The sequence below is a fragment of the Neophocaena asiaeorientalis genome, unplaced genomic scaffold (genome assembly GCF_003031525.2).
Source record: "Neophocaena asiaeorientalis asiaeorientalis breed wild unplaced genomic scaffold, Neophocaena_asiaeorientalis_V1.1 scaffold57, whole genome shotgun sequence".
NCBI classification, from domain to species: Eukaryota; Metazoa; Chordata; class Mammalia; order Artiodactyla; family Phocoenidae; genus Neophocaena; species Neophocaena asiaeorientalis.
The window spans coordinates 4,021,324-4,093,412 of NW_020172731.1; the positions used below are offsets into that span (position 1 = coordinate 4,021,324).

The 72,089-nt window shown below is 37.5% G+C and overlaps 1 protein-coding gene and 1 pseudogene across 1 annotated transcript; both read right to left on the reverse strand.

Moving 5' to 3' along the window:
- Window positions 1-11,579: 11,579 nt before the first annotated feature.
- Window positions 11,580-12,405, reverse strand: LOC112396582 (peroxiredoxin-4 pseudogene; annotated as a pseudogene).
- An 8,371-nt stretch (window positions 12,406-20,776) lies between these two features.
- EMB (embigin) lies at window positions 20,777-58,080 on the reverse strand. Its single transcript, XM_024740321.1, has 9 exons — window positions 57,757-58,080; window positions 48,395-48,484; window positions 35,705-35,891; window positions 35,392-35,480; window positions 27,833-27,960; window positions 24,972-25,251; window positions 24,162-24,195; window positions 21,768-21,822; window positions 20,777-21,189 (listed from the first exon to the last, which is right to left on the reverse strand). The coding sequence occupies exons 1-9, from the start codon at window positions 57,863-57,865 to the stop codon at window positions 21,172-21,174; spliced, it is 990 nt and encodes a 329-aa protein (XP_024596089.1). The 5' UTR covers window positions 57,866-58,080; the 3' UTR covers window positions 20,777-21,171.
- Between the last annotated feature and the right edge of the window lie 14,009 nt (window positions 58,081-72,089).

Sequence of the window (72,089 nt, forward strand, 5' to 3'; positions counted from 1 at the left end):
CAAAATATACAAACAACTCATACAACTCAACAACAGAAAAAACACAAACAACCCAATCAAAAAATGGGCAGAAGACCTAACTAGACATTTCTCTAAAGAAGACATACAGATGGCCATCACTAATTATTAGAGAAATGCAGATCAAAGCTGCAGTGAGGTACCACCTCACACTGGTCAGAACAGCCATCATTAAAAATTCTACAGATAACAAATGCTGGAGAGGTTGTGGAGAAAGCACCCTCCTACACTGTTGGTGGGAATGTAAATTGGTGCAGCCACTGTGGAAAACAGTATGGAAGTTCCTTAAAAAAAATAAAAATAGTGTTGCCATATGATCCAGCAATCCCACTCCTGGGCATATATCTAGACAAAAAGATACATGAACCCCAGTGTTCACAGCAGTACTATTTACAATAGCCAAGACATGGAAGCAATCTAAAATGTCCATCTACAGATGAATGGATAAAGAAGGTGTGGTACATATATACAATGAATACTACTTGGCCTTAAAAAAGAATGAAATAATGCCATTTGCAGCAACATGGATGGACCTAGAGATTAGCATACTAAGTGAAGTAAGTCAGAAAGAGAAAGACAAATACCATAGGATATCATTTATATGTGGAATCTAAAATATGACACAAATGAACATATTTGCGAAATAGAAACAGACTCACAGACATAGAACACAAACTTATGGTTACCAAAGGGGAAAGCAGGTGGGGAAGGGATAAATTAGGAATTTGGAATTAGCAGATACAAACTATTATATATAAAATAGATAAACCACAGGACTTACTGTATAGCCCAGGGAACTATATTGAATAACCTGTAATAAACCATCATGGAAAAGAATATGTATATATATGTATAACTTAATCACTTTGCTGTACACCAGAAACTAAAACAACATTGTAAATCAACTCTTTCAATTTTTAAAAATGTCTGGAACACTTTTGGGGATATAACTTTATAAATAGAAGCATTTATACAAGGGTGCTCCCTTGTGCTTTCTGATGATTGAAATACAGAGTTGATAGCTGGAGCTCCTTCAGCTATCAGTTCCTGAGGATAAAAACCACATTCTGAGAATGAGTGAAGAGCAAGATAGAAGGAGCTATGTCCCTGCCAGTTTTTTGAAATTTTTGATGCCTATATCTTGATGTTTTTATATGAAAGAGAAGTAATCTTCTGTCTTTCTTAAGCTAGTCTAAATATAAATTTTTCATCATTTGCAGCTGTACCTAATTCTAACTTTTCACGTGGTTGAGAATAAAATTAAAATCCTCTCCATGGCCTACATGCTCCTTGGCTAATTTTATCCCTTATTTCCTACACTTCATCTACATTCAGTCTATTCCAGCTGTACTGAACTGCTTGCTACTCGTTGGACACATCAAGCACATTATTACCTTAGGGTCTATGTGCTGTCTGTCCCTCAGTCTGTCGTGCTCTCCTGGAGCATAAGAGTCCTGTGAGTGTCTGGTCTCTGCTTGGACTTCCTCCAGAAAAGACTTCTAACCAGTATATCTTAAATAAAAGCACAAGTTAGTCTTCCTTCATCGGCTTTATTATTTTCTATATAACATTTATTAATCCCAGTTAATATATTTTTTTATTTGCCTTTTAGTTTATCCTCCCCACTAAAAGCTAAGTTCCATGAGGTAGGTACTTCATTTTGTTTGCTACTCTGTCTCCCAGACCAAGAACCATTCCAGGCACTACTGCACAGTATGTATTTCTTGAATGTATGAACATATGAATAATTGATTATACATGTACATACCTGTTTACTCATCTTATATTATCATCCTATCTGTTATACCCAGGATAGTTAGGCTGGTAAACTGATATGACACTGGTCTTTTTTTTTTTAAGTAAATTTATTTATTTTTGGCTGCATTGGGTCTTCGTTGCTGCGTGCAGGCTTTCTCTAGTTGTGGCGAGCAGGGGTTACTGTTAGTTGTGCATGGGCTTCTCATTGTCGTGGCTTCTCTTGCTGCGGAGCACAGGCTCTAGGCATGCAGGTTTCAGTAGTTGTGGCATGTGGGCTCAGTAGTTGTGGCTCACGGGCTCTAGAGCGCAGGCACAGTAGTTGTGGCGCACAGGCTTAGTTGCGCCACGGCATGTGGGATCTTCCCAGACCAGGGCTCGAATCTGTGTCCCCTGCATTGGCAGGCGGATTCTTAACCACTGCGCCACCAGGGAAGTCAACACTGGTCATTTTTTTAATGGTGAGTTTGTTAAAGTTCTCTTAGAGCCTTCAAAGTGCTGTTTGGTGAATTATTGTGTTGTTGGTTTCATTTTTACACTCAGGAAACAGGAAGAATCTTGGTGAGATTAGACCATAAATTTAGTCTTCTTTTTAATTTGATGGGAAGAGACCGAAATGGAAATGCAGTGAATTCTGTGTATCCCATCCTGAACTTGACTGTTTTGGCCAAGGTATAATCCCACATTATACAATTCAGAATTCAGGAAATATACTGATCTCACATGACTGTAGGATTGTTTGGCTGTGATTGTTTTATGAAGAGTGGAATTTTCCCTCAATGAATTATCCTACAGTCAGTCACACTGGAAAGACGTCAATTTTGGGGAAGAAAGTGAGCCTCCAGTGGTGCATCACAGCCTCCAGTGGTGCACCACAGATGAAAAGCTTTCATCTTTTCTGAGTATTTTGGACATGTGGCCTGGGCTTTGAGAGAGAGACACTGGTAGTTCTCCTCTTGGTGGAGGCAGGCTGGATTCAAACAGGAATGAAGCTGGGTAAGAACTCTGTAGTATAGGGCTGCAGCCTTGGAGTAATTATAAATTATTTTCTGTGCTGTACTTCTCATCCAGTATGGTCAAGCCTTCAGTAACATCTGGATAAATATTCTCTATGTCATGATGAATAAATAGAAAGGACCTATTCCACATCTAAGAATGAAGCAGAAAGAAAGCAGAGGCCTCTTCCAAAATTCAGGGCACCGGGGCTGTGTCCAAAATAGTGGCAATTAACCCAGGCAGTATAGCTGAGGCAGCAGCATCATAGCCTAAGGAAGTTGTAGGCACAAACTAGAGGGACCTGACATTTAAGAGCCCAGACTCTGGAAAACTGTCAGGAATTGTTAAAATTGAGAATTTTTGAGAAGGTGTTCTTTTCTGCACTAAAGCCTGTGGGAAGGTCATTCCATTTTAACGAAGATCTCTTCTGTATTTTCTGTTTCTAGTCCAGAAAGTATTCTGCAAAGAAGAAAGCATTTTTCACATTGTACTGAAAATTGCTGTTTACTTTTTTCCCCAGCACTAGCCTGTAAATTCTTTAGGACCTGCTTCCTTCATCCGTGTATTCCCAGTGGCCAGCACACTGCTGAGCAAAGTAAATCCTCAGCAGTTGCTTGTGAAAGGCATAAACCAGCCTTTCTAAGAGCATTTACAGTCATTCCCATGATTTGAATGAAATAACGTATATAAAATATTTGTCATAACAGTGTTAATTGAATCTTTTGTCATAACAGTGTTAATTGAATCTTAAGTGGTGCTAAGGGCTTTTTACAAACACACACTAAAAAACTGAGCAAGGAAAATTTCAATAACACTTATTGCAAAAATGCTCTTGGTATTGTCACAGAAGAGGATATGAAATGAAGTGAAAAGAATGCTCTGTACAATTTAAATTCAAGAATTTAATTACCACATTCTTGCAATTCCTATTCTGTCTTTCAAGACACCCAAAACTAGGATTTGGGGTGGGAAAGAGCCTGGGAAGAAACATGTGAGTAAACAGATGCTTTCCTGTCAGCCCAACTGTGACCTAATTCCAAGAAAACAAGCTAGCTTCAAATTATGATCTCTCTTAAATACCTTAACTTCCTTCCCCAAAGGTAAGTTCTTGGGGTTTCTAAGGCTAAAGCAAAGTGCTGGTTGATGCCTGGCTTTCTCCCTCACTAGATACTGGTTAGCAACAATTTTGCCAGGTATAACTTAAATATAACTCTACCACATTCTATTATGTGTGGCATAAAAGGAAAATTGATAAAAAAATGAGCATGTTTTTATTTATGATCTCAGTGGTTCAAAGCTCATTTGCCACAGCTCCCAGGATTTTGCAAAATTCAACTGTGTCATAATCCACTCATTTGGCCACATTCTTTCTCAAGTCAGCCCAGTGCAAGGGCTTTCAGCTCCTGTCTTTTGGGCTCATTCTCTTCTCAGCCCAGACTCTCATTTGGGCTGAGAAGTTTCCAGCCTAAGCTTAATCCTATGGATACTGATTGCTTTTCTGAAACATATTATTACAGTAACTGGGGCCCATTTAGTCTGTGTGCACAATGGTAGGGACACAGATACAAAAGAATTAGCACTTTGGCAAACTTCTATGATTAAAACAGAAAAGTAAGAATGACAGATAAATTTCACATGGTTTAAAGCCAGATCACGAGCCCAAAATGATATGATGTTTACTGCCATTTCAAAAGGGAATGTCATCATTTCTTTCTACAACTGACTTTAATGGACACATTTTTGCATCATGAACTCAAACTGTAATTTCACCATGAATTGTTAAGCTCAAACAATACCATTGAAAATAGCAAGGCACTACTTAATAGGTGTGAAAACAGAAATCTAATATCCATGATTGAGGATTAATTTTCTTAATTGTGGTTTTCCCCATATAAATTTGTATTGTTTCTGTCATTTCTTCGTATACTTTTATAACATTTAAAAAAAATGCAAAGCTTTGATTTCTCTTTAGGTAAAATATACTTATTTTTTATAGTGCTTTAAACTAACTTTTTTTTTTTTTTTTTATTTAACTAAAGATTTTTGTTTGCACCAACTAAGGAACCTTCAGGGCATCACTGAGAGCAAAATTAGACTATAATTTGATCATTGTTTTCAGAATTTCAGGAGAAGTTTTTAAAACATAGAATATTTTGTAACACAGAATATTAATGCTTTCTGAGCTAACTGACCTAGAAGAGTGTCATCAACAGATGTCTCTCTCACTTGTGAACTTGTATTGTCTCCTGCCACTGCAATCACTGTGAACACTGACACTGATTGATCACTCTTATCTCCTGTTCCAAACGGTAACAACTATAATGGCTCTAGAACCCCTATTCAAATAAACAAATATATGAGTATAGTTAGGATAGGGAGGTGATATGAATAGGGATATATATATATACTCTGGTATTTTGTGTATACAGATATATTTTTATAAATGGGCAAGGTTTTGATTCAACCTTGATTATGGATTTATTTCCAAAATAAAACAATTTTTTTTTTTTTTTTGGTCAGCAGAAAGCTAATGTGGCTCTTGTAGCTATGGTTAGGAAAGATGAAAGATTTAATATAAATAATTTCCATCCCTTTTATAACTACTGTCAATTGAAGAAAAACGCACAACCTAAAAGTTGTGAGTTACGTTTATTCGAGGACCTTAGGAGAATTAAAGGCTGGGAGACAGCCTCTCCCGTAGCTGTGAGGAACTATTCCAAAGAAGTAAGGGAGGAGCCAGGATATATAGGAGTCTTTCCTGAAAAAAACAAAAGCGTGTAGTCAAACATCAAAAGATTACTGCTGATCACAAAAAATACAGACCTCTCAAGTTAATGATTTTAGTGCTTTCCTATATGTAAGAGTCTGGGCTGTTGAAATTATTCCTTAGATATGCATCTTAACTATCTAGGTCCAATATCCTGTTTTTTTCCATCCTGTATTCCCCTCAGGGAGCACCCTTGGGGGCAGCCACAGTGGCTGATGACTTGATGGCTTGATAGCTTGATGGACAGCAACATTCATTGTCTACTAGAATGGCAGGCAGCATTTTTTTATCTGCACTACAATAGCACAGAATAAAGATTCTTATGCTCAGATGATCTTTCTCAAGTTTGTACATAAATATTGTCAATTCAGTGATGGGGAGGAACTTATAAACATTTATTGTCATTTAAATAAGAATAAAAATAGATTTTCTCTTCTTTTTGGCAAGTACTAAATGATAAGGTATTATAATGTGAGTCTAGGGGCTTGTAACTAATCCTATACTTTGCTTTTTTGTCAGTGATTTTAGCGGACCTTTTAGGTTGATTTTTTAAGTGAATTTAAAATAAAAAAGGAAAAAATCTCTACCATATTCTTTTCTAATTCTAATCACTTAATGCTTAGACTAAGTTGATTCAAACATTTTTTAAACATTTTATTTTGAAAAAAATTATAGATTCATAGGAAATTGCAAAGATAGTACAGAGAGGTTCCATTTATCCTAATCCCATTTCTCCCAGTGGTTACAAATTAAATAATTATAGCACAATATCAAGAGCAGGAAATTGACATTGGTATAATGTTCAGTTGTTTTTTATCACATATGTAGGTTCATGTAACCACTAAGATACAAAACTAACACCTCATTGCAAAGATCTTCTTAATGCTATCTCTTTATAGTCATATCCAGTGCTACCTCTTTATAGTCATAGCAAAAACTAATACTATAATTAAAGCTGCTGTGTACAATCATGTACAGGTTTTTTGTGTGAACCTAAGTTTTAATTTCTCTGAGATAAATTCCTAGGAATGTGATTGCTGGGTCATATTTATTATTTTTAAGAAACTCTTACACCATCTTTCAGAGTGTCTATACATTTCCACAAACAATATATGAGAGATTTCATTCTGTGCATCCTTGTCAGCATTTGGTGTTTTTGATATTCTTTATTTTAGCTGTACTCATGTGTATGTAGTGATAGCTCATTGTGATCTTAATTTGTATTTCCATATAACTAGTGATACGGATTTCCAATAACTAGTGATGTTGAACACCTTTGTATGTACTTATTTGCCATCTATATATCCTCTTCGGTGAAATGTTTCTTCATGCCTTTTGCTCATTTTCTAGTTCGATTGTTTTGTTTTTAGTGTGGAGTTTTGAGAATTCTTTATATATTCTAAATATGAGTCCTTTGTCAGATATGTGACTTGCAAATATTTTCACCCAGTGTGTAGTTTGTCTTTATATCCTTTTAAGAATGTCTTTTGCAGAGTAAAGGTTTATAATTTTGATGGTTTATAATTTACGAGTTTTTTCTTTTATGGATTGTTCTTTTGATGTCATTCCTATGTACTCTTTACCAAGCCCTAGTTTCTGAAGATTTTCTCCTATTTTTCTCCCAAAGGATATATAGGTTATTTTTGTACCCTGTCATTCTTTTTTTTCTTGTGGTTTAAAAAAAGTACGTAAACTCACCACCTTAACCATTTTTAAGTGTACAGCTTAGTAGTATTAGATATATTCACATTGTTGTTAAAGAGATCTTCTGAACTTTTTCATCTTGCAGGACTAAAACTCTGTACCCTCTAAATAACTTCTTTTTTCCCCTCCTCCCCAGCCCCTGGTAACCACCATTCTCCTTTGTTTCTGTGGATTTGACAACTTTAGATACCTCACAGAAGTGAAATCATACAATGTTTGTCTTTTTTGTGATTGGTTTATTTCACTTAGCATAATTCCTCAAGGTTCATCTATGTTGTAGCAGGTAACAGGATTTCCTTCTCTTTTAAAGCTGAATAAATTCCATTGTATGACTCTACTGCATTTTGTTTATCCATTCATCTCTTAACAGATGTTTGCTTTGCTTCCACCTCTTGGCTATTGTGAATAGTGCTGTATGAACATGGATGTGGAAGATTTAGCTTTAAGTCTTGTAATGAAATTTGTGATCCATTTTGAGATATTTTTTGCATAACATGTGAGGTTTAAGATGAGGGTCATCTTTTTGGATAACCAATTCCTGCAGCAACATTTGTTGAAAAGACTCTTTGGCAGTACTTGTGTGGGAGTATTTCTGAATTCTTTATTCTGTTCCATTGTTCTGTATGTCTATCCTTCTGTCAGTACCACACAATCTTGTGTAACAGTTGTATAATCTTGAAATTGAATGAAGCGATTACTCCTTTATTCTGATTTTTCAAAATTGTTTCAGCTATTCTATTTCTTTTTTCCTTTCCAAATAAATTTTAGAATAATTTTGCTTTATTTATTTATTTATTATTTAATAATTATCTTCAGGAAAAAACCTTACTGGATTATGATAATTAAATCTGTATATCACTCTGGGGAAAACTGACATCTCTACTTTGTTGAGTCTTCCAATTTACAAACACCAAATGTCTATTCATTTAGATCTCCTTTGGTTTCTTTCTGTTTTGTGGATTTCAGCATAGGAGTCCTGTGCATGTCTTGTTAGATTTATACATGTCTTTAATCTTTTTGATTTCTAGAGATTATACACAGTATCATATTCTTTTTTTTTTTTTCGGTTCGCGGGCTTCTCACTGTTGTCGCCAGTCCCGTTGCGGAGCACAGGCTTCGGACGCGCAGGTTCAGCGGCCATAGCTCACGGGACCAGCCGCTCCGTGGCATGTGGGATCTTCCCAGACTGGGGCACGAACCTGTGTCCCCTGCATCGGCAGGCGGACTCTCAACCACTGCGCCACTAGGGAAGCCGCGGTATCATATTCTTAACTTCAGTTTGAGTGGTCATTGCTTTTATATAGAAATACAATTAATCTTTGTATGTTTTACTTGGATCTTAAGACATTACTGAACTGTAAACTGTTAAATATCAGTTCTAGAAGTTTTTGGTATATTTCTTAGGATTTTTTATGTAGACCATCATGTCATCTGCAAATATGTACAGATTTATATCTTCCTTTCCAATCTGTGTGTCTTTTATTTCTTTTTCTTACCTTATTGAGCTTCCTGGAACTTCCTGTAATATGTAGACTAGCAGTGGGGATAGGAGACACCATTGCATTGTTCCCAAACATAAAAAGAAAGCTTTCCACTTTCACCATTAAGTATGATGTTAGTTATTGGATTGTGTAGATGTTCTTCATCAAGTTGAGGATGTTCCCCTCTGTTCCTTGTTTTCTGAGTTTTTATCATGATTGGGTGTTGCATTTTGTCAAAGGCTTATTTTGCACCAATTGTTGATAATTGTGATTTATCTCCTTTACACTGATAATATGGTGGATTACAAGGATTGGTTTTAAAATATTGAGCCAGTTTACATCCCTGGAATAAATTCCACTCGGTCATGGTATATAACTCTTTTTATATATTGCTAAGTTCTATTTGGTAATATATTTTTAAGGATTTTTGCTCTATATTCACAAGGGGTATTGGTCTATAGTTTTCTTTTGTACTATCTTTGGTTTTAGTGTAAGGGTAACACTGATTTCATAAAAATTATTAGGAAATGTTTGTTCCTCTTTTATTTTCTGAAACAAATTATGAAGAATTGGTGTTATTTTCTCTTTAAATGTTTGGTAGTATTCACCAGTGAAATCATTTGGGCCTGGAGATTTCCTTTTTGATATTTTTTAAATTATCAATTTAATTTCCCTAATAACTGTAGAGCAATTCTATTAACTTTTGTACATTGTGTGATTTGTTTGTGCGGTAATTGTGTAGTTTGTTCCATCTAAATTGTCAAAATTTATGTGGGCAGAGTTGTTCATGCTATATCTTTATTATCTTTTTAATGTCTGCAGGTTCTCTAATGATATTGCCTTGTTTCCTTCCTGATATTGGTAATTTCTGTCTTCTTTTTGCTTTGTCAGTCTTGCTGGAGGTTTGTCAATTTTATTGACCTTTTCAAAGGACCAGATTTTTGTTTCATTGATTTTGTCTATTATTTGTACTTTCAATTTCGTTGATTTATGTTCTTATATATATTATTATTTTCCTTCTGCTTGCTTTGGATTTATTTTTTCTTCTTCTAGTTTCTTGGGGTGAAAGCTTAGATTGATTTGAGACTTTTCCTCTTTTCTAATTGTAAGAATTTAATGTTATGAATGTCCCTGTCAGCATTGCAATAGCTGTATCCCATAAATTTGATGTTGTATCTTCATTTTCTTTCTGTTCAGTGTATTTTTTAAATTTCCCTTGAGATTTCCTCTTTGACTCATAGGTTATTTACAAGTGTATTGTTTAACTTTCAAGTTTAGAGATTTCCTGTTTGCTTTCTGTTACTGATTTCTACTTTGATTCCATTTGGATGAAAAAATACTCTGATATTAGTTTTTGGGTTTTTTTTTAATTTGTTGATGTTTGGGTTATGATCCAAGATATGATCTATCTTGGTATGTGTTCCATGGGCACATGTTCTGCTGTTTTGTGTTAGTGTTCCATATATGTAAATTAGATACTATTTGTTGATGGTGTTGTAATAGGGAAGAACAAATCCGACTCCATATTGGATCTGTTCCTTTTACTTTAACCTTGTGCTTTGTTGCCTGTGGTTAGTCATGCTGGCTCTGCAGCTTTTGTAAAAGAACGTTGCCTAAAAAAAAAAAAAAAAGAATGTTGCCTATAGCCTGAAATATATAGGAGCCCTATTCTCAGGGCTCTGACCTGTAAGAGTCCATTCACATAGAGATAAAAAGTTGCATAACAGAGTATAGCATGTGTTGGAGCTTTACAGGAACATCTTGACCTGACCTTCGTGGACAGCTTCAAGAACAAAGGGTTTCAACACCAAGAAGTTTGTAGCAACTAACCACTCTCCCCCCCACCCCCACCTTGCCTTTAAAAGTGCTTTGCTGCAGCCATTCAAGGAGTTCAGGGCTTTTTGGACACAAGCCACCTGTCTCCTTGTATGGCTCTGTAATAAACATTTCTCTGCTCCAAACTCTGATGTTTCATGTTTCAGTTTGTTTGTCCTCACTGTGTGTGGGGCACAAGAACTTGTATTTGGTAACAGTGTTGTTATTTACATGCTTGCCATTTTTTCTGTCTAGTTGTTCTATCAGTTGAGAGAAGGATATTGCAGTCTCCAACTGTAATTGTGGGTTTGTCTATTTCTTCTTTCAGTTCTATTAGTTTTGCTTCACATATTTTGCAACTCTGCTGTTTGGTCTACATTTGCTTGGTGGGTTGATTCTTTTACCATTATGAATTGTCCTTTTCTGTTAATGGTAATTATCTTTGCTCTGACAACCACTTCATTGGATAGTAATAGTCTCCACTCCTGTTTCCTTCTGATTAAAGTTTACATGGCATATAGTTCCATCCTTTTACTTTACTGTTTTATCATTGCTTTCTTTTTCTTGCATTCCTGTGGGTTACTAGAACATTTTTTTACATTCCATTTTGATTTATCTATAATAGCTTTGTATATCTTTGTTAGTGGTTTCTCTAGGTATCAAAATGCATAACTTATTACAATTTACTGATGTAGACATTTTACCAGTTTGAGTGTAGAAACTTTATATTCTTTTATGTCCCTTTACACTCCCGTTTATTATGTACACATATTAAATATTTCCTTTACATTTACATTATACTGACAACCAGATCAATGTTGTAATTTTTGCTTTAACAGTAAAAAATAATAGAGAAAATCAAGAGAAGAAAGTCTATTGTATTCACTGATATTTTTATTCTTTTCCATTGTTATTTCTCTCTTCATGATGTTCCAAAATTTCTTCTTTTATAATTGCTTTCTCTTCAGATAACTTTTTTTTTGGTAATAAAATACTGAACTTTATTGAGAAGTTTCAAGCATCAAGAACTGAGGAAGTATTTTTTAGTTCAGTTTATCAAAATACTTCAGTTTTCCAGCTGGATCTGGGATTACTGTTTCACCACCAGGTTTCCAACCACCAGGGCAGACTTCTCCATGTTTATCGGTGTACAGGAATGCTTGAACCAAACGCAGTAGATTTGGTTCACATCTACTCCCAGGAAGGTCATTCAGAGTAATCTGTTTTAGGATTCCTTTGTCATCAGTAATGAAGAGACCTCTAAGAGTATGGCCCGAGTCTTCCAGATATACGCTCTAGTCCTTTGAGATCTGATGGTTCAAATCTGAAAGAAGTGGAATCCTTATTGGCCCAAGTCCTCCTTGTCTTCGAGGGGTATTAATCCAGGCCAAATGGGTAAACTGTGAATCGACAGAGCATGCTACCACTTCAGTGTTTATGGATCTGAATTCCTCAGTTCTATTACCAAAGAATAACTGATTTCAGTTGGACACACAAAGTGAAATCAAGTGGGTAGAAGAAAAAAAACAGGTATTTCCCACAATAGTCAGTTAACTTCCAGCTGCTTAAATTCTCCATTTATCACAGCTGTTCCTTCCTAATAAGGTGCTGGCTTGGAAATCTTGGCTTTGCTGAGGTGCAGGGAGTGGTTGGCAACCGAAACCTGGGACGCCTACCCACCAGGTACACTTGTCTACACGCATAGAAGTGGCACTCCTCTTCATGGGTTGGGGAACTCTCCTCCACCTCCAAGCCCCACAGAGCTTTGGCTGGCAGCAGGAACAGCAGCAGCAGCAGCAGCAGCAGCAGTAGCTTTCGGCTCCAGCCAGGGGCCGAAGTGGTTGCCGGTAGCCGCTGCAGAGCCTCCATGACCACGCGAGGGCAGTTGCACGTCCCTTGGCTCGAGTGCCACTTCTCCCGCCACAAGGCAGCTACAACCGTGCACCCAATGCCCATGTGAGCCGAAGCAGGGCGTTGCAAGACCTGCCCCGCCTCCTCATTCCCCCATCCCCTGGGCTCCCCACCTGGCCACATAGGTGTGAGCCCCACCTGCTTACCCCCTGCAGAGAACTTTCTTTAGCCATTCTTTTAGGGTAGGTCTGATGGTGACAAAGTTTTTTAGCTGTCCCTCATTGAGAATGTCTTGATTTCTACTTCATTATTGAAGGATCATTTCACCAGATATAGAACTTTGGATTTACAGTACTTTGAGCATTTGAAAAATGCTGTGACTCTACTTTCTGTGCTTCATGGTTTTTGATAAGAAACCCACTGTCATTCAGTTTGTTTTTGTCCCAGCAGGTAAGGTGTTTCTGTATTGCTGCTTTCAAGATTATTTATTTTTAGTTTTCACAACATGGATTACAGTGTGTCTTGGCATAGATTTCTTTGGGTTTATGGTGTGTTATTTGCACAGCTTCTTGAATCTGTAGGTTTATGTCACTTGCCAAATTTGGGGAAAGTTTCAGCCATTATTTATTTCTCGGAGTACATCTTCAGTGCTGCCATTTCCCTTCTCCTTCTGGGGCTCCAGTAATACAAATGTTTATCTTTTGTTGTTATCCTACAGGTCCCTAAGGCTCTGTCATATTTTTTAGTCTAGATGATCTATGTTGTAGATTGGGCAATTTCTATTGTTGTCTTAAGTATGACTGATTTATTCTTCTATCATCTCCATCCTGCTGTTGAGCTTATCTACTGAGTTTTTTTAAAATTTTCAGTTATTGTATTTTTCAGTTCTAAAATTTCTATTTGGGTCTTCCTTATACCTTCTATTTATTTTCTGATACTTTTTATTTATTTGCTTTTTTTTCATTTGTTCATAAATGCTCACTGAAGCATTTTGATGATGGCTATTTTAAAATCATCATCAGATAATTCTCTTTTCATCATGGTATTGGCATCTGTTGATTGTTTTTTCTTACTCAGCGAGACATTTTCATGATTTATGGTAAAACGAGTGAGGTTTTTTTTGAAATCTGGATACTTTAGGTATTGTGAGACACTTTGGTGGGAAAAGGGGTACTTCACCTGGTTACTGTCAGGTAGAGTTGGAAATCCGAGTTCTTTTGCCTCCATTGACATCCAGGGAAGGAGGGGTACCTTGTCCCTCTAGGATGGAAGTGGGAATTCAGCCTTCCACTGGGAGTGGGAGAGATGCCTTATTACCACCAGGTGGGTTAAAAGTCTCAGCTCCCCACTCAACTTTTGCTGCTGGTTGTGCATGGGGGAGCCACAGTGGTGGTGTTTGGCTGGAGAAGAATAGTTATTTTCTAAATGTCTTTCTGCCTCGCTAGATTTTTCCTTTCCTGGTTCTTTGGCTAAAGAGAGGAAAGCTTTCTGTACCTGAACCCATTGGTTTTTCCAGGCTGTTGGCTTCTCTAGCACCTAGAATCAGGAATCTCATTGGTGTGTCATAACTTGTTTCCCAAAGTTCCTAGTTGATCTGCATTCTTGTCCTCACTTCTCAGAATATTTTACTGTAAATATTAAATATTTACTTATTTAATAAGGCATAGATTGTTAGCTATACTTGGATGGAGAAATAGAGGAAAATATGTCAACTATGTCTTTCCAGACATGGATCTCCCCAATCATTTCTTCTTTTTTTAATCTAGTCACTGCCCAAATACAATTACTCACTCCTTTTAAATTGGCCTCATATGCTTTACAACACAAACACTTCTTTATTAGCCGTTCATCATTTTAATATATATATTTAATTATTTCAATTAAAGTAAGAGTCAAGTGTAATACATAGTGAAATATGCTATTATTCTCCCTAATGTGTTTTTCTTTTTACCTTGACCGACTGGCAGGACCATTAAAATGCTCTGTTTGGAATATTGATTCTCTTTTGTAGCAGTAGACATTTTCATAGAATACAGATTTTGAAATATTTTGTAACTGTTTTTGCTAAACTAATTGAAAATGACATTGCAATGTTGGAAAAAAAAATCACCCAGGACAACAAGCAAATATATTCTATACATTAATTTCATTTTAAATGTCCATTTTTGTCAAGGCAACAGTTGTCTTTTAAATTTTCTAAACATACCCTGATATGTTTTGAAAATTCCTTTCTAACTTCCTATCTGATGTGTCAAAATACAGAATCCCAGCTGTAGGCAGTTTTTTTTTGTTGGACTTGAGAAGCACGAATTGTTTTACAAAACTTGAATTTCCTGGGTGTATAATCAAAAAGTCAGTGTTTTCTATTATCTAGTGTCTTTAAATTCACATTTAAGTGATTATTAAAAATTTAAAATACCTTTTATAATACTTAAATTTTTAATTCAGAGTACATTTTATTGAATTTAAATACATATTAGGCATATCCTTTGAGTTAATGCAACAAAACCATTTTTAAACATTCTAATACAAACATTTTCTGTGCTGTTTACATAAATACAGAAAGACATTAATGAGAATTTAGACACACATGCTAAAAAAAAATTACAACTACTAGGAAATATGTCATAATAAACCCATGGTCCTTGATTTAAAAAAAAAAAAAAAGTAAAGTTTATGGTCAAATTTCTATCTTAAGAGACACAAAAGCAGTTCCTGTCATCATATTTTGTGGTATTTTTAAACCATTACATAGCATGATAGTTAATTATATATGTAATAAGTCTAATATTTTCATTTGTTTATCAAATAAACTTTAGAAAAATAAGAATTTGTGCTAATTATTTTCTGAGGTAAATTACAAATTAAATAGCAAAATCAATTTTTATAAGCAAAAGTTCTTAATAGATAACACACCAAAATAATATATAGACTTTAACCAATACCCTAAACAAGTTTCACTAGCATTCTCCCATTTGGGACATGAGAAATAATGAAATACAAATGTTACAGGTTAATCATGTGATTAAAAGTAATTTTGACAATGTTAGTCATGAGTGATGTTCACTGATTTCATAAGTAAATTTTATTATAAGGGCATAATCAGGCATTCCTGATTTATTGAGAATTATATAGATATTATCATTATGACACATTAATCATGAAGGTAAGCAAGTCCAAAGAATTGTCTAGTTCGTTTCACAGGCCATCAAAAACAGGACTTTCTTTCCCAGCTTCTCTTACAACTTGTGAATCACATTTTCAAATGCTGATACAGTTTAATCATACTACTTTTGAAAAGTAATAAATCTTTAAGCTTACTAAATTGTCTCATTATAGGCACATCTCTATAGTGACACTCACCTGGCATTTGCTAAAGATAGGTCATTCCTTGGAGGTAAATTTCAAAGTGTTTATTACTCAAAATTGCAGATATTACTGCTGTGCCTAGGCTAGATCATCCATAAAGTACTTAGCTCCTACCTACAGGCTAAAAATGTGACTTACAGTCTGTTTTCTGTTTGTCCTGGTAGAATTACAAATAGCACTTTATTTCATTCTCAGTGTTTGGATGATAAATTTTATCACACTAGTTACTGAGAAAACAATAAAGACTCTCAAACAGAAGTATATTGATTCCCCAGCACCACTGCAGGAACACAAGTATGCCACAGAATAGGTTCTGTAGGCCTTAAGAATAAAATTATGGAACTTATTATTTAACTGACCATCGAAAGGAGTGAAATTTTTTTTAAAGAAAGACAGTTAATAGATAATGGCCTCATTTTTCTAAGAAGCACCTAAGTAGCAGGCCAAAGCTGTTCAACGTGGTTAAACCTAGACTCTTGAGGAGGACTCCTTGGATTTCAATCCCAGATCCAAATACCTAATCTCTCAAGCTTCACTTTCCTCATCTATAAAAAAGTAGTTAATAGTTTCTGTAGCATAAGATGATATGGAAATTAAATGAGATAACACATTTCAAAGTATTTAGCACAGTACCTGTCACATGCTAAGCACTCAACAAATGTGTTTATTACTATTTAATAATATGATATACCCTCAATAAAGAACTCAGCTGATAAACTGAGCATGTAACTGACCTTTCAGGTATACTGCAAATACATTCCTAAATATCACATGAAAGAAATGCACATAGATAGTTCCAGTTTTCTTTCTATCTATGCTAGAGAAGATAAACTCGCAATTAATCAAAATCAAAGTAGACAGTACATAAATATGTATAATTTAAGATTCCAAAATAATTGAGTCATTCATTTATTTTTCAGTCATTCAATATATATAAATTCAGAGAAAGCTATAATAGGTCAGTGTGCCTTTTAATTAATACTGGAACACACACTTGAACTTGCTGCCACCTAAACATGCTAACGGGAAGCAAGTCCCTAGTTCATTGCATAACTTGTTCAGTTAGAGAAGATTCATTTTCTATAAAGAAGTAGATATTCAGTAAATAATTTGCATAAATCTATTTAAATGCCTCAAAGATGAAAACCCAGGGAATAAGTGAGCAGAACTGACATTCTTTTTCTTTTGATGAATTTAATTAACGACAAACTTTCAGTGACCAAAACTAACCAACGAAAGCTTTCTAAAAAATATATTTAATACAAATTTTGAATTGGATTCTGAGGTACTCTTGAGGTACTCTGAGATATTCTTGAGGTATTGGCAGGGAGGAGGAAAGAGAAAATTAGTGGAGTGGACACTAATATCTACAGTACCATGCAAAGAACTACAATTACTAAAATTCTTTATGTATATAAAGTCAATACACTGTATTATTAAAATAAAGATTGGGCTTCCCTGGTGGTGCAGTGGTTGGGAGTCCGTCTGCCGATACAGGGGACACAGGTTCGTGCCCCGGTCCGGGAGAATCCTACATGACGTGGAGCGGCTGGGCCCGTGAGCCATGGCCGCTGGGCCTGCATGTCCGGAGCCTGTGCTCCGCGGTGGGGGAGGCCACAGCAGTGAGAGGCCCGCGTACCACAAAAAAAAAATAATAATAAATAAAAATAAAATAAAGGAAAAAAATAAGGTTAACATTTGCACTGCCTATGAAAAATAAAGGACAATAGAAACCTTCTTTTAAGTTTTTTTGATGTGGACCATTTTTTAAGTCTTTATTGAATTTGTTACAATATTGCTTCTGTTTTATGTTTTGGTTTTTTGGCCGGGAGGCATATGGATCTTAGCTTCCTGACCAGGGATCAGGGATCAAACCCGCACCCCCTCCATTGGTAGGCGAAGTCTTAACCTCTGGACTGCCAGGGAAGTCCCAATAGGAATTTAGATAAGTTGAAAGCAACATACCCTGTATAATAGTTTAGGAATCAGAACTCCCTTTGCTCATTTGATTATTACACGTTATTAAAATCTGACAGGACGTTTTATTCTATTATTACTGTTTTTCAAAGAAGTAGAAGCAAACAATGAAGTTTTAAAGGCTTGTTTATCTCTGTTATTTTGTTTCAATTCTGAAGTCATAATTTAGACTTTTCTAAAAATAAGTATAACTTTATGAAATTTGATGTTTACCTGTACATTTATCCAATGCACCACACACTTCATGGCATCTCCAATGTACCCTCTCTGTGGTAGGTATGGGATACAGAAATAAAAGCAGAATCCAGGAAGGAGACATATAAGTGCATATTTATAATACAGGGTAATAAGCACAAAGAAACATGGAGTTATTTGAGCCCATAAGATGGCACATACTCAGCTGGGTATGAGGGATCTGCCAGGAAGTAACATCAGATTAAAGTCTTGAAAGCTGAACTTGAGTTCATCAAAAGGGAGGAGCACAGGGGGCAGCATTCTGGACAGACTCTCTATGTCAAGGCTAAATCAAGACAGTGGGAAAGGATTCACAATTTGGAAAACTGCAATACTAAGATATGGCAAAGGTGAGCCTGTAGAGCTTTGTCATGGAAGCTGCCACATTAAGCTACATAGTGAGATTTGTGTTTCAGAAATATGGCCCAGCAGCAATGCAAAAAATGATTAACCGAAGATGAGACTGAGGTAGGAAAATCAAGACCTTAGCTGTTGCAGCTGGCGAGCATAGGGTAGGGGAAGCAGTGGGTGGATTAATGAGCTATTAAAAAGGCCAAAGGAATAGAGACTCATGACTAATAAACATTAGTTAATAGAGAAGAAAATAGCACAGTGAGCTCTAGGTTTTGGCCTGGGTAACTAGATGCTGAGAAAAAAGGGAAAGACTGCAAAGAGAAGATTTACATTAGAGCATAAACTGAATATGAAAATATCTGGGAATTTTAAGACATCATTAAATCTACTTATTATGCTGCAAAACTCTGTTAGCTAGAAAGAATGATAGAATTTCCCAAGGTGTCTAATATATAAACGTGGAGTAGTTTTCCTACTTCAGCTTTTCTGCTTGCTTAGTATTTTCAGTTGGTCATTTCAATTTACAATTGGTCATTTTTGGTTAATCCATTCATCTCCGTGAGGTTAGTTAATGGAAGCATTCCATTTTTAACCTAACAGTGGTGGAATAATTTTCTGGAAGTTCTCCAGAGAGACTCTGAAAAGCCAAAGTTCAACTTTAATTTTCTGAGTACCTTTTCTGCTTAAAGTTACTGAAGTGAATTGTCTTTGCTAGGAAAAATAGCAAGCATTAACACTTAAAAATTCAATTTACTACATAAATATTTCAGATTATTTTACATTGGGGTAGCAATTTTTCTTGCTTGAGAACCATTTTGTGATGGCACAAGAGAAGAATGTGTACTGCATATGAGCTACAATTGGGGATTTGTATATGTCCAGTCACAAATACATTGTTTTGAATTGGACTTAGTCAAATAGCAGGTCTGAATAATTTTTCACTGAATTCAAATTGTTTAGATTAATAAGTGAACTGCTTGGTTGTCTGCCATCATATAGATACCACCCAAGATCATTTTATCAAATTAATAATTAATTAAACCAAAACAAATGCCTGGCTTATTGCTTTAAAACAAGAATAAGATGAAACTTGCCATTACTTAAATGATGTAGTCTATTCAACAAAACTTGTGTCAACAGTTAACATGCTTTACACAAAACACTGCTGCAACAAAATGAGTAGCTTCCAAGTGACACTTTATGTGTATTATTTATACTAGTAATATTTTCATCATTAGTTAAGATGCCATATAAAGTATAATTTTTCACTACCTGAATTTTATTATAATTTTCTCAGCCAGAACATCATATAAATGTCTAAAAAGTATTTTTTTCAAATAATTGAACACCTCTTTTTCAAGCTTTAATCCCCTAGTCACCAAGATCATGGGTTCTTTGCCCCCATCCCAAATCCTTCCCTCTTTGCCTGTGATTGTTCGGAACCCTGCTGCACTGTGAGCAGGGGGACATCAGAACCAAGGGCCCCCCAGCAGGTTTCACATCACTGTCTTCAACCTAACCTAGTATCCTGCCATATGATGTTAATGTTACATTCAAAACCATTAACAACTTTTCATGTCTATTCAGATTTCATTGGACTTATAGTGATTTTTATAAAATAGTTCAGTTATATATGCAATAGAAACAAAGTATTCTATTTTAAAGAAAAGTCAAAGTACTGGCAGCAACGTAGAACTGCTTTAGTACTTCTTGATTTCAGACAAAGGCATTAGTATTATAAACCAGTAATAATTCATTTTTAGATATTTAGCCAGCCATGGATACCAGGAAATCATGAAGCACGGAAGCATGTCAGTAGCAGTGCTACATCCCGTCTGTGTGAACCTGTACCCTACAACATCAACACCAGCTGTCACTTAAGAAATCCAAAACCCATAGCTTTAAAAAAATGTTCTCCAGGGGCCTTCCCTGGTGGCGCAGTGGTTGAGGGTCCGCCTGCTGATGCAGGGGACACGGGTTCGTGCCCCGGTCCAGGAGGATCCCACATGCCGCGGAGCGGCTGGGCCCGTGAGCCACGGCCACTGAGCCTGTGCGTCCGGAGCCTGTGCTCCGCAACGGGAGAGGCCACGGCGGTGAGAGGCCCACGTACCACAAAGAAAAAAAATAAAAAAACGTTCTCCAGAAAGACTAAATATCACTTTAGCCTGGTGTGGGAAAACAGTGGCGATGAGTGGAATGAGATTAGGAAACCTGCTTTCGTGGTGATGGAGATTTGGGGCAAGTGTATGGTTTTACTTCCTTGCCTTAAACCAATATTTTTGTAGGAAAAGTACGTTTTTCTTATGGACATTGTACAGTAACCATTATTAACAAAGGTAGAAAGTGCTAATTTCCCCTTGAGGACACTTTTTTTCAATATGACTGAAGGATGAACTTTACATGAAAATTATTACAAATACTTCTACACCTAGTAAACATGATTGGGAAAAAAAGCTTTTTAAGACAAATGGCAAAGGGTTTGTCTTTAATGAATTCTTTGGTTATAAACAGGTCTTGAGTGACATTCGCTCTGTGTAGTATTTGGTTTTGCTGGTGTCTGTTCTGTGGGTCACTTGAGGACTAGAATGAAATTAATTGTCCTGGGTTACAGCTCATAGAACATACTTAATACAATTTACCTTGCTTTAATGTAAAATAATAATAGAATGAAAATATATCTTTAGATCTGAAATAGCATATATTATTTACAAAGCTACTGCTGAGCATCTTGCATAAACTTTTCATCCTTTTAAAAATAGAAATTCACGTGTTCTTAACAGGAAGCAGAAGCAAAACTGAAATCCAAACTCTTTGACATCTTCCTGTGACTCTTGACATGATGTTTCTCATTCACTGGCCCACAGATTCCTGAGTTACATAAAGCATAATGAAACATAATTAGCATAACCTGGTTATTCTATAATAACTTATTATCACTTTAGCAAAGCAAAAATGTCTGGAAGAGGTGATGCAAACTACTGCCAAAACCAACAGTTCCTATTCTAAATACTCAAGGAAAAAAATGTTTATGAACTGTGAAAATTTTGATTCTAATCAGTGAAGAAAATAAGCTAATATTGATTCATTCATAGCACCAAGTATATGGGAATATGTGACAATAAAATAGGAGAATCCAGAAAAACAGAGAGGGAAAAAAAATAAGACTACATAAAAAATTGTAAAAGAAACTAGCCTGTGGTGACAAAGGAAACAATATATATCTGCAGTGTAATAGATTCACTTTTAGATTAGTTGTTACATGTTCTCTGGTGGAAAAAAGATGCTTATTTTTGTGTAACTGTATATATTCTCCTATAATATTGTTTAAAAAAGCATATCCAAGCACATAGTGAATGACTAGGTCTTTTTAAAACTAAAAAATGTAGATGGATTAATGGCCTATGCATATTGAATTTTATTTGGAATACCATTTTGAAGCAACTTACATTTTTTCTGTGCCTGGGGGCATTATTTTCTATACCATTGCTATCATCTGATTTCCTGTAGAGAAAACAAGAAAGAAAATTACTAGATGTTTACATTGCATAAAACTAAGGTCAGTACACCACTTATATCATGGCCATCAGGTTAAAATTTAAAAGGTCAATACAGACAGAATTTATTCTTCCTAAAAATGTTTTACTCATAGTGTTGATTTTATTTGTATGCCATTGCTTGGAGAGGAACTGTTGCCACAGATGACAGTGACAGAGGCCTGTTTCTTTTATGCAGAGGGAGAATTGCTTCTCCCCAAGCATGAGTGGAGGCTTGGGTATATAGCCTAACTTATATGTTGCTTTGACACATGCAAGATAATAGCCAATCAGGAGCTCAGCCAGTATGTGCAATACAGGTGCTGTAGTTCAGCATGTTTATTACATTGAATTAGAGGTTAAACATGGTTCTTTATCTACCCAATGTGCATCAGAGTGAGACCACAACGTGGGCTCCAGATTCTTAAGGAAAACTAAACTAGGTTACAAGGGTATATAATAAATACCCTTCTAGATGTTATTGGCAGGCTTGAGCTCATTAAACTAGTACCACCAGATGATAAATTCAACAACCTAATCGGCTGTCTAAAAATTTGGCGGATGGGGCAGGTAGGTTAAATATTGTGTGAAATTGTGTGGGTTAAATATCTGGGTGGATCAGATAAACGCTGTTTGAAATGACTCGCTTGTTTTGATGTTATATGCTTATTTAGTAGTGTACTATTTTTAAAAGTCATTTTCACCAAGAAATTCTATGAATCGCTGGTATCTAAACACATATATAAGCATCAAATATAAAATGTATTGATAAACAATATTCTCTGTAAAGAAAAATTTATCTCCTAAACTAAAAATTCTAAAAACAGCATTGGTGAAAAGTTGCTCTAAATGAGTACAAGTGCCCTTGATACTTGATTTAAATCTAAAGATACTGAAATAACCTAAAGATGAGAAATGTGACTGCAAGGGACTGGATAGAAACACTGGGGAGGCTGAGCTGGGAGAACAAAAGAATCCAGGCAAGGGAGTAGTTGTTTCAAATACCTGAATGACGGTCATGTTTTTTATATGACTCTGAGTGTAAGAAAGGTAATCAATACATGGGAACCAGAAAGATAAAATGTTCAAATCAATACAAACAAGATGTCCAAGTTCTCCGGAAAGAGATTCAAATTCCTTCCAACCATGAGAGTCTCTGATTCTAAGACAACACTTTTTTCCTATCTGGGGTTATGGAACTCCTGACCCATAAAATAATTATTTTATGCCCTTAATTATTATTTTATGCTCTTAATTTAGAAGTTCATATCCTGTTGATTTAAGTTACCTGCCATGTGTGAACTGAGTAAAAAATAACTATTTGAATAATGTCTACGAATCTGCATGACAGCTGTCCGCCCCACTCCTGCTCTTTAACCGTGGCTATAGCACTCACACCTCAGAGCCCTTGTTGACTGAAAAAGATAAACTTCACGTGTCATTTTGGGTTGGTAATAGTTGCTCAGCCCTCCCATTTCCTAGGTTTCTTTCGGCTCCTTTAATCTGGTCTCATTTTCTTGGTCCCCAGCCCTTGGCAGTGTTACTTGGACTTTAAGCACCTCTCTCACTAGGCTCCACTGTCAGTTCTCTGGCTTGGTGGGCCCAGTAACTCCCATGTTCACCAAACCAAATGATATCCCTGGTAATTTTCTTCCTAGTTCTCCTCATGCTCCGCTTCAACTCCAAACAAAGGAGACTGTAACAGAAATATGCCACAATTTGTGTTCCTTCAAAACTAATGACACACAATTCTAGCCCAGTGATTTTCAACACTGAATTCTGAGAATCAGAATCAGTGATAGGCACTTTAAAGAAATACAGATGCCCAGGCACCCATTCCAGAGGTTCTGATCTAAGATATCCAGTTAGGTCTGAGTAACTGTAATTTTAAGGAGCATCCTAAGTGATCAAAAATATAGCCAGGGTTGAGAATCATTGCTTTACACAAATAATACTTCCTCATGGTTCTTGAGTGCCTCCTGTGCATCAAAGCCTATGCTAAGGATTTTTACACATAGAAAGTCATTTAATCCAGAAACCTTATGTGGTAAGTAATATCATTAAACCCATTTTGTTGAAGAGAAAACTGAAGCACAGAGAGGTGAAAGTAAGTGGTGGAGGGGGATTCTGTTGCATGCAGGTAAATGCCAAATGCCATTCTTCACCACAACATGGACATCTATAGAAAATAACACACACGTTATATACTCTTGTACTTTTTTCCTCTAACTGCAAACATTTTATTTAATTTCATATTTATTTGTATTTTACGCATGTGAAAATTAACCTATAAAAAATAATACTTACAGCTGTTCAATTTGTTCAAATTCCTTCCCATCATCTGTGTAACAAAAGAAGAATTTAACTCTTAAGATTGCTTTATTATTCTTACAAAGCATATATGCTCAATTCTACTCTCCCCTGAATTCAACATCCCCTGACTGCCTGTGCTGTTTTCCCACTCTGGAATGAGAGAGATGGGCCCCATCAGACAGCTGCCCCTCCATCATGTCCACTCCTTCCCTGCTCTCCCGACTTGCAAAATTGCCTGCAGTTTTGATCAAGCATTCTGGTGCCTGGGATCATCAAAAATAGAACTGACTGATTTGTAATTATTTAAGTTATGAAAAATTTAGTACAAAATCAGGAAAAAATATAGAATATAAAATAAATTTTCTTAGGGGACTATTGGTTTCTCAGTCTGTTATCCATCAGGCACAGGCAGAAAGCTGGCAGGCAGTGTCTTTTATGAGAATTTCAGAATGTTTGATAAAACATTTTTAAAAATGAGTTATCTAAATGAAAGTATAATTGTCTTTGAGATCTTTTATATTAAGCTAATGCAGAATTTTCTAATATTCCAGTACCAGTGCACATATCACTTAATTGGTGTGCTGGTCCCAGTAACACCAAAGAAAAGGGAAAAAAGGTATATTTTAACATTAAAATTTTTAGGAAGTTGATACAGGAAGACCATCAATATAAGCTCATAGCTCACTGTCACCATTGTTATTAACATAAATACCACTACAAAAAACAAAAGTTAGATTTTTTTCTAAAGCTACCATAATGGATTAAGTCATAACATGAGAATTATCTAAAAAAAAGAAATCCTACCTGAGTGCTTCTTTTTCTTTTGGGTGTACATTTCAAAAAGCAGAATAATAGCCACTAAAAGAACCACCTCAACAGCTATTCCAAGAAATGCTTTGAGAGGCACCCAATAACTCAGCACGACAAGTTCAATGCGTTCTTCACTCTCGCCTAATTGGAATATTGCATGGCACCAGTAAGATCCCTGATCTTCCTCTGAAAGTTGCATTATCTTGAGCCTTGTTTCATTAGCATTTTTTCCATTGATCACATACTTATTGTTCATTGGAACACCAACAGGAACCTAATAGAAGGAGACATTAAAATCCATTCCTATCATATTGCATAAAAGATACATGTCCTGAATGATCTAGTTTTGAGTGAAAGCTACAAGATAGTACCAAGAAAACTGCTTACCAGAAAAAGGGCATTAGGGACTTCCCTGGTGGCGCAGTGGTTAAGAATCCGCCTGCCAATGCAGAGGACAGGGGTTCGAGCCTGGGCCAGGGCAACTAAGCCTGTATGCCTCAGTTACTGAGCCTGTGCTCTAGAGCCTGCTAGCCACACCTGCTGAGCCCGCGAGCCATGACTACTGAAGCCCGCGCACCTAGAGCCCGTGCTCCACAATAACAGAAGCCACCGCAATGAGAAGCCCGCGCACCGCAACGAAGAGTAGAACCCGCTTGCCGCAACTAGAGAAACCACGAGCGCAGCAACGAAGATCCAATGCAGCCAAAAAAAATAATAAATTTATTAAAGAAGGGAGCACATTAAAGTATGTGAGAAGTTATACATACAGAGCTCAAGTCTTACCATAGTTTGATCTTTCAAAGGTAGCAAACAAAGGAAAAGTACACTTTTGCTTTAACTACTTAGCACTGAATGTTTGAAACTACAGTGTGCAAGTCATCGTGGGTAAATATTCTATGCAAATTAGAAATACAGAAATTTTCCTGCCATCTGGGTTTCATGTTACAATCCCTGACTAGTTCAGAATACTTCCTCCTTCACAATTGCAGGCATACATTCATTAAATCAACTATTAAATTAATGAAGCTATTATATCTGATCATTCCTGTAAAGGAAGTTCACTGGCTCATGGCATTGGGAGTTCCTCAAACTGGAACTGAAGATGAAATCTTCAGGCCTTTGAAACTGATGTAGAAGAAATGGTAGAAATCCCTCTAAGCCTGGTATACATGGTGGTCTGTGCACCTTCTGTCTTCTCTCATAGCTGAATTTCTCTCTCTTTCTGACATGTTGGCTTCTGAGATTCACTGGGTTTTCCTCAGCCTTTTAAGATCCATACTAAGCTATTTGGTGGCTAATTTATTTAATCCATTTAAATTAAATTTTATTCTCAGGCCATTTGATGCCTTCATTGCTCTATCACTCAACTGCACTGCTCAGTAAATGCTAATTTGCATACAAATATTCTTGGAGGTTACCTGATGAAGAACTGTCTGTGAGTTTATTATTTGCCCCAAAAATTATAGCAACCTGGCTCACTGTGCACAGCATTGCCTATGATGCTTGTTACAAATGTACTCTAACTCAGAGCTGATAAATCAAAGTACTGCATGTTTAATAGGTGCCCCAGGTGAGTCTGATGAAGATGATGGTTCGCCTACTTTTTGAAAAAACACTTGACCTAAAGTTTTGACTTGCACCCTCTTCCCTGGACTTTTCTCATATCCTAACATAACCCATGCTTAGGGCCAAATTGAGAGAAACTTAGTATAGCAAATGGAGAGAAGTACAGACTACATTCTAAAAGTTTAATATAATTAGACAAGCTTTTTCTGTCTAGTATCACATATGCATAAATAAATTAGGCTATGTAATTCAGAAACTATGTCTGTTACTTGTTTTTACATGCTCTTTAAAAATATTTCTATACACAAAATGATTGCCTTTCCTAATCATCAATAACAAGATAAGTACAAATATTAATAGTTTAAATCTACTCCTAAGTGATTTGGAGCTATCTCTTTGAAAACTCAAACCAATCACAGAATCGGTAACTCACCCTTTTAAGTCATTCCCTCTGTCGTCAACAGTCTACAATAGCATCAATATTGTCTAAGAAGGAATTTAATATTTCACTAAGATCTACCCTGTCTCATACCGTTCCTTCTAGAATTGCCTTTACAAGACTTCAATTTCAATGCTCATTAGCACCAGGGCAATAAAAGGGTGTCCCCTAAAGGACAATGTCCTAAATTTCCCTGCTATTAGAGGCTATTTGGGAGGAAAAAAACCAGAAATGATTTCTTAAGTACTCATGTTTTTCTTAATATCAGCTCTTTGAAAAGCCATTAATTCTTTAATAGGAATTTAAAGTATTTGGCTTCCCTTAGGTCTCTGGAAGTCCAAAAGAGGTCAGTGACACTAAAAGAACCTAAAACCTGAGTTTAAGTTACCAAATTTTCATTCTTTTCTCAGATGCTGCCAGTGTATTGCATTCTATCACAAATGTTTCCAGAGACAGAAGCAGGAAAAGAAAACTCCCTTTCTTTTTTTCTAGTTACTCTCATGAAATGATAAGGAAAAAAAGAATCTTTTTTGTTGGGGTTATATCTAAACTTGTCAACTAAAAATGAACTGTAACTTCCTTTCATAGAATTTTAATAAATGGCTAAATCTAAAAAACAAAGTACCACTTAATGAAACATTAAGAGTATCTTCAGATGTATAATGTAATATGCTAAAAACGCCAAATGACAGCTCCATTCATCACTGTTCTTTCTTCATGAACACGTATTAAGGAACAAGATAACAGAAGTATAAATAGTCCTAAGAACTGTGAGTATATTATAATCTTATTATTTATCAAATAAAAGTTTTTCTTTTGTTTTCTTCAAGTCAAAGAAATATGATCTTACCTGTACACTCCCATTACTACGGTACCAGGTCCAATTTAAAGGAAAACAGTCTTGACATTTACACATCAAGACAACTGAATCCCCTACATAAGTGATCAATGGTTTCTTTTTCTCATGAAGTTCAGGGACTAAGAAAAATGGAGAGAAACATATGTTACTGAAAGAGTCTGAATAGGGGGAATGTGTTCAAGTTGAATAGACATATAGTTGTAGTAGGTAGGTGGTGCAATATAATTGTCAGTAATATAGAAACAGAAGGAAGGTCTTCTATTATTGAGCCAATAACAATTACAAGTATTGTAATAGACTGTTTGTTACATGCTTTGGATAAGAAAGAATCTTCATGTTTTCAAGACTGTTCTTTCTTCCCACCTACTAAGTTACGTTAGAGCAAATATTTTTTCAAAGTTTACCCTTAAATGGCACTCTAGTGAAGAGACAAAATTTTCAGGATTTAAAATTTTTATTTGACACAGATTTGTGAAAAGAGTTGGAGAAGATGGGAAGATGAGAAAGGAGCAAAGGAAATTTAAGAGAAAGAGAAAAGAATAGGAAAGAAAATGAGATTAAAAAACACTTTCGGGCTTCCCTGGTGGTGCAGTGTTTGAGAGTCCGCCTGCCGATGCAGGGGACACGGGTTTGTGCCCCGGTCCGGGAAGAGCCTACATGCCGTGGAGTGGCTGGGCCCGTGAGCCATCGCCACTGAGTCTGCGTGTCCAGAGCCTGTGCTCCGCAATGGGAGAGGCCACAACAGTGAGAGGCAGGCCCGCATACCAAACAAACAAACAAACAAAACAAAACCCACTTTCATGTGGTTTTGTAGGAAAAAAACAAAAACTAATATTCATTGTGATAAATTTCTTAAAGTTTGAAGCAGATGCCATTAGTAACAATAAAAATGAGCATTGAATTTAGAAAAATTAAGTTTTAAGGCTATGAATAACTTGGTAAAGAAAATTAAAGCATAAGAACATAAGCAAAGCAATAAAAAGCCAACTAGCAGCTTCCATGGTGAAATCAGTTCCTTCTGATTGACCTCAAAAGATATAAAATGTACACTTTTATGAAAGACAGACTTATCAACAAAGATGACTTTTGTTGATTTTTTTTTTTCTTTTACTAATTTTAGCAGGTTTTGTGTTTTGTTTTTCCTTTTTGTTTTTTTGGTTTGCCAGCAGAGAGACAATGTCTAAATTTTTAATACTGTGTTGACAAATTTTATAGATACTGTTTGCTATTCACTTGTTATCTTATTTTTAGATTTTATTTTGGGGAGGGTCAGGGTGGAAAATGGAAAGATTAATTTTAATTGCTAAAATTAGGTTTACAGATTAAATACATTTTCTAAACTCTCTTGGCTTTCTACTACCAGAATAATATTGGACATTTGCTGGATGTATGAACTGTAAAGATGAGGAAGGGGGAAATAATTGGTAATAAGTGGAAAAGAAATTCTGACTTCTATAACCACTTGTATAGGGGTAAACATAGGGTTGGATTTCTTCACAGGTTCTGTCTTTAGGTGATTAATGTTACAGTGATGAGTGTCGGAAGTCTTCAGTTTTCCTTATGGTTTAACGTGGGCCTAAATACAATTGCACATATCACCCCCTCCTTCATCAGCAGTGCTGACCAGCAGAGTGTTGAATGAGGCACTGCTATTAATAAAGAGATGCAAATAAGGAAGGTATATCACCACTGAAAGTGTAAATCATAAGATGACAGAGCAATCTATAAGTCAACGGTTCTCATACTTTTCATAACCAAGGAAATATGTTTTGATAAAACTGAATGATCTACAATTTTACATTACCCAAAGATGTGAACTGCCAATCAGAATTTATAATCACCCCACTAATAGTTTATGAGCACCTAGTAAGGTACCACTAGGGTACTCCTGAGGTAGGAGAGAAGTGAACACATGTGATTGGCATGACTGAAGTCATCCCAGCCAGAAGAAATTGGTGAGTTGACCTTGCCAGAGGATATTCTGAACACTCCTTTTGAATGGCTACTAGTGTCCCACACTCCTTATTGGTTACCATTAGGCTGAGGGACACTAAGGGAAATGTGGTTAATATGTATCCATTTCAAAGCTCAATGAGCGTTTGAAGTAGTCAGCACAATGAGACAATGATGTGACAAACATATAAGATTTGGGTCCAGGAAATATTAGAATTATAGCTTCAGTGTTACTAGTGTTGAGGACATAGGTTGGTCATACCCTTCTACAATGTTACTGTAAAGAATTAAGTACAGGAACACAATAGATAGAGGGCTTGGTGTAGAGCAAACACCACAAAATTCGAACTTTTGTTGTCATCATGTACTGGTATTGCTTTTCTTAATTGAGTTTTCGTACAATTTGTAATGCCCACAGCCTTCCTACATTAGCCAGCTTAATGGCATGGATTATTGTCACGTGCAAGAATGATTTCTAGGCCAGTTGGCCATGTGGAACAGAGAAGAAATAAGACACAGAATAAAAGGAGAACTGGAAATTCACCTGAATTCATCTCAGAACCATAGGAATGTATAAAAACACCCCCAAATGTGGAAAAGGGTCCAAACTGAGCCATTTACAGAACACCCAGGCCATCTGAGAAAGGCGATTAAAAGAGATTAAAATGATGAAAAATAAAAGATGAATTCACAGGAGACAAGGCCCAGAAGAATGAAGAAACAGTAGCTTTGAGATGCTGGAGGTGGCACCAATCCATCCTTTAATAACATATATTTAAAAACTTTTCAGTGAAGCTGTAAAATTCTGCTGCTTAAAACACTTATGCAAGTCCTTGGCTAAAGCAGATGAATAAGAGTTTGTGGAGAGAAACCAAGATGGCAGAGTAGAAGGACATGCTCTCACTCCCTCTTGCGAGAACACCAGAATCACAACTAGCTGCTGGACAATCATCAACAGGAAGACACTGGAACTCACGAAAAAAATATACCCCACATCCAAAGACAAAGGAGAAGCCACAATGAGACGGTAGGAGGGACTCAAGGTTGCCCACTCTCACCACTCTTATTCAACATAGTTTTGGAAGTTTTAGCCACAGCAATCAGAGAAGAAAAGGAAATAAAGGAAACAGACCATTGTAAAGCAATTATACTCCAATAAAGATGTAAAAAGAAAAATTAAAAAATAAAAATCACAGTAAAATCAAATCCCATAACTGTCGGATGGGTGACTCACAGACTGGCGAACACTTATACCACAGAAGTCCACCCACTGGAGTGAAGGTTCTGAGCCCCACATCAGGCTTCCCAACCTGGGGCTCTGGCAATGGGAGGAGGAATTCCTAAAGAATCAGACTTTGAAGCCTAGTGGGAATTGATTACAGGACTTCGACAGGAGTGGGGGAAACAGAGACTCCACTCTTGGAGGGCACACACAAAGTACTGTGCGCGTCGGGACCCAGGGGAAGGAGCAGTGACCCCAGGGGAGACTGAACCAGACCTACCTGCTAGCGTTGGAGGATCTCCTGCAGAGGTGGGGGTGGGGGGTGGGGGCTGTGGCTCACCATGGGGACAAGGACACTGGCAGCGTGAGCCCTCCCAGAGTCTGTCATTAGCCCCACCATAGAGCCCAGGTAGTCTCCAGTGTTCGGTTGCCTCAGGCCAAACCACCAACAGGGAGGGAACCCAGCCGCCACCCATCAACAGTCAAGTGGATTAAAGTTTTACTGAGCTCTGCCCACCAGAGCAACAGTCAACTCTACCCACCACCAGTCCCTCCCATCAAGCCACTTAGGTAGGCTCATCCACCAGAGGGCAGACAGCAGAAGCAAGAAGAACTACAATCCTGCAGCCTGTGGAACAAAAACCACATTCACAGAAAGACAAGATGAAAAGGCAGAGAGCTATGGACCAGATGAAGGAACAAGATAAAACCCCAGATAAACAACTAAATGAAGTGGAGATGGGCAACCTTTCAGAAAAAGAATTCAGAATAATGAGAGTGAAGATGATCCAGGACCTTGGAAAAAGAATGGAAGCAAAGATCGAGAAGATGCAAGAAATGGTTAACAAAGACCTAGAAGAATTAAAGAACGAACAAACAGAGATGAACAATACAATAACTGAAATGAAAACTACACTAGAAGGAATCAATAGCAGAATAACTGAGGCAGGAGAATAGATAAGTGACCAGGAAGACAGAATGGTGGAATTCACTGCTGCGGGAACTCTGGATAAAGTAGGACACACAAAATCTTGGGGTTGAAAGAATTCAAGTTTAAAGATGGTGAAATTGCTGATTCAGACTAGTGTCTAGGAAGATGAGGTCTAGGAACTACTCAGTGAAAGTGAAAACCCTATGGAGTTGTAAATCTTAGAGATTTATATTTGCATATTTATGGACTAGAAAACATTAGCCTGTGTCATTTTTGGCTCAAGGATGTTTAGGTGTTATCAAATTGGGAAAAAGATTCTTCCATATAGTCAAAGACAGCGAACTAGGTTTTAGCACTGGGGTTTGAAGCTTAAGTTCAAACTGATTCTATTACTGTGCTCTTCCATTTGACTCCTTGGATGCTTCCCAGTGAGGACAGATGGCTGGGCCAAGGCAGGTTTCATAGCACTTGGTACTATCAGAATCTCACCATGTCTTCCAAGAAGTTCTATGTCCTATTACTTATGCTTTACCAACTAAGTTTCTGCATCTTTTTACTAAGAGATTTTAACATTGATGGTTATTATAGAAATTTTCAGCATCTACCTCAGAATATTTGACCTACTACTAAAAAACATTGCAGACCACCACCCATCTTTCTTGGTGAAAGGCAGTCAGTGACATTAGCAGTTGCAAGCTTCCAGTGTGACTTTGGCTTTCTCCCCTGTACTGTCATCAACAGCCAAACACACAAAGTCAGCAGGTTTTTCCACACTGCACTAATCAGTGATGTTGAGGCCCTTTTATAATCTTGTAGTAATAAATCAACCAGTTCCCATAAAGGCAGAAGGAGGGACTTTGCTGATAAATTGTTCTGAGGACTCAGGCTCATGCACTTTAGTTGACTCATGTGATCGATAGCAGAATTTTTTTTTTTTTGGCTCAATTTTAAAGGGAGGATAAAACAGGCTTTTCATCCACACTCAGTTGAACAGATAATCCTCTTCTTAGGAAAAGCCATAAGCAATCCATGTGGAAAAGAGTAAAATAGGATATTTGTAAAAATAAAAACATACACCATTCTAGAAGCCTTACAAGATCTAAGTAAATAATAACTGTAATATGAATTGTTCTGCAGATGCCTTTAAATTGTACTCAACTGAAATGATTCCTCCAAGCAATATTCAACTTCGATAAATTAAAGAGAATTATTATTTTACCAAAGAAAATCTGGAAGGGCCCAACTTACTAATTGTATAAAAATCTTTAAGATATAGTACATACTTAAAAGTTACATTGTTAAGTGGGCATTTAAAACAAATAAACTGAACTAAACTGCTTTAAGAAAACTATAAAAAGAAAAAAAGTAAATATTCAGTGGCTCTTTGCATTCCTCAAGCACTTGATTTCAAACCTAGACCTTGTGTAGGTGCTTCTGACACCAGCCAGCATCAACCTAGTTACTCAAAATAGATACAGATCAAGAGGCCTTCTTTAAGACTACTTGGCATTAAATTTATTAGTATACTGAAAACTAAAATGCTTCTGTTAATCTTCACATTAGAGCCTAGAATGATCACTTACAAGTAATAATTTAATTTATCATAACAGTGCTAATAAGAAAAAATGTAATATATTCGATATTTAAACTTTGAACAGGCATGACTAGTACATATTTCTAGAAAACAGTGGTATTTAGAAGAGGGGAAAAAGCAATTTTTTTTTTTTTTTTTTTTTGCTGTACGCGGGCCTATCACCGCCGTGGCCTCTCCCATCGCGGAGCACAGACTCCGAACGAGCAGGCTCAGCGGCCATGGCTCACGGGCCCAGCCGTTCCGCGGCACGTGGGATCCTCCCAGACTGGGGCACGAACCCGTGTCCCCCGCATCGGCAGGCAGACTCCCAACCACTGCGCCACCAGGGAAGCCCAAAGCAATTTTTAAAGTTGAATCTCCTGGAGGCACTTTGAGCCTCAAGATTTGATGAGTATTTCCTCAAGACCTGTAGGCCTTCTTTACACATTTAAAGGAGACACATAAAATGTGTACTAGGATTGTGTGTTTGTGTGTGTGTATGTGTGTCCATGTGTTTAGTAGCTGTTAGTTCATTAGGATGGAAAGGCGGGGGCAAGAGAAAAAGACTGAGGAAAGAAAAAGAAAAGGGAAGGTAAGAAAAGGAATAAGGGAAGGAAATGTATATGATATATCTATCCTTCACTAGGTTAAATTTGGCAAATGGAGGAAAGAAGGTTAAAAGAGCACGTACATGATCAAAATAATCAAAAGATGATAATAGTTTCTGCCTTTGCAGAGACCAAAGTGCATAAATACAAGGATTTATTATATTTACCCAGTAGGAATATTTATAAAACCACAGGAAGGAAATGAGTCTGAGTGCAGAGGGACTATAGGGAGGGATGAAGGAGGGGACCATCTGAAATCATGGCAGTGATGAGTCAGGCCATTCTGCTACTGATGGGACTTTGGGGATAGAATTCGTATTTTGTCATAGCAGCTAGCTGGATTTCACAATTTTTGGGAAAAAGTAAACAATTTCTCATGTGTGCTGGTAAATTAATGTGAAGCAAAGCCTAAGATAGGTAATATGGCAACAGACTGCATTTCCCAAATACCATCAGGGACAGTGACATTCACTTATCTATCAGAGAATATGGGTTTTTCATGAAGATAATTACCCAACTTGAACAACTAGTCTCTATTATGAGATTGAGACCTTTAAAGTTTTGGTTTAATGATGGTAAGAGTAAAATACTTTGAGTTTATTTTCTCCTGTGGGGGAGAACTGTGGATTACATTCTGGGGTTTGTCCTTACTTGATGAAATCAAAAGCAGGCAACCTTTGTGCGTCTCCAAATTATTTTTAAATTTATGGGTTCCTAAAATCCCAAGTCCTGGAGCCACTGATACAGAACACCAAAGTATATTCTCACAGTCTAGGAATGCAATAAGTCAGACACCTAGAGGAGTATCATAAAAGGTCTGAGTTGGGAGGGCTAAATAAATAAATAAATTCAAGAGACTGCCACAAGAGAGGTACAAATAACCTGGCAGCCTGATCTTTCAAACTAAAACCTGTGTTTTAAACTGGGGGAGGGAGCACTGGGAAGACACTGTGAAGCTCCATTTTCAAGGTCACCACTTATGATTCAATAGAAAGCACATGATGCCTTTTTTTTCAGCTCTATTTTTAGTATTGTAATAATAATTTTTAAAATTGAGGATTTATTTGTTTATTTTCTACCACAACAATTATTTTGTGAACACAACAGGATTTTAGATGATGGCATAAGATCCAAGACCTTTACATAATGGTAAAGATTTATCTCAGCCCAAAAACTAGATATTTTCTTCCCGACAAATTTGAGGATTTAGAATTCTAAGAATATAATGTTAAAGTTATTACTCTACAAATTATTAGTACTGACCTTTGAAATTAAATGTGCCCCTTTGTTCCTTTTTCTCCTCAAAGAAACAAGAATAACTTCCCATTTGTTCGCTATTAACGATGGTGAACCTAAAGATAATTTAAGTTATTAATGCAGGCTTAGTTCTCAAAAAACTCTCCTTAATGAAAATGAAAGACTCAGCCGTTAATCAAAATTTAAAGATGAAAATAATTTGTAAATGTGCAAATTAGAATATTAGCATAACATTCAAGTGACAGCAAAGGAAAGGATGCTCATTCAGGAAAATATTTAATTTCATCTAGCCATACAGGTTAAAATTTTGTTTACTCACATGTATTGGGTATACAGGATGCTTCCTGTTGCATTGATGAGATAGTTATTCTCAAGTAGTTCATCACCTTTTTTCCAAGTCACATTTACTGAATTCAAATCTCCAGATGTCATGAATTGGCATGTGAGTTCTATATTAGAAGGTCTTTCTAAAGTGATATTTTTTTCGACTGGCATATCGGAATGTTCTGTTTACCACAAAAGAAAACAAACAAACAAAAAGATGTTGTAAAAGTTACATTTAGGGGAAATCCAAGATATAAAAAAGTTTAAATAATCAACAATAGGGCTATATCAGCAGTTTCCTAATGTAACAACAGTGCTATATCAACAGTTTCCTAATGTAATATTCCTTTGAAGAATTATTCCTCTGTAACATATATTTAGTTCCCTTTATTATTTTCTTTCATAGGCACAGCTGAAGAAAAGTTTTGTTACAACAGTAATGGAATCACAAAAGCCTAACGCTGTGATCTTAATCTGCTTAAACTCACTAGCTGACAAGGATACAGGGGGAAGAGTACTGCTGAAAGAAGTGCCATGTGCTCTGACAGTGTAGAAACAGTACAACTGTAGAAACAAACAGAAACTAGTAAGGAGAGAAAGGAGTGACTGTTTCAGATCCTTTCAGTAATCATGTTATTGGTAGTTACTACAAGAAAGTTTTGTGTGTAATGTGGGTTTGTGTGATATACTAATTCTATCATTCCCAGTCTTCTTACTCCTTAAGAATTTGTAGGGAGGGGATAAAGATACAGTCGTGAGACAGAAGAATTTAAATAAACATCTTGCAGTTCTGAATTTTCACTGCATTTGAAATATCAGTACAAAGCCATTAGGTGATATATCTATATATAAATATGTAGGTATAGATATTGATATATATATCCAACTTAGAGCCAGCTGTTTAAAATTTTGAACAGTGGTAAATAAAGAAAAAAATATCAAGTAAGCACACTGCTCTTCCTATACTAAATGTACCACTGGTAACCAAATAATAAAGGAAGATAACTTTCTCTTTATAGAATTCCAGCAAATAAATGAAGAAATCATAGAAATACAATACAATGATGCAGGAAACCCTGGTGAATCATGAATCCAGTCATTTTGCATCAACTACTGCAATCATCTCAAAAACAGAATTGGGTGTCTCCTGAGGAGGAACACCCCACTACCTAAGAAGTAATCTTGTCCAAAAAAAAAAAGTAAAGTGGAAGGGGGCAGAGCATGGGCTCTAGGCACTCAGGCAGTAGTTGTGGCACGCGGGCTCAGTAGTTGTGGCTTGCAGGCTGTAGAGCACAGGCTCAGTAGTTGTGGCACACGGGCTTAGTTGCTCCGCGGCATGTGGGATCTTCCCACACCAGGGCTCGAACCTGTGTCCCCTGCATTGGCAGGCGGATTCTTAACCACTGCGCCCCAGGAATGTACACCTATGTAATAAAACAATTTTAAAAAGCAAGGAAGTGACTATACAAAAGTCAGAACAGTGATGGTTACTTTTAATGGGAAGGAAAGGGCTGTGTTTGGGAGAGGGCACTGCATTATATAAACATTTCTCCATCTCACGCTCAATAGTATAGTATCATTAAAAGTAGAATGCAGAGCCAAACTGTAGAAAGAAAAAAAATAGAACTTAAAATAGCATAACATCACTTTTAATTACATTTAAAACTTCACAAAAGTGCTTCCTTAAGCAATGACTACGTGCAAAGTTTTGCCAACAGTGAAGTACAACTAGTGTGACGTGCTTTGTGAGCACATGCTTGAAATAACTGCTCGTGTAATCCTAAAATTGCTGAATTCAATTTTATGCCCAAAAAGTAAAACAAAACAAAACAAAAACCCTAGCTATGGGAAGACCTTAACAAAATTCAATTATACAGGGGAAAAAATTGAGTCAGTAAAACTGAAGGGATTTATACATTTCAGCATATGTACATGCAGAAATTATACTAGGTACTAGTAATAGGAGAAAATGTTTCAAGATCTGCTGTATTTGGTTCTGAGCTTCTGTTTTCTATAAATTTTCCTCACTTCATCTTTAGCTCTATGACAGCCTTAAAACTTAGTCCTGTCTGTCAAAGAAATTTACTTCGTTAGCCAATTTCTTAAGAGTTTTCTACACACAGTCTCTGTCCTCATCCATGTTCTCATTTCAATATAGCATATTCTAGTATCTTACCACATTACAGAAAGTGCTTTCTCTTGGGTTAAAAACGGCCTATTTAACCTGATGACCTCTTTTCAGAGCTCATGTTTTGTTTGATGTCTCTGAAATATCAGATGTTGCCAGAGACTACCTACTCCTAGAAATTCCCTTTACTTCACTCCTATTTCATGATCCTAACATTCTGCTAGCCACACCAATTCTTCCAACTACCCCTAAATGTTGGTCTCCCTTGGGACTTTGCTCTCTGGTCTCCTTACTTTTCTGTTTGACACTCCCATGTTGGATTCAACTATTATTTCTAATATCCTTTATTTGTGAAACTCTTGGCTCCTTTCAAGACTTCCTTCTTGATCCCCAGGCCCACAGCTCCAGTTGCCTACTGAGCATCTAAACCTAGATATCCCAAAGGTTCTTCAAACTCAAAATATCCGAGGGAGATGCATTAGCCTTCTCTTCTCCTGACCCCTAAGATTAAATCACATCCAGTAGAATTCAGTCGATTCTTACCTCTGAAATGTCAATCAGATTTGCTCAGTTGTCTCCAACTCTTCTTACTGTAGGGCTTTGATGGGGTTGAGAACATGCTATCCCTAAAATATGGCACCTTGGTATACTAAATGTCTTAAGCTGAAGGAGTTTGTGAAAATAGCAGAAGCAGAAAGGTCACTCTGACATTCCCCCTGTGCTTCTCCCTTGAAACAGGTCATAAAACCTTCATGGGAGAGGTGCCTTCTCTATAGCTGGGGGAAAGGAGCATCCTTATCTCCACAGACAAAGGGACACATAGAGAATTCTAACAAACAGGATTTGCTAAATTTCCACCAGTTTATTACACTTATCTCATACTCTCTGATCTATCATATTCTCCCACAACTCTCCACTCTTCATCAAGCCTAGCATAAAAATACTCAGATTTAACTGTTTCTTTGGGTCCTCCTCTCCTTATGAAGGATGCTGTGTCACATAAAACTTAAATTAAATTGTATGCTTTAATCCTGTTAAACTATGTTTGTCAGTTTAATTTTCAGATCCAGTTAGGGACCCTAAGAGGGTCAAGGAAAACTTTTTCCTCCCCTACACCTTCATTACCTTTCACCAGGATGAGAAAAATGACTTCCTAACTTCTCTTGGCTACAGTTTCTCCTCCTCTACATGTTTTTTTTAACAACACCAAAGTTGTCCTTCTAAAGTAAAACTCAGATTATTATTCTACTCTGATTAGGTACCTTTAATTTGCCAAAAAAATTATACTTTTTTTTTGTTTTTAATTCGTGGTAGTAACACAAGACCTACCCTCTTATCTGTAGGCACAATGTTGTACAGTAGATCTCTAGAACTTATTCACCTTGCTTAACTAAAACTTAGACATTTGACTAATACCTCCCCATTTCCCACCCCTCCCCAACCCCTGGCAACCACCACTCTATTCTTTGCTTCTGTGAATTTGACTGTTTTAGATACATCATGTCACAATAGCCAAGATGTGGAAACAACCCAAACGTCAATGGATGAATGGACAAAAACAATGTGGTGTATACAAACAATGGAACATCCCTCATCCTTTAAAAAGAAGGAAATTCATTTGGCAATATGCCACAACATGGATGAACCCCAAGGACACCAGGCCCAATGAAATAAGGCATCCAGAGAAGGACAAACACTGCACGATTCCACGCATGTGGAGGGGTCTGCATTTTGGCAGTCTCTGCTCATAGTAGTTACAGCCTTTTTTTGGTACTGCATGCCTCCTTTGAAGACTGAACTGGTTTGGTTTATCTTCCTGCTTTGTGTATGAAAGGAAAGCTTAGCTTATAAATAAAGAAGAGGCCTCAGGAGGTCAAAATGCCTAGGACACGTGGTAGGTGGACCATCACTCAACTCTACAAAAGACTCTTTCACATCTGGCAAAACTCTGCTTTAGGAATAAAATCTTTGTAGACGTCTGTGAGTTTCCTCCCTAGGTCTGAGCTGAGCTGATTCCTGCTGGATGCTGCTCAACCCAAGTCTAACTCGTGCAGGGTTCCCCTGCTCAGAACGAGGAGGCCCAGGCCTCGCTCCAGGGCATGGAGCTGTAAGAGGCTCCGGCAGTCAGAGCACCCAGAAAAGGCTGTTTGACCCTCGCATTATTTCTTTGGCACCTCGTGAGGCTGATGACAAACTTTCCTGGGGAGAACTGGCAGGGAGATGTAGCTGCATTATCACCCCTAGCAGGAAACAGTATAGAGATATTAACATTCCAGAAGGTGATTCCAGGGCACTGTGCTCTTCTTGGTGATGTGGTTCACTGGAGCCTCCTAAGTTAGAATATGAATTATTACCCCATTTCACAAGAGAGCAGCCCAATGTCAGGGGCTCTGTGCCTGAGGTTACTTACAGGGCCAAACAAAGTATATTTATATTGAACATCTCAGTTTCCCCATTTATAAAATGGGACAATACATATTTCATAAGATAGTAGAAAGGATTAAATGAACTATCATAAGAAAAGTATTAGTAATATAGTAATTGCTGAATAATTACACACTTCCTCCCTATCACCATTTCTCATTTGGGTAGTATAACAAAAGTTATCATGTATGTTGCTAAAAGTTATACATTGATTATATCATTTAATCTTCACCGAAGTTCTACGGGGTAAGTACCATTATTCTCATCACTATTTCATAGATGAGAAAATTGAGGCAAAGAGAGGTCGACTATCTTGCCCAAAACCATGCATCAAGATAATAACAGAAGAGAATCTCAAATTTAGGTGTGACTGAGTCCAGATTCTCACAACCAACTCTCAAAGATATGAAATGCTCATGACAGTGAAATTAACTTCTTCATCACTTTCAAACTACTGAACCAAGGTTTCAAATGAAAGAAAACATTAAAAGAAGATGAAACAAATTTATAATTTAGCAATGTGATGATAGATGATGTCATCAACTTTTTTTAATTAAAAAAAAGTTTTCTCTTCCAGTTTGAGATATAATTGGCATACAGCACTATATAAGTTTAAGGTGCACAGAATAATGTTGTGATTTACCTACCTTATGAAATGATTACCACAGTAAGTTTAGGGACCATCCATCACTTCATAGAGATACAAAATAAATGAAAAAGAAAACATATTTTTTCCTTGATCAACATATTTTAAACATTCATACTTTCAACTAAATGCTTCTATTAAAACCGCAATGTAACCTTTCTTCTTGCCAAGCCATCCTCCAAGCCCTAATTGTTATCTCACTGTTTTTTATACTTCGCTGATGCTTCTGCAGCCTGATTTCCTTCCTGTCAGGAAATCACAAGCATCAAAAATACGTAGAAAGTTTTATCCCTAATACTAAAATATTTTTTGGTTAGCCAGAAAACTAATGTGTCCATTTAACTCAATGGACAATGTTTCAACTTCCCCAAAACTCCACAACTGCAATGCATTTCTGCTGTTTTAGAATGTTATAAAAACATCCATGACATCGACATTTCCAAGACCATACCCATTTGCTCGGTTTCTGAACTACACTTTTAAAAAGAATGTTCTTTAAATCATACAGTAATTTACCTCTGTCTAAATACTCTCTTAAAAATTTAAGGGTAAGCTGGGACAAAGAGAGTGGCATGGACATACATACACTACCAAATGTAAAATAGATAGCTAGTGGGAAGCAGCCGCATAGCACAGGGAGATCAGCTCGGTGCTTTGTGACCACCTAGAGGGGTGGGATAGGGAGGGTGCGAGGGAGGGAGATGCAAGAGGGAAGAGATACGGGGATATATGTATATGTATAACTGATTCACTTTGTTGTAAAGCAGAAACTAACACATAATTGTAAAGCAGTTATACTCGAATAAAGATGTTAAAAAAAAAAGTATATGGACCTTTCTTAACATCAAAAACACAAACCAGGGGCTTCCCTGGTGGTGCAGTGGTTGAGAATCTGCCTGCTAATGCAGGGGACACGGGTTGGAGCCCTGGTCTGGGAGGATCCCACATGCCACGGAGCAACTAGGCCCATGAGCCACAACTACTGAGCCTGCGCATCTGGAGCCTGTGCTCCGCAACAAGAGAGGCCGCGACAGTGAGAGCCCAGCGCACCGTGATGAAGAGTGGCCCCCGCTTGCCACAACTAGAGAAAGCCCTCGCACAGAAATGAAGACCCAACACAGCAAAAATTAATTAATTAATTAATAAACTCCTACCCCCAACATCTTCTTAAAAAAACACAAGCAACCTGATTAAAAAATGGGCAGAGGACCTGAACAGACATTCTTCCAGAGAGACATACAGATGGCCAACAAGCATGTGAAAAGATGCTCAACATCACTAATCATCAGAGAAATGCAAATCAAAAGCACAATGAGATAGCACCTCACACCTGTCAGAATGGCTATTGCCAAAAAGACAACAAATAGCAAGTACCGGTGAGGATGTGGAGAAAAGGGAACCCTTGTGCACTATTGGTGGGAATGTGAATTGGTGCAGCCCTTACAGAAAACACTATGGAAGTTTCTCAAAAAATTAGAATTACCATACGATCCAGCAATTCCACTCCTGGGTATCTATCCGAAGAAAACAAAAACACTAATTCAAAAAGATATACGTACCCCTATGTCCACTGCAGCATTATTTACAATTGCCAAGATATAGAAGTAACCTAAGTGCCCATTAATAGATAAATGGATAAAGAAGATGTGGTGTACGTACACACACACACACACACACACACACACACACACAATGGAATATTACTCAGCCATAAAAAAAGAATGAAATCTTGCCATTTGCAACAACATGAATGACCTAGAGGGTATCATGCAAACTGAAATAAGTCAGACAGAGAAAGATAATTACTGTATGATTTCACCTATATGTGGAATCTAAAAAACAAACGAACAAACATAACCAAACAGAAACAGAGTCACAGATACAGAGAACAAACAGGTGGCTGCCAGAGGGGAGGTGCGTATAGGGTTGAGAGAAATAGGTGAGGGAGATCAGGAGGTATAAACTTCTAGTTACAAAATGAGTAAGTCACAAATGTGAAATGTACAGTGTTGGGAATATAGCCAATAATAATGTAACATATTTGGTGACAGATGGTATAGACTTAGCTATACTTATAGTGGTGATCATTTTGAAATATATAGCAATATCTAATCACTAAAATGTTCTCCAGGAACTAACATAGTGTTGTGGAATCAATTATACTTCAAAAAGAAACTCATAGAAAAAGAGATCAGATCTGTGGTTACCAGAGGCAGGGGTGAGGGGAAGGGAAACTGGATGGTGGCCAAAAGGTACAAACTTCCAGTTACAAGATAAATAAGTACTAGGGATGTAATGTACAATATGAGAAATATGATTAACACCTGCTGTATGTCATGTTAATACTGTACTGAACGCTGGAAATATGCTAAGACAGTAGATTTCAAGTGCATTCTACACATACAAAAAATGGTAACTGTGAGATGGTATGTTAATTAGTTTGCTTGACTGTAGTAATATATATATCCATATAGTCATGTTGTACATCTTAATTATATAGTGTCTATTAAAAATTATATATATATGGAAAATTTTAACTATAATAGATAACCTAAGTCAAATGAGATCTAAATCATCACAGGTGATAATAGAGTATCATAAAAATACTAATTCTCCCCCAAATTAATCTATAGATTCAGTGAAAAATCAGTCAAAATCCAAAAAGTATTTTTTATGGAACTTGATTACAAACAAAAAACCCACATGAAAGAGTAAAAGTCCAGGAAATAGGAAAAGTTATCTTTTAAAAAAAGAACAGGGGCTTCCCTGGTGGCGCAGTGGTTGAGAGTCCGCCTGCCGATGCAGGGGACACGGGTTCGTGCCCCGGCCCAGGAAGATCCCACATGCCGCGGAGCGGCTGGGCCTGTGAGCCATGGCCGCTGAGCCTGCGCATCCGGAGCCTGTGCTCCGCAAAGGGAGAGGCCACAACAGAGAGAGGCCCGCGTACCGCCAAAAAAAAAAGAACAGAAGTATAAAGTATAACGTTTCAAAAATTAATATTTGTTAGTGCTGCTAGATAACACCTAGAAAATTAATGGAATAAATAAGCAAAATTTTTCAGAAGCAAGTTGGAAACTATTAGTGGATCAGGAAATCAATTTGGTAGTTACCACCAGATTTGTTTTTTAATGGGTTGTAAGGAAAGAGAAATTATCAAGTGTAACACATCTATTAGGTGTGGGTGTTGCTTGACGTGTGGGTGCATGCATGGTAGTGCATCAGTTTACAAGGTAAGTTGTTCCTTAGTGTAGCACTATAAAAAGTCTGAAAAACATTGAAACAGTAGAGACACAGAATAGCATGTGGGAATTTGGAATACGATTAGTGTGCTATTTCATAGCAGTAGGAAAAAGAACTGTTCAGTAAAGGGTGTGGGGACATTAGCTATCTATATAAAATAGTAATAAAGTTAGTGCTCTATATCGCACACAATACGTAAAACCATATTTTAAATGGTTTAAAAACTGAAGGTTAAAAACTCCTATTAAGAACTCCTATGAAAATATTAGGAGAAATGTGTAAATGAAATTTCTACACAATAAAAAACACCATGTAAAATTTTAAAGACAAGAAAGAACATTTGCAACTTTTATAAAAAGTACAGATTAGTACTCAAAATGTATAGCTGTCTCATTTACATAACTTGAAGAATTTATAAGCCCAATAGGAAAATGAATAAAGGGTATTAACAGATAAACATACACAGATATAAGTATGCCTAACTCCAGGATGCAAATTAAAACAATAATAGTACAGTTTTTCACACTCAGAAAAGCGAAGAGTTTAATACTATCAAGGTTGGTCAGGATCTAGAGAAAATTCTACTCAAATATGCAGATAGGGGGAAGGGGTAAATTGTCAGGCTACTTTGGAGGGCAGTTTGCAAGTATGTATTAAAATTAAAATGTGCATAGTTTCTAACTCAGCAATTCTACTTGTGGCAATTATTCTAGAGGAACACACACAACCATGCCCAGAAAGAGATATGTAGAAGTGTTCATTGCTCATGGTTTACAATAGAAAAAAATTTAAACAAACTCAGATCTAGTGGGTAGAGGCCAAGGATGCTGCTAAACATCCTACAGTGCCCTGAACATGCTCCCCCCAACTCCAGCAACAAAGAGTTATCCAACCCAAAGTGTCAATATTTATGCTAATGAGAAACCCTAGTGTAAAACAAACGTTGCTAACAGCCACTACCAATTGTGTTACTGTGGGCGATCCCTCTTCTACCTTCTCTTTCACTCTCTGTGTATATTAGGATTCACATTGTTTTTCTTCTGTACATCTACAGTCTACATAAGATTTGATAACTGGTGGTCTGCTTCTGAGAAACATCCTAAACATGTGCACCTCATTGGAGTCATTCTGGGATCTTCCCTGCAACAAAGTGTCTGAGCAGCCAAATGTAAGGGACTCTCGCTTCTTTTCTTTTTTCAATCTGATTGACCAGGCACTTGAACCAGGAATCTGAATGGTCCTAATACAACTTCTTGTCTAGCTGGTCTAAGCAACATAGCTGCCTTTCCTGACCTTGACTAATCTTCCCAAATTTTACTCCATGCCTTAATATACGTATCTGTAGCTCCAATGCCTGCTTTGTCTACCTCCCTGTCTCACGAGGTCCTTGCCAGGCCAGCTGCTCACATCTCAAAATGATAAATAAAATGTGCCCGTGGGGAGAGCCTATGCCAACATTACCAGGGTAGTCAAGAAAGCTCCCAGCTGATGCTTTGGTTTTAACCTCTTGGGTTAAACTATAACACACTAATGGAGGCACCAAACACTATAATATGCACAGAGAAAGAAAAAAATAAAACAATAAAGAAATACTCTAATTGCCATAATACAATGACTTCTGAATATTGACATTGGGAAACCTAGCACAGTCATGTTAAAATAGTCCATTATTAAAAGATCAATTTTTGAAACACTGTGACATCAGACAACTGGAAAAAAAAAAACACTTCATGCTTAGTGAAGTCAATTATACTTTTACAAAGATATCCATCATCTCAGCAAATGCAATTTCCAAGACAAACCTATTTAGCAAAGGGCAATCAAAATACCTTTGTTTTCATTGTTTTTGAAACTTCTTTCCAAAGTCTCATAGCGAATCTAAGTTTCCTTAAAATAGGTATAATTGTATTAATAACACTGCTGAAAGAAATGAGTAACTGGGCATTAAGAAAGGCTGCAAAGTATGATGGTTAATAGCGTGGCTAATAGCGTGGCGCCTGGTGTCAGACAGTCTGGGTTCAAAATCAAACACCCAACTTACCACCTGTGACCATGGTCAGTTCACTTGATCTCTTTGTGCCTCTTTTTCCTCATCTGCAAATTGCAAATAGTAATAGTACCCATTGCTTAGGGTTCTTATGAGGTTTAAACTAAGTTATATGTAGAAATACATACATGGTACATAGTCGATACCATATGTCTGTTAAGTAAATGATTAGCAGTATTTTTAAAACATAAAACAAGTAAACAATTAGGCTTTCATGAACCAAAGGTCATGTTTTTCACTCTCCAAGGCACAGGACCTGTTTCTCAGTCTCAAGCATCTTTGAGGAAATGTGCTATGAACTGGGCCAAATGTTGTCATGCTGGTCCAGAATCTGCAACTAATGTACTACATTTGCATCTCTGTAAAAAAAAACTTTTATCCCAACAGAGAGATCAACTTCTAAAATGGCCAGAGGGGAAGAGAAAATAAGTAACAACACAGAAATGTTAAGCGCAATTCAAGTAAACAATGATATGACAAAATATGAAAACATTCTATTTATGAAGTAGATTAAAAATCCTGATGGTAACAATAAGAAGAAAGCCTATGGTTCCTAATAAGCATAAGTATGTCTTCAGATTTAAATTCTATATTTCAATAAAGGCAGTTCCTAAGACCAAACTTCTTGATGGGAAGGCAAACAGAACAACAAGGGTCACAGTTCAGAGATCCTGTGTTTCGAAATTAATGTCAAATCTTTTCTTTTGTCAAATAAAAACAAACCTAGACTAAAATAAGGAGAGACTTTATTCCAGAAGTCTATTGCAATAGGGAAAAATGCTCCAAGCTTTGGATCTACAAGTATCTCACTGTCAAATAGAAAAAGACTTTTATAGGGAGGGGTAAGCAGGCTAGCAGGAACTTTTGAGAAGAAATGAGGCAACTGTTGGGTAGAAGCAGACAGCACAATTGGGCTGTGGTCATGCATTTACTGCTTGCTCAGACTTGGGGCATGCCAAGTTCAGGGGTCTGGGAGGAAGAGAAAAGCCTGGCTAAAGTTTGATCAGGCCAAAGCTGAAGGTGAGTGATGGACAATTGTGAACACCTGCTCTCATGAATACTGTAGGAATACTGGTACCAGAATAAAAGAGTGGTTAGGAGTGAAACCCTCCAAACGGGTTAAGTAAATAACCAACCTGACATCAACTAAAAAGCCCAATTTTTGCTCTCCCTTTGGGCACCTGACCCTTTTTTTCCCAGGCTCCAGCTACACAGGATAAGTGAGGGGTGTGCTGCTGCCAGCATTACCAGGCCAATCAAAGGATTTGCAAACTTACGTTTTCACATAAATCTCTCTTAAAGAAACATTCCATCCTAACAAAGGAAACCAACAACTAGAACGCGCAAAAAGTAAAAGAAGAAGTAGCAACACAGGAGTGTTGTAATTACTTTTTACAAGTAGGAATAAGCTCCAAATACTAGGATGGGGACATCTGGGAACAAACAGGAGTTGCACAAAGTCATAAAAATGTTCTCCTACCAGAAAACTCACTGCAAATATTCCACTGGTATCAGATTGGGGGGAGGGGCACACCTTTAATTCATATTAAACAGAAATAGAGAAACCGTTCTTAAACTAGAGGACAGTTAAAGCCTGGACATATAATTGGATGAAACTTATTAGTGACTTAAAAAATAGGATTAAAATTCTAATTATACTTTTGATATTGTTGCTAAAACAGATAACTACTCTTGCTCATTTAAAGAACTCTGAGATTACTTTTAAAATACTGGAATCCAAAACTGTGAAAAGAGAAAGCAGACTTGAGTTTTATGTCAGGATTCTTCGCTTGATTTTCCATAGCAGTCATAGATAACATCTTTAATTTTTTGCCTAAAGGCCTTCCAGCAGATACATGAATTCTCCTCTCAGTGAACAGTGGTTTGAACAGATGTACCAGCAAGGTGTGATGAAAACCGAAGAGCATCTGCACATCAAAATGAGCCCTCCTCTCGTCCCAGGTGCCCTCCTTCTAGAGAGCATTTAACCCCCATGCCTGGAAAGGCTGCCTCCTCCCTCACACAGGGCACGTCAGCCTGGTCGCACGGGACCCCATCACACTGTATTATGACTGTATAAGGTACTGGTGTGTCTCTCCTGCCAGTCTGGCAGGCTTTAGTACTTCATAATTCATACAGTAGCTTAATTAAAAATGAAAAATTATCTGGCATTATATTATTTGAAACACAATACACTTACCAGTCAGTGATATGTTATGACTCTCCAAGGAAAGGTTAGAGTATTTTGCCATCATTTCTTCCCGGACAGGTAGGCTTGTGAAAGATGCAGCTGTAAGAATAAGAACATGTGATTACATATTATTATCAAGGTTAAGTGACTGTCTAAAAGCTAGTTCACAGCAGCTAAAATGGTATATTGTATACTATTAATGAAAAGTAATGTTTTCAGAAAGCTCTGATTCACTAGGTCTTACACGCTCCACAGACATTCAGAAACACACTGAGCTATTAAATATAACAAAATTTCCAATTTTTCTATGTTCTTTTCTTACTGAAAAATCCCTATTGATTACATCAAATGGCTTTTAAAAAAAAATTTCCTTATCCTAAAATTCATAGTTTCTTTATAAAACATAAATGAAGATATGGAGAAATTAGATAAGAGTGCCAGGGGAGAAAAAGGACATAGAAAGGCAGAGAGAAGATGAGAGCACAAAAAGGGACAGAGAGACCAAAATAAAGGGCATAAAAAAGGAATAAGAGAGAGTGCACCGGGCGCTAGAGGACAGAGAACATAAATGGATGGACAGGGAGAGTCTATGCTGCTCTGTTTTCCAGCTATGGTGACGGTCCAGTGTGTCCTCTACCAAACCAACTTTCCATTTTTCTGTCACTTATGTCTTCTTTCAAAAACGTTCATCGAAGAAACAAGGTTTCCATTTCCACCTGTCCCACTCTCCTCAAAGATTCTTTTTTTTTTTTTTTTTAACACTAGCTACTGTTTTTTTGACTTTAGGACACAGACCTTACCTCCCACGAAAACTACCCCAACTTTACCAAACAAGTCAGAGGAGAAAGGCTCATTATTGTAAACTTGGCTGCATTCTTAAGACCCTTCATTCACTTTAAATTAAACCTGGGCCTTTTTTACACCACATTTTTAATACTGTGTTCAGAAAGTTATTCCTAGTGCAAGATTAGATTTCTAGTTCTTTTTCTTACATGTATGAAAAATGTTATCAAAGCAAGTGATCATTTTTGTTGCTTCAGCTTACACACAGCTTTTCAATATTGCCTAATAAAAAAAACCTACCTCGCAGAACCTAGCTCTCCAATTAGCCATATTCCAGAGCTTTTATCACTTCTAATACAGTCTTGGAAGGTGGGATGCACTTTCCCATAAAATAATCCTTTAACAAATAACATACCTAAATCATACCACCCTCTGACAGTGATTATTTAGGAAAATATGCCCTGAGTTTCTCACTAGGCTGTCAGGAATACAAAGCTTCTCCTCCACCCACACCTAATATTCATTCATTCCTATTCTCTCTCTCTGTCACTCTCTCTCAAGCACACACACACATTGCCAAAAAGTCATCTATCAATATGAAAATTCTTTTTCTCTATTATTGGGCATAGCTCACTTACAGGTTGCAGGAAGCCAGGAGGGAGCAGCATCTGGGAACAGCAGATGGGAAAGAAAGAACTGTTCTACTCTATCATCTGTTCTGTGAAGCTTACAAACATAAGCTTTGATATCTTTGCTTCCTTTGCTAGGGAGACCTTTTTTCTTGGCCTAGCCTATTGCAGAGCAGAATGCCATCATGAAGATCTTCACCACACTTTTTATCCCCGAAACAAGCTCATAACCCTTTTGAGATGGTCTGACTATTATTATTATCATCATTATTCTTAGTCACAGTATCAGCAATAGTAAGGATGACGTAAGCTGGAAAAATGCTGTCATTCTGATTCTCATTTCACTTAAATACGTGAACACATACAGCATACATGCTTGATGCCAGTAAGGAATATGAAGCTGAGTAAATTTGGTTCCTGGAGGGCTGCATGGATCATAATAATGTTGGTTTAGGCCAACAATTTGTGATTGAGAGTCATTAAAATGTCAGAGTAGCACCCATTTATAGTATTGACTGTAACTAGCCTATGTGGTGTATACAAGTTGGTATGTGAGCTACGGAGTATGAAGTGCGATTTACATCTTTGAAGGACTCTGGAGGTAGACTAGAGCTGGAGATAATGCCAAGGAGATGAGCTCTGAGGCTGGGGTTATCTTCCCATTTTGCATCAACAGGATGTGGATGGATGGGTCCCCCTAGGACCTACATTAGAACAAGGAGAGAAAAGGGGTCTAGGCTTGGCTTGGGCAAAATATAAGCTTATGAAAGTTGAAGGAATAGGAGGAAAAGGAAAAACCAAGCTTCAAGAGTAGGAAAATTTGGATAGTTCCAGAATATAGTAACTGTTGTGACCACTTCCAATTGCCAACTCATATATTAAAAATACAAACAGACATCTATAATCCAGCCACCGCCTGTATCCTAACTTCCTATTGCCTTTAAAGCATTCATGATCAGGCTCCAGACTCCACTGAAGAAGCCCCAAGTGCAAAAGGGCATGTATAACTGTTGTGACTTTTGTCTTGGGAAAAGTTCCTCTGAGAGTCTTGAGTACAAGAGCAGGGCAGTCTGCAGAAGGTGTTAGAATATTAAAGTGAGAAGTTCATTGTTTAGCCAAGATATTTTTTAATCAAAAAAGTGAGAATGTAAACCTTATTGCTTTCAGTAGGAGGACAGCTGGCAGGAGGCTGATGCAGCTGATGTTAGTGTTTAAAGGAAATTGGCAGGAGATTCAGGCAGATGTGGTTTGAATATTTCCCTGAAAAGATTAGGCTGAGTCACAAAAAGAAGTACAGAATGGAGAGTCAGGGATTTGTATCCTGGTCCAAGTTCTGCCAATGACTTGTTACTTGGGGTTTCATTTCATAGAGAAGGGAGGATCAGAAAAGCTGGATAATATTGAGTGATGGTGCCAAGATCATAACACGCATTCCTTAAGTTATCATACTCACTCCTCTATTAATCATTGCTGGAAATTTTCCACTCAGCATTCTTTTACAGGTAGTGGCCAAAATGCCAGCATAAAAGAGTAGCTTTTAGTAGTTGTGACAGAGATTAAAAGATTTTTCTCCCTCTACTTGGGCGATGGGGCATGAGGGTGTTGCATCAAAGAACTGTGTAACATTCTAATTTTCACCTATATTGTTTCATGGGAAATTGCAAAATGATCTCCACTTAGATATCTTTAACATATTACATTTTAAAACAAACATTCCTAGAAGGGTTTATAATTTATGCTATTAACATTTTAAATGAAATAAACATGCTATAATTTCTATTTAATATTAAGGTAACATTTTCACTTGTTTAAATGGGGCCCTATTAAATTGAAGTAAATTGGGAAGAAAAAAAAAGATAAACACTAAAAAACTGCATTGGGTTTTAAGATTTGCTTTTATTTAAGTCAGAAAATCAGTTCAACTATACCTCTGTTTAAGAATAAGCATTTTGGGGCTTCCCTGGTGGCGCAGTGGTTCAGAGTCTGCCTGCCAATGCAGGGGACACGGGTTTGAGCCCTGGTATGGGAGGATACCACATACGGCGGAGCAACTGGGCCCGTGCGCCATGGCCGCTGAGCCTGCGCATCCGGAGCCTGTGCTCCGCAACAACAGAGGCCACGACAGCGAGAGGCCTGCGCACCGCGATGAAGAGTGGCCCCCGCTTGCCACAACTAAAGAAAGCCCTCGCACAGAAATGAAGACCCAACACAGCCATAAATAAATTAATTAATTTTTTAAAAAAAAGCATTTTCTCTAACATACCCCCCGCAAATCTCTTATATTTTAAAATCTTGGAAGGGTCTGGACATCATTTAAAGAAAGGTATAAGAAACAGTTATTAGGATAAATACCATTCCCTGCCTTTCTCTCATCCACCTAATGTATTGATTGCTATCAACATGTATAATTAAAATTATTTTAATAAGTCTTAGTTTTAGCGTTCTGATAAATAGCAACATAAATGTGCAACCCAATGACAGAAACACAACCTAGGAATGGATAACATATATTATAAAACAGAGGTTTCAAACTCAGAATATATTTCCCCGTGGAAGCAACACTATCATTATACATAACCATGAGATCCCACACCAAATTGTAAAAGCCATTTAAGCCATGATATAGCTGAACTATAGCATTAAAATATCTAATTACCAATACTACATTTAGAGTTCTACCGCTGGGCTCTAGGAATATAGGATCCCTATCCCCTGTCCCTAGCGGCAGTAGTAAAAGAAGAGAAGGGGAATACGGCTACCTTGATTCCTAGACACTATACCCCAGAGAGAGTTTGTCAAGAAAAGAAGAGGAAAGAAGTTTTGGCAAGAAAATAAATTCCTGATGGGAACATTTATAAGTCAGACTTTCTAAGTCAGGGACAGGTAAAAGTCTAGATAGGGAACTCATATTTTTAATTATATTTTAAATCAATTAAAAGAGAAACACCATTTTTAAATATAACATCTATTAATTCTATACTAACAACATATTATTTGAGATATTTTGTTGTGCATGAATAGTGACTATGTTTTATTAGGAGTAGAGAGTTTAATTTTAGTAAACCATTGTGAGGTTTTTTTCCTTCTATGTCAATGTGTGTGTCCTAAGTTGTTTATTTCCGAGGTTCACCTAATATCGTGAAATATGTGAGGCCAGCTATACAAAAGTAACTTGAAAAGATTACAATCTAGGACAGACGGCCTCAACACTTACAATCTGTATCTGTTTGAGGGCAAATACCCCTTTGGAAAATCGTACCTAATTACATAAACTGATGACTATTTCTCAGCTATCCTTGTAGTTTGTCTGTTAATTCAAGCTTTCTCAGAGTTGAAATTCTTTTTGCTTTTCAAGCAATCTCAAACTAACAGAAAAGTTTTCCGTACAGAGTAAAGAATGTTTCCCCTGAACCACTGGGGAACAAGTTGGTCACCTGATGACCCATTCGACCTCGGAAACATTACAACATTATTTCCTACAAAGGACATAGTCCACTTCACCCCAATACTGCTGTTAAAATCAGGAAATTAGCATTTATGCACTATCATCTCATCCCACATCTTATCTAAGTTTCAACAAAAGTCTTTATAATGTACTTTTTTAGTCAAAGGTTTCAGCTCAGGATCACATGAGCTGTCATGAGCCATGTCCCTCTATTCTCTTCACTCTAAACAGCTTTAGTCTCTCCTGACTTTTATGACCTTGATGCTTATGAAAGTTCCAGGATAGTTAAGTTGTAATACGATTACATTCAGAGTAGACATCTTTGGCAGGAAAATCACAGAGGAGATGTTGTGTTCTTCTCACTGCATCCTATCAGATGACACACAATTTTCTTTCTTTCTTTATTGATTTACACTCTGATCATTTGATTAAAGTGGTGTCTGCCAGGCTTCTCCACTTAGAAGTTATTCTTTCTCCCTTTTCATTAATGCCAATTTTGTGGGAAGTTACTTTGAAACTATATAATATTTTGTGCCTCATCAGACTTTCAACTGACTCATTTAATTAATTAAGTTCAGTATGTACTCATGAATACCTATATAATTCAATGGACATTATTCAGTGCATATGGATACTAGTCCATTAGTATTATTATTTACTTTCCGCTCTATTTGTCCATTCGTACCCACTTCATTTTGGCTTCTGTATCCTTTTGACATCACCCATTATTCTTTGAACACTTCACTGCTTTCTGGCATAAGATGTTCCAGGCTTATCCTATCCTTTCCCCACTCCAGTCCTGATATCAGCCATTTCTATAAAAAGTCCAAGTTATTATTAGTGAAAAAAAATGTATTTAGAGTCAAGATTTGGGTACTAAGTATGTTCATCACTGCTCCATCGCAGTGGGCAGACCTAAGAATACATGTGTACATATTCATACACACACATACAACGTATATATAATGGGTATAATATACATACATATATACAGTTGGCCCTTGAACAATGAGGGTTTGAACTTCAAGGGTCCACTTATACGCATATTTTTTTCAAGAGTAAATACTACGTTACTGCATGGTCTATGGTTGGTTCAATCTTCAGATGCACTGATACAGAAGGCTGACTATAAATTATACATAGATTAACCTTTGTGTTCAGGGATCACTTGTCAATATATATGACACATATATGCATTATACATATATTTACACATACACGTTTATATTTATGCATCTATTTATATAGATATATATAGACATAAGACATGGATAGAGATAGATATTTAAAGTCATGAATTCACGCTAATGCTGCCAATTGCAGTCCAACACCACAAGGTTCATTTTAGTTTTCCCCGTTTATTTCCTTCTTCTCTAGAGAAAAACCTAGATTCTATTATCCTCACCAGCTTTACTTATTTGATCAATCCCCCCATATATAACTAATCTCCTGTTGGCCCCAAAGAGATGTCTTCCTCACCCACTTAGGCTCCAGCATCCTGCACTGTCTGCTCCTGCATGCTTTACCTCCATCCTGTGATCAGGATCAGACCTGCATGCCATAGCTGTGTAGAAGCCCTTGTCACTCTGGTCAGCGCTGAGGCCTCTCGCCAGACCACCCTTCTGCAGGAACGCCCACCTCATGTGCTTCAGCTCTAACACTCTACATGGGGCTGCCCTCCTACCTGGATGCCATCCTGACTGGGCTCAGCTTCTAATTCCCTGATCTGAAACAGTTTGGGTCCCTTCAACGGGGGAGATGCTTCCGCATTTCCCCACCTAATGACTACAGGACTCATTCCCAGAAGGAAGGGAAGGAGATGGGGATGAGAGGTGGGGATAAAAGACCAGGACGAGGAAGAGCCAGTTGAACTAATTCTTAACAAAAGTGTATATAATGTAATTTCAAATGTGATGGTAATTTAGGGTCAAAATTTTGATGCCTCAGATATAACCCTATTAAAGACAGGCTTATATCCCATCCGTTCCTTTAAAGTTTAAATGCCATGAAAGGTAAAAACTGCTAAAGTTTTCTGCTTAGATATAGACTAACAATGTAAGGCATATGTAGGTACTCGAATATTTGTTCCAACAAATATTTACTACCGGGCAGTTGCTCTGTGTGTCTCTAGAAAGGAAGGAGGCATTGATCAAGGAAGCATGTAAGCAACATCCTTTAGAAGTTAAAAATGATCCTTTCAAATGACTCCCCTGCAAACATTTTTCAAAAGATAAGCATGACCCTTTCCTTCAATTTGTTCCCCCATAAGAGTAATAATAATGATTTTTAAATATTCCCATTTATGTAATATTTCTCCTTCATAAAGATATTCTACATTTCTTATTTAATTAAAACAGTCTAAAAGAGTTAAGGTGAGTCCTTGTGCCAACTTTATTCCAGGACTCAAACTGAGTCAGGAAGCCCTACAACCCAAATCTAGCATTTGTATCCACACTCTGCTGTCAGTGATTCCAAACTTTCATAAACATACCCACTCATCTCAGAGAGACAACTGAGTTTAAGAACACAGTATTTGGAATCGGACTGAACATGCTAAATTTCCTGCTCTACTGCTTAATCATTTGTACTTAGGCAACTATTTAGCCTCTCTAAATTCCAATTTCCTCATCTGAAAGTCAGGGATAATAAAAACTAACCCATAGAGCTATAAACTATATGGTGCAATGCCTCGCACACAGTTGTTACATAGTAGATATGATATATTTATGATAAAAAATGATAAACATTTTTATTTTTAAAATTTGGCCCCAAATCTTAGGTTTATAGAACACCTACTTCCAAGTAGTTCAAAAGCACCTAGGTAAAAAATAGCCAGTCTTTAGCAAGGAGGAAACTGAACCTCACCGAGATCGATACAGTATCTATAAAGTGAGATGAGGCTGCCTCACAAGTTTTAATTCTGCCTTGAAATGAAATGTTAAGTAACTTCATGCCTTTTATATGTCACATTCTTCCATAATTTTAGCTTAAGTGGAGCTTAAAGGACAGGACTTGTGCTACATACACACACAGACATCTGCCGTACATACATACATCATTCTATTTATTTAAAACTTTATTTGTTAATTTATCCCACCTTCATTTGTTTCCTACTTTTCTCTTTGGAAGTCTGCTCTAAGTGTCAATTTAAACCTGACTCCCTGATACCAATGGAATACCTATCCAACAGTGCACTCTCTAGGCCATATCATTTCAAAGCAGTGGTTTTCAACCTGCTTAGGATCATATGATTAAAATCACATGGGAGCTTTTAAAACTCCTCACGTGTAGGCTGAATCCCAGGCCAACCGAATCAGAATTTTTGAGGGCAGGATCCACTTATCAGCATTTTTAATGCTCGCTGGTAATTCCAACATACAGCCAACTCGAGAACCAAAGTTCTAGGACACACCTAGAATGCGTTGGTCCTCAGAAGTGTAGTACTCTCAGGTGAATGATAGGTGAATCAGGGATAGCCCAGGGTGTAGAAAACGTCCTTGACCATTCTTTATAAGTGGTGTGAATGAAAAAGAGAAAGGTGGCTGCAAAGCGGGGTGAGGAAATTTAGAAACTGAGGCAACCCAAAATGTTTTGTCCAAGTTGTTAACAGCTAGGCCTGTTAAAGGACATTTATTTAAAAATGAGTAATCTTATTATTTGATTATCTTTCCATCTTCAAAGTATGTTACAAAAAATCTACATGCTATAAGCTCATAAAAAATGAATTCCTATTAAAGGTTCGAAACCTTGTGTAGAATAATATCCTGATTTTAGTTACTGATGGGCAATATTTGCAAACTTGGAGGTGGTCTGTTATCCTAATCAGCCGCTAATACTTTGAAATTTATAACACAGGAACTTGCATTAGAAAGTACGTTAGATGGAATACTTTCACCATAAAAAGTAATTATAAACAGGTGAAGCTAAAATGGCAACTCTGGTGTTCGTTTCCCTGATGCTTTGCACCAAAATCCCTCTTTCAGTGTCTTAATAATACAACCAAAAATACAAACAAAGAAAAACCCATGGTCTTTGTTTTCAAAGACCAAGGTAGAAGAGAAGATACACACATTATTATCCTTAAGTCGTGGGGCTTTGTTTTGTTGTTGTTGTGTTATTTCAGCTCAGCTCTAAAAAACATCATCAAAGCCAACCCACCTGCCAGGAAGGGAGGAGGGGATATTTAAGCCTCACTATCGATTTAAGTGAAGGGCCTTGGGAAATGTGACTTTCAGAAATCCTGCCACTTTAGCGGAGGCCAAGTCGCTGCCTTGTTCCTGCCCGTACCCTCACGCCCTTTTCCTAGGAACACCCAGACACTGCCCTACTACCCACGACCCCGTCTCGTAGGGCGCTGTTCGTTCCAGCGGAGGAGCCCGAACCGCACCGACCTCTCGGCCAGTTTAGATAACCCTAGCGTGGCAAACGGGAGGAGGCGGACGCCGTTCCCCACCCGCGGTAGCCAGCATCCCCGCGCGCTCTCCGCCCCCTCCTTGGCCCAGAAACCATCACACCTGGGGTACGGCCGTCCTCCGAGCTCCGGCGCACCGGGGCGAGGAGGCACAGGAGGAGCAGCGGCAGGGGCGGCGCCCGGGGCCCCCGCAGACTGGGGAGGGAGCGCATGGCGCCAGCAGGTCCGCCGCGGTCCTCGCGCACCCACCGCCGTCGGTGCCCGGAGTCGCTGCGCACACTCGCCGGCGGCCCGGCGCCCGCTGCCAGGCCCGGGGGCAGGACACTCGAGAAAAGGCGGAGTGGGAGGGGCCGGCCGCCCTGCCCTCCTCCCCTGAGACACTCTGACCGCGCCAGCAGCACACCCAGAGCTGCGCCCGGCCCTCCATCAATTATGCAGCCAGCGGCCGGCTTCAGGAGCGCCCGGATGTGCGGTGGCCACCCCCGCGCCGCATCCTCCCCCGCCTCCTCTCCGCCCCAGCAGGTCAGGGAGGGAGACAGCTGAAGACGCTGGCAGGTGGCGCCTAGCCCATCTCCTGGGAGAGAGGTCGAAACACCTAATATCTATATATCTATAGATATATCTGCAGACTATCCTTTGCAGTTCATCTGAAGCAAGGTTCACTTATTTACTTTAGTGGGACAGAGGGTGGGAACGCGTTTCAGCTCCCCCGGCCATTCTGGGTTAAGAAGGCTTATGTGTGTGCTGGTGGAAGGCGCTATCCAGCTGCCCGGCATCCTGGACTAATGTCTTTGCTCTGCCTACCAATCGCACGCAGCCTCCTCTCCGGTCTCTGAAGGCTTAACCGGTTCGCTCTAGATTACGGTTTCAGAGTCTCAAGAGTCCCGCAGTCTGTTTTCCTTTTTCCTTTGTTTGCTTAACCTAGCAGTTTCCGAGAAGCCACTTAGAGCTCAAGAAACAAAACTACAGAAAGTAGATAACTGTGTAAAATGCACAAGCCTGTAGACCTTTGTCAAACTCCAACACCGTTTAAGATGTTATCCCTTACTGTAGCTTGGAATTTTTCAGTGCTCCCGACCAAATAAAATAAAACAGCTAAAAGCTACTGCTTTATCGGAGAGGGTAGGAGGAATCTAATTACCACATAAAGGAGTAGTAAGATGTGATAATTCTCCAGGCTGTTATAACACATTAAAAGATATATTTTAAAAGTATTTCTCATGAGTTTGTTCCCTCTGCCTTTGTCTTTGCAATGTCAGGTTTGATAGTCATATATTCAAAATATATCTGTCAAAAAAAGGATTGAAAGAAAATGTTAGATACGAATTTTAAAAATTGAAGTGCAAGACAAGAGCTATGCTCACCTCATACAGGAATGATTTTTAATTGGTGTGTATTTTTAAAATATTCCTGTTTCCAGTTTAATGTTACATAGGCAAAACTTTGAGGGAAAATGTAGATTATTTCAATTTGTATCGAGAGAACATGAATAATACAGTTCGTTAAGCAATATTAAATTTCCACCAAGTGCCAGGCAATGTGTTCATTTCTTGTATTGCAAGGAGTGCCCGCATGCGTGCGTGCGCGCACGCACACACACACACACACCTAGAGAGCTATTTATCTATGAACTACAAATCTAAGGAAAGCCTCGTCTCAGTCAGAAAATTATGGCTATAATGATTAAACCTTTCTGAACAAAGCCTTATGAGAGACCCTGAAGGACTAAACATTTTACATCATGACCCTCTTAAGACCTTGAGCGGACTTGCTAAACCCAAACTGCCTGATCACTTGTCGCTAAGTCACACCCCTGTCTTCCTGCCCTGCATCCTGTCTCAAGACTAACTACAAGCATTTCCCTATGTCTTTGGAGAGTTTTAACAGTTAAGCACTTCTCAAAACAAACTGGACTCTGACTGACCTTCCCCAATTACTCCAATAAAATCCTTAAGCTCAGATTCACCTTTCTTCAAATAAGCTGATCTCATTTAAGGAAAAATTATCTTCCCAGTCAGATCAACGTGTTTATGAACAGAAAAAAGTGACTTGCCAGGTTGAGGCAAGTTTCCACTTCTCTCTTGCTGTTAGGGTGAAATAAATTGAGGAAGAAATTTAATTCTTGTTTTGCTAAGCGTTTTGAAAGTTTTCCCCATTAGTACTGGTTTATATTTATATATTTAATATTTTTTAGCCTTATCCCCAGTCCATTTTTTTCAAATGATCCGTATCCTTTAAAACCAATTTATATACTACCTTCCATGTATAGCTTTTTCTGACCTTTCTGGTCCAGATTGACCTTTCCCTGCATGGTGAATTAAATATGGCCACATCTGCTTTGACACTATCCTCATCACGAGGTATGTTGAAGAAGAAAGAGGGTCCTGTATTTCCTCCCCTTGAGCTGGGTGACTCCTGTTGACATATTGAATATCGCTGAAGTAACACTGTGTTACTTCCGGATCCAGACGACGAGAGTGTCCATTTCCTTCCTTCTTGTCTTACAAGACAGCTGCCAGGAAAGAAGTATGACTACCTTGAGATCACCGTGCTGTGAGAAGCCCAAACTGCATGGGGGGCCTAGAAGGATGAGGTGCCATGTAGAAAGAGGGGCTGAGGGGCAGTAAGGTGTTCTAGTTTTGTGAGGGACCCTTCTTGGAGCCTCAGACAAGGCCTGCTGAGTGCCACGTGATGCTCCTTGAAGCAGAAGAATTGCCCAGCTGAGCCCTGCCTGTACTCCTGACCCACACAATTGTGAGATGTAAGAACACTATTGTTTTAAGACACTGAAGTTAAGGGTAGCTTGTGTCACCACAATAAATTATCCAACCACTCTCCTCTGAATCTCCCTAGGATTAATTTGACAATTAACAATTTACAGCCTTGTGACTTGACTTTCATGGTTGGTTTCAACCCCCATTTAAATATTTTATTGGTATTCAACTTATGTGATTATATCTTCTTTCCCGACTACATTACAACTCTTTTCAGTATAGGCAAACCATCTCTTTTCTTCTTCTGTTTTTCCTAAAACTCTGTTTTCCCTTTTTCTATAGTAAAATAATGCTATAAAATCTTTCTTTTTTTTTTTTTCCTTAAGCTATTGTTGAGTGAAAAGTGTATGACATGATCCTGGGAAACTCTGAAAATGAGAATGGGGATGTGGAGTGGGTTAGTTCCTACTGAAAATAATATTTAATTTTAAAATTTTATTAGAAAAAAGCTTTATGTCAGACAGTAATATGTAAAGTACTAAAAATAAAGGTGGGAATTTGCTACTGCCCATTAGTAGAATACAAATTCAAGTCATGAGATAATGGTAGGCAGAATTCTTCAGTGGCCCCCCAAGATTCTTGACACCTGGTCACATGGGGTGATCCTGGAATGTGGGCAGGTTTGTGAATATGTTGGGGTAGTCACTATTTTGATTAGGGTACATTTGATAAGACTCTATTTCAGCAGGCTGGAGGGAGACATTCCTAGTGAGGCAGATACCCTCATGCTTGTCTGGAAAAAGCAAACAGCCACATGGTGAACTAACTGCCCATGGAGAGGGGCATCCTCCAGGAGCTGAGCATGGCAGTCCTACAACCCCAGGGAGCTGAATTCTGCCAACAACCAGTGAGCTAGGAAGAAGCCCCAAGCCTCAGATGACATCACAGCCCCAGTCAACACCTTGCAGCCTGGTGAGACCCTGAGCAGAGGATGCAATTAACTGTGCCTGTCTCTTCTGACCCATGGAAATTATGAGATGATAAATTTGTGTTAAATCACTAAGTTGTTGGTAATAAACTAATACAGGGCATCCCATCAGATGTGATTCTAGTTACATTGTAAAAGAATGATCCTATACTTGAACAAGGTCAGGAATGCATATGAAAGGAAAAAGAAACCACATTAGTTGTCTCTAGATATTAAGAATTCGATGAAAAAGTTCCAAAGCTACTCAGAAGTTTATACCATTTCTAAATTGGGACCTATGACCATCTGACAGTCATTTGCTCTCCTTCTCTGGAAGGAAGAAAAAGAATATATAGATACATTGATATATAGGTGTGTGTATATATATATATGCACATACATGTGTGTATATATACATGGGTATTACATGTATAGACATGCATGTATATATATACTGTATACACATATGTATATATATTTAATAATTGCTAAATTATTTATGCAATGTATGGAGATCCTTTGATCTCAGGGATGGAAGTCCTCTAGTACATGCTAGGAGATAAATCATAATTGGTCTAAAACCATGAGTAAAATCTCATTCCTCTTAGCAATGGTGTGTCTAAGGGGAGCATAGCTGATGAAATACAAGAGCAAGTCTGCTGTGAATGGCTTCCCTCATCAAAGAGAGAAAAGCTTTAAGTAGAGAAGGCTTTTTGTCCCATCCCTTTGCCTCTTTCTTCCTGCCTTGAATATAACCATGATACCAGTATCAGCGGTGGCAACTTTGCGATGATGTGGTGACCAGGCAACTTTTCCAAGAATAGCAGAGAAGAAAGAAGAAAGAAACCTGGGTCCTTGGTACATCTCTGAGTTACTGTACCAGCCCTGAGATGCCTCCCTCCAGACCTGTATCAAATAATAACTACTGGTTACAGCACTCTTTTTGGTTCACAGCAGTTGAATGCATTCCTATCTGTTCGAGTACTTCCTTAGTTTAAATTAAAAGCCTTGCACTTTGCCTTGGAACTCCCATTCTGTCTCCACACAGGATTCTGCTTTCACCTCCTAGCTTTAATTACTCACCTTTTCTGTGAGGATAATATCCAGTATCTAAGGACCTTAAATAATTCTTTAATTTACCTTTCGACATCTTCCCCCACCCAAACTATACTCATCCTGAAATACTTAGAATTCCCCCAAAGTTGACTGTTTTGTCTGCTCACTGACTTTACCTCTGATTATTTTCTTTTTCTTTTCTTTTCTCTTTTTTTAATGCTTGGAATAGCTTTGCCTATTGCTCCACTGCCAATTCTCACTTCAATTTCTGCGTGCCCTTTTCTTCAGAAAGTTCTCTTTGTGCCACTTCAGGAGCTTCTTCTCTGGCTTCCACAGCATCTTGTGTGCACACCTATCCCAGCTCTTAATGCATTATGCTATAATCATCTGTGTAGTTATGTCGTTTAGCTCCCTAAATGCTGAAACAGTGTCTGGTTTACCTTCATGTCCCATGTGCCAGAGCAAGCAGCACACAGTTGTCACAGAGATGAATAAAGAATGAAACTCAAAATCTACAGATGCTCTCTGAAAAGTAACCATCTCTTGGCATGTCCCTCACCCAGACTCCCTCCCCGGAGATGATAGTTATCTGTGCTGCCTTCTTCACGGATATTCCAAATCTATGCAAAACATTTCTGTACGCCTATGCCTCTTCACATGGACGGCGGCATTCCGTGCCTAACTTTTCTACTTTGACAATATATCTATTTCCTCTGTATAGAGCTTTCCCCTTTCAACAGCTAAATATCATTCCATTCTGTGAATGTCCAGCTATGTATTTACCAGGTCTCACTTGACTGCATTTATATTGTTTTAAATACTTCCATTTACAAGCAGCTTAAAAATTAATATCATTGTACATTTCTTTAGTGGTTCATACAAGGGTATACATATAGAATATAATCATGGAAATAATATTTCCTCATCAAAAGATATTTGTGTTTTAAACTTTGATTGATACTGTACCATTGTTTTTCTTCAAAATTATTAGTTTACATTCTCACCAACAGTGAAAGGGCCTGTTTCCCTATATTAATGCCAAGAAATCAAATCCTTGATCTTTGCCAATCTGACAGTTGAAAAATGGCATGTATTTACAATTTGTACTTCTTTATAAGAAGTTGTAAGTCGGAATGTTTATTTTTTATATGTTAAAATGTGATGTACAAACATTGCAAACAACAAAATCCAGTCTGGCTAGTTTAACCAGAAAAATAACCTCTTAAAGTTTATTAGGTCCTACTTGGGGTTGTTGAAGAAACAAACTCAAGGATAAACTTCCAGGAACACCAATGGATACCACTGATGCCTCCTCCATCAAACATGAAATGCCAGGGACTCAGCGCCCCACATCCACTACTGCCTCCATCACTGATGCTGCCTGTGTGTCAGGAACTTGCTCCTGCAATTCCTGCTGCCACCTGCACCAGCCAAATGGGAGAGCTACCCTGCATAAACAGGAGTGCCGCCAGGCTCATCTCTGAATTGGTCTCACTCACCTGGGTGTGTGAAGGGCTAGGGCACATGCCTGAGTGCTAGCTGCAAGAGAGGCTAGTATTTGACTTCTGATCTCAGTGGGGGGAGGTAGGATTCATAATGTGAAAATTTCCCCAAATACAGAAGCGTTTTCAGAATATAAGAAGTCCTGAATATGTCAAATATTCTCTCCAGTCCTATTCACTGTTGACAGGCAACCCTTCTTCATACTTATTCTCTGAAACAAAAGCAGATACTCCTTCAACTTAATATACCTTCTACTCATATCAAATGCAGACACTCCATCTAACCCCAGAAATAGGCAAGTCTTGTTAGAAGGGGAAGTCAGATCCATGACTTGTACAGATGCATTCTAAGGCTCTGGGACAGGAACTAGTAATATGTTCACTTTCCATCTGATTTTTTGTAAAGTTTGCTAAAGTAAGCTATTTTAACTGGAACTACTCAATATGACCATTTATTTCTACTCCAACTTCTCTTGCGTCATACTTTCCCACATGTCAGATGGCATGCTGTGACTGTTTTGGGGGTCCTGCTAAAAGGAAGTTGAGTTAAGGATATACTTGGTAGAGATTTATTCTAATATAATTTTGTGTTTTGCAGTCCCTTTGGTATAGAGACAAGTTATTGCTAGCCACCTAGTCTAGAAATGACTTAAAGGTATACAGACCTTTTGCTGTGGGACTCACTCAGCACTGTGACTGAGGAGATTCTGGGCATCCCAACATAAAGGTGAATAGTGGAAGACCAAAGCCTGATACCCTATGATCACTTGGCACAAAGTGTTATGGTCTGAATTGTGTTCCCCCAAAATTCATATGTTGAAGCACTAACCCCCCAGTACCCTAGAATGTGAGTGTACTTGGAGATAGGTCTTTAAAGGGGTGATTAAAGTTAAATGAGGTCATATGGGTGGTCTCAGAATCTAATATGACTAATCTTGGACATAATCCAAGATTATAGAAGAGACACCAAGGATGTGCATACAGAGAAAAGGTCATGTGAGGACACAGAGAGAAGGTGGCCATCTACAGGTCAAGGTAAGAGGCCTCAGGAGAAACCAAGCCTCCTTGGGTCACTTGTCACTGTCTATTTCACTTCTGGTGGTAACTTTTCCCAGTATGCCTTTTGTCTTCGGCATTATCACCAAAAATTATGTATTATGCAGTCAGATTAACCAGTCTTTAGAAAAAAAGAAAAATGACTTCTGCTTTTGTCATAGCTAGAAAAAGCCTTCATTATTTTAAGAAAAATATAAAAATATCTATGATTCTTCTAGTATTTTTTGCTTTCTCTTTTTATGTTTGATTTTTTTGATGCATTTATAAACAACAGTTATGACTCATCTTCCTGTCATATCCAGTCATCTTTTATTTTAGAATTTCATTTTGCTTCTGCGTTTGGGCCAATAAAATAATCCACTCATTTAAATGAATTATTCATTTATTATTTGTTTAATATTCCTGTTTCTCGTACTTCATGCTAGCTCAAGGAAGTGACAATGTTTAATTAAAACTATGGGGAAGAGGGCTAACCGAATATATGAATGAGAAAGGAAAATTAAATAACCTGATTATACCCAGTTATCTGATTATTTAGACTGATGGAAGTGAAGATTTCATAGCTGGACTGATTCTCAAGAGATCCCGTTCATGTTCACATTTTAGAGATAAAGCAGTTTACAGAAAGCAAAATCAAAGATGTCAAGCCTGATCCATAAAATTTTATTTCAACCTTTACAATAGGAGTGAGGGGTGAAAGAGGGGATGGCGAGAAAGGACATTTTCCACTATAACTGCTTTCAAATTCTCAATTTTTATCCAAATGTTTGACTTTACGCAGAGAGTTTTATCTCAAAATAGAGCCAATATATTATTTCCCATAACGTTTTAACTGTTTTGTTAAAATTTTTTAAAAATAAGATTGAGAAGTTAAATAAAACTGATTGATCTCAACAACTAGATATTTGGCCGTTTGTAATGATGTCCTCTTTTTTTTCATTAAACTGTTGCCAAGAAAACATATTCTTAGTTTTTACAAGCTGTTAGGTGCTCTATAAATGTCTTTGAAGATGTGGCATAAGAAATCAATCAATCGATCTATCATTTGTAACCCTGATTTGCGTTCTGATACAAAGCAGCTTTGTAGTCATTCTGGAAGATTAATGGTTGCTAAGGAAAGTGTTTAGTTAATAAATTAAGGTATTATTTAAGGAGCTCTTGACTAAGAGGGAAAGACAGGAAGACTAGCTTTCCTCAATGAAAAAATTAGCAAAAATGGAGATGCCATATAAAAAAGGAGAAAACTCAGCCTGTGGATGAGACAGCCTTGCATGTTCACACTGATTAAGAAGATATCTGGAGGCAGCAGTTTGGAGACTGAGCAATACCACTTAATCTTTTTGTAAATTTGGGAATATCACCTAACCACTCCAAGCCTCAGTTTCTTTTCCCATAACATAGGAAAATAATACGTATCTGCCAGTGTCGTAAAGGTGAAAGAAACAGTTTTGGCAGTATTGCAAATGATAAAACAAAATATGTGAACGTTTATTGTTGTTCCTATTATTATTGTAGATTTCACAAAAGTTATATTTTTTTCTAGTTTTGTGGTGTCAGGGAGGAAAAAAACATTTCTCTCTACCTCTCTGGGTTTTTCTGGCTGGTCTAAGAATGAAATTGACATGAGATAGATAGATTAACAGGAGAAAAATCAAACAAAATTTTAAGAACATCTATACGTGGGAGAGACCCAGGAAAACTAGGTAACTTAGCCAAAATGGCCAAAACCCTCATCTTTAATACCATCCTTAGCTAAAGACAAAAGAGGTTGTTGGGGGTACTGGTTTGGGACTTCAAAGGGGAGGAAGGCAACTGACATGGAGATGAAAAAGCAAATGTTTGGTAAATAAATGGTTTCTGAGCCAAACAGACACAATGGGAAACAGAGTGGACTCTGATCTGCAGGCCTTGCTGAGTCTGCCCACCACACCTAGCCCATATTCTTTGCAGATATCTCTAGCGATAGCGCTATTAAACAGGCCCTTTATATACATTCTGCAGTTAAGGGGGAGGTAAAAAGAAAGACTTCTGAGTCCTCTGTTTCTTAAAAATAAGCAGCCTAAATCAATCCTTATTCCAAAGAGACACATTTTGGGGTGGCAAATTTTGCTCCCCCACAGTGTCGAATGCATCCGTTTGGAGCTGTGTTCTGTTGAAGCCGCTACCAAGTCACTCTAATGGGTTAAGAAACAGATTTTATTGGCAAAGCATGAAGTGCATGATCACTGGAAAGAAATGCACAGGTCCTCCAGTATGTCCCCTTATCACACAGAGAAGTATTCTAGGGCCAGGGTGCTCTACTGGACACAGAGGGAGGGTTAGCATTCACAGGAAGGACCCTACCCCACGGTTAATAAAGAGCAACCTTTTTGGTGGAGGAATAAAAGATTACTTATCAACAGGCATTCTGGATTTGGGTAGCTAGCCACATGTAGGAGCGGCAGAGAAAAATCAGCTACTAGCAGTCTGTGACCTTGGTGCCCATGGAAAGCTAGATTTAGGTATAGCTACTTTTTGAGGGAGGGAGGAGGATGAAAGGCAGTGCTAGAGAATTCTGTGAAGTCCAATTTAGAAACAGTTAGATCCCTAGATGCCCACTTGAATTATACGTTGCTGGGCAAATGCCCTTCTTCCACCCTTAAAGAGAACTGGAGAAGATAAAACTGACGGTCTTTGGCCTTAGATCTGCAGACTTGAGGGTGTGGATACCCAGGACTGGATACATAACTTGCTGGGTTCATTATTCAAAAATTACTAATTTCAAGATAATTACAATAGACAAATCAAATGTGGGGCTCTTCTCAGGGCTCAATGTGACTGTACAATTTGGTTCTGCCCCCATATAATTGGCTACATAGTACTTTACTGAAGATAGGAGGGTCAGTGTCCACACACGTAGTGTATGCTGAACACTGAGAAGCCTTTACTAATGGGCCATTACCTTTACTCTCCAGATAAGAGATTGAAAGAATATTTTCAAGTGTATATGACCAGCCCAAGGATCCCTCAAAACATATTATTTAAGATAATCTTCAAGTGAAGTTTAAAGTCAAAAAAGTCCAATACACTCAAAATGATTAAAATAAAATTTTAATCCCACAGTCTTAAACAAAATAAACACCTAAAGATTTCCAAACACCCAAGGAAAAGATTTAATATGGAAAAAGAAACCAAAACAGAAGAAACATCATTTATGAGTAAAAAATATACACAGAGAAAAAATTTCAATAGAAAACTATCATAAAAACCCTCATATTAAGAGACAATTTTACATCTATGAAAAAAAGAACAAGTTATTATGTAAATGAACATTTAAGAAAGAAAAAGGTGATCAGCTTTTAAAACATGATAGACTAAATGAAAGAAGTTTTGGAAAATAAAGTTAAAAATCCCACGGCAAGTGGAGCAGAAGGACAAAGATAGCTGTAAGAAGAGAAGAAAGATAATATTAAATGATTAGTCCAGGAGGCTCAACATCCAAGTAAAAGAAAGATAGAACAGAGAAAACAGAAGGGAGGAAATCAACAATGAAACAATTCAAAAATTAAAACTGAAGGAAATGCAGGCTGAAGGGAGCCACCACGTTCCTTGTCAAATGAATGAAAATAGACCCACACCAAGGCACATCACTGTAAAATTTCAAAACACTGTGGAAAAGGAGAAAATTCTATAGGTTCCATAGAAGGGGGAAGGGATATGGAACTGGTCAGAAAATAGAATAGTTTTGATGGTCTTAACAGAAGAGAAATATCTCCAAAATTCTGAAGGAAAACATTTACCACCTAGAATTCTGTACCCTGTTGAAAAGTCAATTAAATTTGAGAATGAAATACACACATGTTAAAGTATGAACTGTCTCAAAAAATTTATCTCCCATGCATACTTTTTCTCAGCAAGCTACTGAAGAAGGAACTCCTCAAAATCAAGAGAGTAAATCAAATGAAAGGGGGAGATACAGGAACAGAAATCATCAGGATGACATTGAAGGGAGATCCCAGGATGATAAATGAGCACCGGCACAGAGCACCATCAGCTCAGATTAGAGTAGTGTAACTTTTTGAGGGCTCTCATCCCCCTGCCTCTGCAACAAATCAAGTAAGGGGAAGATGGGAGCCATAAACAATAGATCCAAGCCAGAAAAAGACAAAGAATTCAAAGTATGAAGGAAAAGGGGAGTCCTAGAATGACCGTTGTGCTTCAGACCCAGAGTACAACCAGCTCAGACCGGAAAAAGAGGGTCTCCAGGAGGGTTGTTTCCAGGAAAATAATTGAGATGTCTAAGTTCACCTTATGTGATTGACCTTGTTGGAAATTGTATTTAGAGGCTACTACTGATAAGCGGTGGAGGGAAATAGCAACAGATACACACACACACACACACACACACACACACACGAGAAAAACAAAAGGAGGGGGAAAAACAAAAATATTCCTAATACGCTAAAATTATCAGCTGTGAAATATTTTATATAGACCTAATAATGTAAACACTGAATATTTATCAATACCACTAATAATACCAAAATAGCAATTTAGCAATAACACCACAAGGTCAAATGGGGTATATTTTGAAAGAATAATTCAACCTTAGGGAACTACTCATGTAATTTATTATTTTATATTAATGGAGAAAATTATATAGTTATCTCTATACATCTCAAAAGGTATTTGATAAGAAGTCAACATCCATTTTTCTATTAAAATAATAACAACCCAAAAACTTTCAGTAAGCAAGGAATAGAAGGAAACTTTCTTTGTATAATTATGGGTATCTAGCAACAACAAAAAAATATATTTAACAGCAGAATACTATAGGAATTCCAGAGTATTCAATAAGATCAAAATAAGTCACAAATTTTTAACTATATAAAATTTAAAAGAAAACATTTACATGATGAAAAATGAAATACAGATTGGGAGAAAATATGTACAGGGTATCATCTACAAAGCATTAATACCCTTAATATTAAAAGAATACTAATAAATCAGTACAAAAGATAAAGCCTCCACTTGAAAAAAAGTGGGATGGGATGCATTTGAGACAATATATAGATGGATTAGGCTTAGTCTTAAAAGTCTGTGTAAGAAAGTAGAGTCTACTGCAGTTTCTCAGCCTCCTTTTCTAGACTCCAAACACCATAGATCTCAGTTCATGGCTTCTATAATGAGCTTCGGCATTGGATTAGAAATAAAAAGGACAGATAGAGCCATCAGCAAAGTCATTGGCACAGAGACAGCCGGAAAAGTAACCAGCAGGTTCATTCAGATCACGGGGTCCAATGGAGGAGCCAGGTGCCGAGCAAGTACTGCAGGTTCTTTGTATCTTTCAGAACTTTGAGGGGATGAATTACATTCTCCATCTGTGACTCAGCCAGGCTCCTTAGGCAAAGGAAAAGAGCTCTATTGTCTTGGCAATGCTGTGAAAAAAACATTTTAGAAATGCTGGCCCCATGGTTGGCAAAGCAAGTTAACAGGGCAGGCCAGGGCAATGGTGTGGGTCTGAGTGAGTTGGCCCCAGCAAGCTTTCAAAGAGAATCTGGAGAGATTTGCCACAATAGTGGAGCCAGGAAGGGTGGTCAAAGTACCTGCTGCAGCACCTGCGAGACAGAATCACTGACATCTGTGCCACTGTGGTATCCTCTCCAGGGCCTCGTTAAACTGGGCAGAGATAGCTCCATAATTTGCAGAACCCAATGCAAAATGCAAATGTGGGCCTCCTGTTCAAAAAGCAGGAAGAAGTTCCATTACCAATACTAAACTATAAAGTTTTTAACTTTCTTCTGTGTTCTCTCCCTTGACTTATCATGTCTTTTTTATTTCCTATGTAATGGTGTTCTAAGTAAAGAAAACAAAATGTTTTTAATTATTAGAAAGAATTTTACCGTTCGTCATTAGATTATGCAATACCAGATTAGATGTAAATATAAGAGCATTTAACTCATTTGCAGAATCACTGAAATTACACAATTCATATTTCATAGCTTATATATAAGTATATATTTGGTTCTTACCAAGTGAATGAAAATGCTGCTCAAAATTAACTCAGCTGTTTTTATTTTGCTTTTTGACACATGCACATTATATCTACTCTCTTCCTTCAACTTACTGATGAGTAAGGAAGGACTGACACATGAAGGAACTAAGGTTTTCCCTATGTTTCCTTCTATGTCATTTTCAGTGTATGATGAGGGCTCATAGTTTACATGTATTGATTTCAAAGATGATCCATTCTTCCACACATCATATTTATTAATGAAGATTACTTGGTAGATTAGTCTTTAAAGGATTATAATGTACAAATAATAAATGTACCTTACATTTCACTATTTAATTATTTTCCTAATAGATGAGTCTGTTATACATCAACTATACCTCAATAAAAATGATTATTTCAATATAATACAATTAAACTTTAGAAACCATAAAGTGTTTTATATTTAAAGTTAAATAAACATTTTTACTTTAAAATATTATCAGAAATAACTATAAATACATAGCAAAGTTCTTTTTTTTAAAAATTTTCTCCTATCTCATCTTAAAAGCTACAGTATTTTGCAATTTCTAGAGTATTTTCAAACAACTGATCGTACCCATCAGTGGCATTATATTACCTGTGTTTCCTATTTTAACAAAGCCATTTATCTTTGAAGTGGAGTAGTGTGAGATCAGATATCATTGCTCCTCAAGGAACTGAAATTCTAGACATCTGTCTTTCAGTTTCACTTCTCTAATCAACTCAAGTTTATAGATGGGGAGACAAGTAAGTAACATCAAGAGAAAGGCAGAAGAGAAGATGGACTTTTGCCAATCTGTTACTAAAGAAACTCCTTGGGTGAATTTGCTTTCTTCCACAACTTCAGCCATTCCACCAACTTTACATACATTTCCGTTAAGAGTTAGTACTTGACTGGGTTAACATCTCTACATTCGGAGTTATTGCTTATTTGACAGCAATAGCCAAATTTTTCTCTAAAATTTATATTTCCGAAAGTTCCAAATAGAGACTGGTCCTAAAGATGTATTGTTCTGTGTGTGCATGTGTGTGTGTGTGTGTGTGTGTGTGTGCGTGCGTGCATGCATGCGTGTATGTAGTATATGGAGGTACTGATTACTGTCTATTCAGTAGGATCTGTACCTTATA

Excerpts from the sequence above, each read along its gene's own strand:
- EMB (XM_024740321.1), bottom strand. The coding sequence starts at position 57,865 with ATGCGCTCCCTCCCCAGTCTGCGGGGGCCCCGGGCGCCGCCCCTGCCG. Across the intron at positions 25,252-27,832 it reads GTAGTAATGGGAGTGTACAG|GTTCCTGTTGGTGTTCCAAT; the intron begins GTAAGATCATAT and ends TCCTTCTATTAG. Across the intron at positions 21,823-24,161 it reads TTTGAACAAATTGAACAGCT|GAAATCAGATGATAGCAATG; the intron begins GTAAGTATTATT and ends TTTTCTCTACAG.